Raw genomic sequence first — 70,641 nt, 5'->3', positions numbered from 1 at the left:
GATTGGTGACTTATCGAAGTAGTGAAATTTGAAACCTTCCTATTCTAGGATCTCTTTCTTGTTTGATTAAACACCTGAATAACATGATCCCCAAAAGAAATCATCTGATAAATATAGTAATTAGCTACTGATCAAATGCACTTCTCGAATGAATTCATCAAAACCTTTACCATTAAAAATGATCGTCCGACCTTGAGTTTTTAAACAAAGGTCAGATTCGTAAGAAGACTAGAAAGGAGATTTTCCGCAACTGCATCTTGTGTAGATTCGACATTTGATGTAAACTTAATAGGCTCATGACAAAGAAGGGCAAGTATCTCTAGTTTTTGCACCCGAAAGTGAAATTGGAGCTTCAACTCTTTCTTTGTCGTCATAACCATTTGATTTTGATGTGGTTTTGTATGCTGATTCAACCATGAATTGTCATTCTTTCTTTCACTCGTTCAATGTCAAATACACACAATGCCAGCCGCAGCCTCGGGTTGTATGGAATTGAATAAATTGTGATATTTTAGGGATTTACCTAATTTGATTGGAATTGAATTGAGATATGAATTGGTTTATATATATGTCGGCAAGTTATGATATACACATATACATATATATATGCCTTCCTTTTTATGTTATCGTAGGTTGTATATATCGCTTGTGCATGCATTGCGGTATTGATGGATGAATAGATGGTATGGTTTAATAGATGATATGAATTGATAGATATGTGGATCATGATATCAATTGGATTGATGAGACCTCACCAAACCATTTGATGTTGTGAATTGGTTGATTGATTGGGAATGACCGTGAGTGGTCTTGTTGGCGACAACACTTTGATCTATGCTAATCTTGGAATGCGAGGCCAAGGTAAGTCCTCGACTCATGTTGTGCACCTAGGACCTCGAGTATGACAAGTAAATTGCCTTCCTTTTTATGTTACGTAGGTTGATTGCCATGCACGGAGGTTATACAATCTATATGTACAAGATGGGGAAGTGATCCTCTTTCTTATGGTTCATATTCCCTTGCAAGAGTGAACTCGTCTGGTAGAGATTATGACGTACTTGGAGAGAGCGTGGGGAACCGGCCTTTTTTTTGCTGGGGAAGCCACAAGTAGGCAATACCCAGCCAGCATGCATGGTGCCTTCTTGAGTGGCTTGAAAGAAGCTTCACACATTTCTCATGCTGCCAGGGATTGGGAAACCACTCCAAGAAAGTTTGTGTAGAGAAATATCGGGGCAAGCAGTGATTTGCTGGTGGATCTGTTCCTAAAGCCTGATTTAGCATTTGGGAATTTCATGGTCATTTTTTATCCTCTAAATGATGACCCAAAGTCAATGGCCATACTAAGAGTTAACTTTGACAATAATAAAAATCAGTTTGCCTAGCAATTTAAATAGCTTCCATGAGCACTCTACTAATGGACCGTCGCCACTTTACACGGTACTAACACGTGAACAGGCTCAGGATCTACAATTAATGAGTGGAAGGATGACAGCAGATTATTGTACTTGACTAAGACACTCTGTTTGAAGTTAATGGAGCTTAGTGCAGCGGTAAATTTTGCTAGCTACTTGATTAGTAACATTGCCGGTGCCCGGAGAATTATGGGCAAGGGTCGTCTTTCCTGTGGATATAAGAACAATGTACATACTTAGCTAGCCCTTGGTAGGTACCCTGCCAATTTTTTTCCTTACATAGAGATTTGGCAAGGATTTTATTTATCAATTTTAGGAGACACCAAAATTAGTTTGCAGTCCTTTACCAAAAAAAAAAATTGTTTGCAGTCTCGAGAACACTGATTAGGTCTGCTAATCGATTTTTTGTGTTTGATTTCGAAGATGTAATCACCGAAAAACGTGCCTGTGAGGTGTTGTGGAGTAGCTCAGACGATGTATTACTCGCATTTGCAGAGGAGAATTTTGCTGGACTCTCGGGGCACCTGTTCATCCTGGCCGAGCTTCACAGTAGGTGCATTTGTGCTTTTCGCTAGCCTTTTTTGTCTCTGCAAAATGCAGCTGTGTGTACACTTTTGTTTTGTTTGTAAAAGTGTTGATGGCTGATGCTTAAGAGATGGTTAATTTCTCGCAATTTTTATGATTTGGTGAGAGAAATCTCCATTACATAAGGCTCTTTCTTCATGACTTGTTAATGTCCATTAAATGTCTCTCTGTTTCCACTGAATTGCATACTTGCTAAGTGATGACTGTGTTGAAGGAGACTAGACTTCCATTGAATTGGCAGCAGCGTTTGTTTGTGAGAGGGTATGCCTTAGATATCTTAATATCTATTGTAGTGCACTCCAATGCTCTTTGCCTGGTTTTGCAAATATTAACTCACAACTCCCACTATCATGCAATGTTTGGTCCTATGCTCATCATGATATACATCAAACTTTCCAATGTGGATGCATATTTGACTACCACCATCTCATCTTTGAGTATTCTAACACATATCCTCGAAAAGTTTGAAGTGGCTTGTTAGAGGAGTTTTGATCGGTTTTGCCTTATCCATGTTGAAATTTTTTAACACCTTATTCACAGTCTTTCAATGACGACCATAATTTCTTCTTCTTGTCCTTGATATTCATGCTTGAGATCCATCTTCCCGTCATGTTAGAGTAGCAACAACCCGTATCTCTTAGGTAACCAACAAGTCAAGACCCAACAACCATCTTGTCCTTGATATTCATGCTTGAGATCCATCTTCCCATCATGTTAGAGTAGCAACAACCCGTATCTCTTAGGTAACAAACAAGTCAAGACCCAACAACCATATAGGAGAGAGTTTCTCTTACATTTATAAACCGACCGCCAAAGTTCGAGATAACCTCAACAGAATATAGTCAGATAGACCAAGGTTCCATACTTGATAAGTAGATATGGTTCACGTTATTCGTGAGCCAAGAGGCCTTCCTCAAAAGGCCCAAAATCTCATGCCTTGCTCCACATTGATCCATACAAAATCAGAAGTCCGCTAGCAAGGTAATGTACTAATGTCCATTCTCAAAGTCGTCTAATCCAGACCACAAACGCTTCCTGGTCCAACCTTGGTTTTTAATTTAGTCATTTGGCCTTGTGACAAGATGAGCAATCTCGACCCAGTTCCTTCCTCGTACTCCCTATTTATCAAGCTCTCGCATCTGCAAATGCACACACTCGACTTGACAGGACTCAAGAAATTTCATAATCCGTAACTAAAGCTGAAAATTTAACTGACAATCCAATTTGGTACGGGATCTCTTTTGATTAGCTGAAAAGCTCACGTACAAAAACCCAATTAGGTACTAAATCTTTTCTGATCATTCAGGTAAGCCTTCTTAACTAGATGCGAAAGCTCAATCATGCTTTTTCGCCGTACACACAACTCATCAAATTCCCAACTTGTTTACATAATCGACTTTACGCACTCGACTTATCGAACTCTGTAATAATAGCATCTTCTTTTCTCAAAAAAAGGAAACTCGCTTATTCATATGAAGCTCGTTGACGATTTGTATTCTAGTCTCCCGAAATAAGTTATCAACCTTCAAACCGTACACACTATATTTAATTGCATGATCAACAAATCCGTCCGAATGGCCACCGATCCATTGAGAAAAGAGGTCAATCTTGACAATCAATTGGTTGAGTAACAGACAGGACAACCGCAACACAATGGGAGGAATAATTGGAAGGTGTAGATCGCACCAAACCTCTGAATCATTAATGAATCGGCGATGGTCGTTGGAAGATGAGCGCAGGTAGGTTTATGTGATGCCCATTAATCTGAAGGACCCACGGGACATGTTCTGCTTGATTGAAAGAGAAAGAAAGAGAAAAGCAGACATTCATATGGCAGCAGCAATAGCATTGAAACGAGAAGCTGCTATATATATGTTTCACCAATCTCAAGACATCACACTATCACAGCCATGTTAGTGACTACTCGTGCGTAAGCACAAGGGTCAAACTCCTAAGATGAGTACTTAAGTGGAGATTTCTTGCACCGTGTTTCGTCTCAGGTATCATTTCGCAATCCCTCCATGTTGTCATACTCGAGGTGTTACGATGATTGGCAAAAAAATACTGAATTGAGAACGAATGCAATCCATAATAACTTGGTCTGCATAAAGTACCGACTTCTTTGGTGGATCTCACGATCCTGTTATTGATTTTTATTACTCAGAAGAAACCCATATCCCATGAATCCATGTACACTCCATGTGACATCCCAATTTTCCAATTCTGGTTTCAATTAAATAAGTCGGGCATTTCATCTTCGCATCTATAGCTTTCTTCTCTGAGCTGATCACTCACGAGATAACTAGTCTATCAGTGAAGCCGTTAAGGAATCTAAACGCAATAGACTTGAGAATTCGACCAGAACCGACCGCTCGACCGTACTAATCTGCAAGGGTCATTACGGCACGGACCGATTAGAGATCGGAGATAGGTCGATTCAACAGAACCATGTAATTTAGTGTGGGTGATTCCACCTAATTGCATAATTCTTGTTGATCGGCACTAGACCGATTTCTCTGTCGTTTTGGTACCCTGTGTCCGTATTTGAAACCTTAAGATTTCTATGACAACCAAGAGTCGTCAATGTGTCGAAGATGCACTTTGTGGCTTGAGAATAATCAACCACAGGTCAATTGCACAGAAAATTCCTAAAAGCTACCCGGTAGATTAGGACGCGCTAAAGTCGCGCCAGATTGAATTTAACCGTGAAATTGAACCCAATTACTGAAATTGGAAGTTCTGTCAAGTCACAATTCACTTTAGGAATGTCGACTCATCTCAAAAGATTTTTCTACAAACCGAGATTTTTGGCGGAAAAGCAAAGTAATGCCGTTTATGTTCGGGATTGTCAGAGGGCCATTTTTAATCGAATCTTCGGGATGCAAGTTGGATCATTTGATGGGGAAATGTCATGAGAAGGTCGAGGACACATGGGTTAATTTAATTGAGCTTCAATTGGATGGAATTGATTGAGAATTGATGGAATTAAGTGTACAAGATTTTATGCCACGGCGGAAAATGAAATTGAACCCATTGGATTAAGGTTGTGGGAGATAGTGGGGTGTGACATCATCCATGAGGTCATGGTGGGAGAGAGAGAAAGAGAAAGAGAAAGAGAAGAGAGAAGAGAGAGAGAGAGAGAGAGAGAGAGAGAGAGAGAGAAACCGGTCTTCTTCTTCCTCCCCTTCTCTCCCGTCGCCGCCTCTCTCCCCCTCGTGTTCTTGCTTTGTGCGAAGAACCCAAAGAAGTCGAAGAAGACCTCGGCGGCTCCCTCTTCCGTCGTAGCCGGCGGTCGGAACAGCGGCGCGGCGCCGCTCGGCTCCGCGCGCCACCGCGACTCCGTCACCCTACCCGCGCGCATCTCGCCTCTCTCCTCCGCCCCTTGCTGTTCGACGCCCCAAGTTGAAGACCGACGAAGCCAGCTCGCCGTTGAGGCCTCACCGCCGTGCACCGCACTGGAGTCGCCACCGTTGCACGCCTCGCCTCACCGCCATTCATCCGTCTCGAGTCTCCATCTCGCCGACTCCTCTCGTTCAGCCATTCATTCCGATCCAGGGGAAGCTCAGCCGGAGCCGTCCAGCTCACCTCCGACCACCGTGAAGCCCCGCCTAGGTCCGGTTCAGCTCCTCCGCCCATTCCCGACCCCAACCAGCCCCGGATCCGCCCTTTCCCGGCCTCAACCAGCAGTGATCAGTGAGCAGAAAAATGGGTATGACAGCGGCTATTTGGCCCGTTTTGGCCGGCTTCCCGACCCCGGAAGCTAGGCCCGCCTTGGAGACTATCGACCCTCGCGTCATCCTTGTCGTTTTGAGCCGTTCGGATCGTTAATCGGGTGAGTTTATCCTCTAATTCTTGCTTAGTGAGTTAATGACGCTTAGGGGTGTTTAGATTAGTCTAATTAGGTTTATGTGATTAAATTAGATTATTTTAATGTAAATTAGATTAGTTGTATGCTTAGTTTAATGGATGTTTAATTAGGGCTAATTGTATGATTAAATTAGTGTAATCTTATTTAAGCCCTAATTAATTATTTTTAATTAAATAATTATTTCGAATTTTTAAATATTATTTTATTATTTTATATTATTATAATATAATATTTAATTATTTAATTTTCGGTATTAAATTTAATTATTTAATAATTTCAAAAATTATGCCTGGGATGGCCTAGGTTGTTAGAATTTCGCGATCGCAGCGGTGCGGTCGGTTTGTGTTAATTGTATGTTTAAATTGAGAAATTGAGTGATTGATGATTATGGTGAATAATTCCAAAAGTGTGGAATTGTGTGAAATTCATGAAGTTGTGGTATTTAACTTGAAAATACCCGGTGTTAGCTTTTAGCACCGTAATTGGTTTGTATGACCAGTTTGAATCGATTGAATTGAGGTATGAGTTGGTTTATTATTGAATTATCAGCTTTGGCGAGCAATTGGTTTATATATGTATCACCTTGTGTGAGCATCATTGTCAGCTTGTGTGAGCACTGTATGTCAGCTTGTGAGAGCAATGATCATTTATCAGCTTATGAGAGCAATGATCGTTTATCAGCTTGTGAGAGCAACGATCCATATATCAGCTTGTGCGAGCTACCATCTATATCAGCTTGTGAGAGCATTGCATCCAATTCAGCTTGTGCGAGCCATAATTGTATTGATGGATGAATAGATGGTATTGTTTAATAGATGATATGAATTGATAGATATGTGGATCGTATGATATCAATTGGATTGACTGAATTGATAGACCGATGGGTATGTCGGTAGATTCAGCTTGTGCGAGCATTGTTTGAATATGAATTGTACTGACGTGCAGGAAAGGGACTAAGGAGAGGTAAGTCCTCCATCCTATTTGTGTGGCTAGGGCGCCTTGAGGCATATTTTCTTCCTAATTGAGTTTTAGATGGTAGGACTCGCTGAGACGTAGTCTCATCCCGGTTGTGGGATAATATTTCAGGTCCCTAGATGACGGTCGTGGAGGACCGGAAGTCCTAGAGTTCGGAAGGTGGAGGCTGAAGAATCGGTGAACGTGTCTGACAAGTTGGTCATAGGACAGTTCCCTAGTTGTTGAGCCTATCTATTTTGTAGACCATCCAGTGTTGTATATAAACCTATGTGTTTATAGAAAGCTTGTTTGGTTGTGATTGATTGCCTGCTTTTCTATCCCAAGTTAAATGTTGTCAGGGGATTTGTTTCGCTTCCGCATGTGTAAATAAAATTGAATGGGTCGGCGACGTGTCCTAGGAAGTCGCATTTCTATCGACCAGAGTGGGATGTTCGCGCGCTCGGAGGATCGGGGCGTGACACTCCACAAGATCAGCTTCACGTGAGGTAAAACCACTTTACACTTCATGCATGATCTCAAACGTGTTGATTAATTTGCCAAGCAAGCACGCCACACTGCCTCTACTTGTTGAACTCCCAAATCATGCCTCCATCCTCTGCAATGTGGAAGTAATAAAGCAATTATTCCATTGTGCAAATGGCATGACGAATTTGCTGTATAGATTAAAACATAATATGAAGTACACAAGTACATGTCCATAGAAAGTTGTTAACATCTAACGGCCGAGAGTACTTCGAGCATGCGAAGGTAGGAGATCTGCCTGATGAGAATCGTACCGACGCTATGTATTCTAAAAGAACCGCAAAGTCTTGGAAATTCTCAATTCTAGTGATGCATATTCTTATGCAATGCATCAAAAAGAAAGCAAGTGAGAGTGCTAGTATGAACACCTAGAGGGGGTGAATAGGTGTATAAAATAAACCTTGGCAAATATATGCGGAATAAAATAAACTTCAAGTAAAATAAAGGAGTTAGGGAAGAGAATAAAAACACAAGATTTATAGTGGTTCGGCTTAATCTAAGCCTACGTCCACTCTCCCACGCTAACAGCCTTCTTGGCTTGATTCCACTATGCAATCAATAAGAGATTACAACTTCGAGTGCAAACACTTAGTAGTAGATCACACTATCTCACTAAGTCACTCTTTTGGTATTTCTCTCACGATTACAAACGTTTAAGCTCTCAAGAGACAAGTATATGATCGAAAGTCGCTCAGACTTTGGAATTATAAATTCTACGCTCCGTCTCTTACTTGCTCATCGGTCCTTCATCTCCTTAAATACTCCTTCACTTCCAAACTAGCCGTTGGACAGTATCCCGGAGAATCGTCTTCCAATATACCCATTGGATAGCTCTGTATCTAGAAGATTTGGTAGCCGTTGAGTGACAAAGGTAAAATCCCAAATTGATTCCGATCGCCCATACAAACGAAATCTTGGTTTCCATAAGTAAAGCTTCTTCGTGTAGAAAGTTCTTGTCTTCAAGATCCAATCGTCAATCAATTAGATTGAATCAATCAAATCAATCTTGATGTGGAATCCAAACCAGATCACTAGCTATTGTATGATTGGGCTTGAGTTACGATTCATCGAATCTGGATGTAAAGTCTGAGTCCGTAGACTTTACAATATGAGTCTGTAGACTTTGCAACTGGGTCCAACATATCTCGCTTCAAAACAGTTTAGCTTTAAGGTCTGTACCCAATTCAGCTTCAAAGATAGAGTCTCGTCTTTCCGGTTCATCATTCACGTTCGATGCAATTAGTCGAGTTGACAGACTTCGATGTAGAATAGACTTTGACACTAAAGTCCGGCAATTTTCAGACTTTGAGTCTTGAGTCAGTAGTCTTGAGACTTTGACACGAAGTCCTGGAAATCTTCAAAATATACTCGGACATATGTTACATTCGGTCTTACTGGTCGTCTTCGACTTTGATAAAATCCTTTACATGTTCTATCATCTGCATGGTCTATTACTCAACCATCAAACATGTTAGTAGCCTTTGATTTATTTTGTCATCTTCAAAACATCATAAGGGATTTCCCTAACAGCAAGTCCTTATCACTGTCCATTTTCAGCTTTGCCTCCCATGTATTCTTCCTGTTTAAGACTTAAATCATTCAAGAGTAAACCAGCTATGTTCCATACATCAAGTGCGAAGAGATGAGGTCATTTGACAGAAAAAGGCTCCAGGCTAGATTCCACATCATGGCAGGATATGTTCCTTAGTAGGTGAAATTATTATTTTCAATGAAATTATGGAAATTAGAACCACGATTGTCTGATCTGAGCATCTGTGAGACAAACGAAGAAATCAATGAAATATCACTCACCTTTGATTTTCTTGTTTATCCAGATCTCCAACAGCATTCCAGCACCAATTCCACCAGCAATGCATGCCCCATAAAAGGCAATAGTTCAGGCCAAAGATCTTCAAGAAAGAAAATAATAGCCTGGTATTTGCTTAATCTTTCTTGGCAATCGCTTCTTTACAATTGGTTTAGCAGAAGGATCCTTCTGTAGGTCACTGCCGATGGCTTTCCAGTCCATCCCCTTCAAAGGGTCTTTCGGTTCTTCAATTCCCATTCCCAACTACTATTTTGCTAGAGGATCAATTCCGCAAACTTAAGCCAGCAATCGCATGGATGAAATGTGAAGGATTACAAAGAAATGCCTGCAGAAAGAAAAACTGATAAAGCTCATTGGTGGTAAAAAAAAAAAAAAGCAAGTTTAGCAGCATTATAAAACAATCAAGAATTGCGGTCGAAACCCATGGCTTAGGTGGCCGGGACTAAACAGGAGAATAACCTATTCTAACCGATCCTTGTAAGCAGAAACCGGGTCAGCTTGGAAACTTCGGATGTTTGTATATATAATTGATTTCCATGGACCATGGCAATTGACTACTCACCTCCGATAATAATTCATGTTTCCCGCTTTATGTTGCATATTTCTCCTATCGAGGACTTAATTACTTTAAAGCTAAATAATGTTTCGTGACGGCCAACCAGTGACCGAGCAAAAAATGACAGAACAACCGGTTCTGATATTTCAATTATTTATCTCCAGAACAGAACAACCGTTTGAGAGATAATAGAGGCAAGGACACTGAAACTAAAAAGAACAAGAGCTTCGGTCTTTTCGGCTCTTCTTTATCGGTTAGAAAGGGCAGGGGGATCAGTGTAGGCGACCCTTCTAGGCGGTATGAAATTCGACTTCCCCTCACAAGAAAAATGATGTCTTCCAGTCATTTGTTGTGAGAAGTATTCACTATCCAAAGCACAGATCCCAGTTTTGAGACCAAAGAAACCATGACATCCTTCATTATTCTTACCCAAATGATCATCAGCAAATCCAAATTATACATGGGTTGCAGCCAGCCATTACATTGGCGTCTGAAGCATTGGCCAACCAGCACATTCTCACCAACAGGTTCGCTGCAAATACTGTAAGAGCAGATAATAGTTAAAACCCAGAAGAACACTCACGTTTACTAATTCAATTTGATTATATTCAGCAAAATCAGCTCGAATTAGATCCCCAGGTTGATTACTAACGATTACCCACGTTAAAGCTGAACCTCAGCATTTCCAGGTTCGCAAGTAGACGAAAAATTCGCGCAATTTCACGGTAAAAATCCCAGCTTCACAAGTGTGCAAGAAACGAAGCTTGAAAAAGGTCCGAGTCCGCCAGACGAAAATCACCTGAACAGCGCGCGCAGAGAGAGAGAGAGAGAGAGCTTGGGAGGATGGAGTGATGGAGGAGGCGTTGGTGGTAAAATGGCGAATTGACCGCCGGCGACGAGCGCTGGACTCCGACGAAATCGCGAACTGCGGCTGCGAGAGAACTGGGGCGGCGGCGGCGAGCTCCCTCTGATTGGTAATTTTATAATTTCGCGGAACAGTAGGGGTATCTTTTCGCCATTTATTGTTGGCAGGAAGGATCGATGCCCTTTCTGCGTTTAAGCCGCTAACACATAATAGAATTAGGTGAGCATAAGTTCAAGATAGAACTGAAATTAAACCAAACCGGCCATAATTTATCAGTCCGATTAGATTCTTGTGATTACTAATTTGATTCTTGATATCTTTTAAAATAGAGTTAATACTGTAAGGTTCGATTCTCAATTCCTAGTTAAGGAACGAACCGAAAAACCAAACTGGGAACTAGAAACTGGTAAACCGTGTTTACGTGTTTTACAACTTTTATTGTTTATTTTATTCTATTTGTTTATCTTTTATGAATTATTGGATTTTTGTTATTGTGTTCATTTTCATTTTGCTTAACTAAAAATGAAACAAACAAAAGGAAAAATAATTAAAAAGAGAAAAAAGAAATTGGTTGATTCCTCGATAGACCCCAAAATCAATCCTAAACCTGGGAGCTGATTGACATGGTTAGTTTCAAGTTCCAACAATAAGCAAATTGGTTCCAATAGAATAGGTTCCAAATCACGAGTGAATCTAGACCGACCCTAAGCCTAAGACCACTAGGTCTTGTGAATTGGATAGTGGCCCTTGTTGATTATATTCAATATTTTAATATGTCGATTTCCAAAGTATTAATTAAAAAAATAATAGTACGTGGAAAATGGCACGCTTACCTCAAACGGTTTCTTATTAAGTGCCCAAAAATTGATTTTTTTTTTAATTTAAAAGATATTTCGGCCTCTTTTTTTTTTTTTTTTTTGTAAAGGAAATTGCATTAACTCAAAAGTGAATCCGTCCACATCGCCAGATAAGATGTCCAACAAAGGTTTGGGAGACAAGATAGCCAATTAGAGGGGAATTCCTTTTTCAGTTGGCAATGAATGAATGGGATGGAAATAGCGACTTCCCTATTTATTGTTTTTTTTTTTGTTAGTTCTCCCGTTTGACGAAAACATCGACGCAACAATTCACGTTCAACTTAGGACCCGCGCATTCCCCGGGCTAATTGTTGATGTGCAATAACGATACATAAACAAAAAAAAAAAAAAAATCATCAGGAAAAAAGGTTGGAGAGAGATGAGGGGGAAGGCTAGGGCGGGACGAGCACCCTCAACCATTGAGGAGGGTCCAAGAACCCTCGCTGTCGCGTGCAGGCCACCTTTCCTCGTCCCGCAAGCGGCAGCAAGGAGCCAACCCTTGCTAAACATTGTTTCCAGGATTCTGTGGCAAACTTGCATGACTTGCCTAAGTTTGGTGAGGGTCATTACCCCTATTGTTGTCGTGACAATTGATAAGGATAGGTGATCCTTATCGACAACTCTTTGCTTTGACTTTTAGAATATACGTGCTGCTGAAAATGCCCAACGTGATAATTAATTATTACGCTAGAATATTTATTAAGTTTTCATAGGATGACCGAATTGCATCAATAAAAAAGAATTATTCACCATGTAATATGCTCAAACGCTAAGAGCGAAAGCACCTAAAATCAATGTCAACTAATCTTAGGACTATCCAAACAAACAAACAAAAAAAATCAATTTTAGGACCACATCAAGTTGTGAGTTACAACTAGACTAGAATCCTACCTACGAAGGGTGAAGTACATTATGTATTTATTTTACCACATGATCTTCCAATAGATACTCGAATTCAAAGTACTTCATGCGGTGGGATTCCACTACAACAAATATATAATTCGACGATTCGATTGCGTGAAGAAAAGCTTCGTATGACGAGATCTGAACAATTTTAAAGTGGAAAAAGAATTCACCACCCGCGTGAGTCTTTTTTGTCTTCTATATTTGGTCAAGTCAAATCGATGCAAAATCCCTAGATAAGTTTCCTAAAATGCGAAAGAACTAGGACGTTGACTGGCAATGCGATCCCTCCTCTGGAATCGAATTTGATAAGTCCTCTGTGCTCATCTCGGTCGTGTAAATCCCAACTTATGATCCGCCATTTTAGACTTTTCTATTCCTCCTTTCTTGGACTTTGGATGGACACCTTGTGTGGTCCTCTTTCGCCACGTTCATACGGCAGCGCAACTTAGCTTTCATGCTAGAATTGACTATATAATATAAACACATACATATGGACGCACGTATATATTCTTATGTATTAGTCAAGTCATGCTGGCGAATATTGTCAAACCGCATGCCTCATCGGTGACGTCTTTTTTCTAAAATTATTAGTTACACATTAATATTGACATCAATTCATGATTAATTCCATCAATGTATTTATAAAAGGTAAGTGAGATTCTTCACCGAAAGCTAGATATTAAGGATAAATCTCTATAACGTTCATACTAAATCCTTGTCATAAGATCAATAATCTTGAGTCTGATTATATCTTTGTTCTGGACTTGGTTTCAATCTGAATCACATCAAAGTGGGAAAGACTTATGTAATATATAGATTTTGACAAAAGTTTACGATATAGCTCAAAAGTCTAGTATTCTTCAGAATAAGAACAAGAACAAGAACAAGAAAGTTTTGTCAACTTCAAAACCTAATAGGATTTTTCTCAACAGTTGTAAGTGTGAGAAGGAATAATCTCTTACACGAGCTTGAGTAGTGAATACTCAATCCTTGTAACCTATGATTGATTGATTATAGTGAAATCCAGTCGATAGGTTGTTAGTGCAAGCGAGCAAATGTAGGCTTGTTAAAGCCGAACCACTATAAATTTGTTGTGTGCAATATTTTCTATGCCTTAAACTCCTATATATATATTTTGTGGTAGATTTATTACATATCGCCAAGATCTAAGCACTGCACAGTGTTATCAAATGTTGTCCTATAGCAATATCATCTTAATTTTGCTTTGATTCCGTATTGTCACTTCTTCACCCCCCTTATGTGATAAATCTGGCCCTACCTAAATACATCCCTAGAGACAAACAATTCCAATGAACGGTATGTATATTGACATTCTACCAGCATGATGTGCAACCATGCTATCTGTCAAGAGCTCTCTTGGTGAAGCCACAACCCAGTTTGTGGGACTTCCTCCAATGAAGAAATCAGGCTGTTTAGGCAGTGGCAATGTCGCTTCTTCATTTGCCAACATGATAACCATGGATCGCACCCATGGCCTCTCTGGGATATTTTTGGATGAACAGCTGACTGGCCTGGATACATCTCTTTACTTGAGATTCGATGGAAAGTTACCTAAAGAATCAACCTTAAGTTCCAGGGCAGTGCCCTCTTTCCACAGCAACCATGCCTAGGAAGGATCAACCTGAGTGGTTGGTCGCCGAACATAATAAGCAACTAGAAGCCAATATGTGAATCTGTAATGATTTGAACATCAGAAGGAATTAAGTATAAGAAGAAATAGCATTACATGTCCGAGAACGTTGTGAAGGTGACTTGAATGGCAGAATCCTCTATTGCTTTTGCCACTATCCATTTCCAAGAAGAGCACTACATAGTACATTGGATTTCGTCGATAATTTTTTATCCAAGGCATAGTCTTAGGGACCTATAGCCACTGCATCAAGCAAATCATGTCTCAATTCTCCCGATGTTTCAGAACTCATGAACTTTGGAGGTCACAAAATGAGATGAGCACTTACCAAGTGCCGATGATCCTTCTAGTTCTTGCTTTTGTTTCTTCACTTCCAATTCTTGTCAATGAAGTCAGAAAATTTTGGATTTAAATTGTCATCCAATAAGACGTTGCTGATTTTAAGGTCTCCGTGAATGACTTGAGGTTTTGAATCTTCGTGGAGGTAAAGATTGTTGAGAAAACTCCTATTTGGTTTTGAAGTTGACAAAACCTTTCTTCTCCTATTCTTATTCTTATTCTTGTTCCGAGGAATATTGGACTTCTATGTTATATCGAGGAATGCTATCAAAGTCTTTTTACATCAAAAGTCTTTCCCACTCTGACGAAGATCCAGACTTAACCCGGTCTAGAATGAAGACATAATCATACTCAAGCTTATTGATCTTCCAACTAGGATTCAGTATGATCAAGACATAATTGGCTTTCTGGCGGAGAATCTCACTTATCTTTTCTAAATATATTGATGAAAGCAATCATGGATTGATGAAATCAATTTCGAAGAGAAGTTCCTTTTTGAGAAGCATCTACTTATGAAAACCTAGATTCTGATTGTATGGGCAACTAGGATCATCGGATTTTTACCTCAATCTTCAAACGGCTACAAGATTTCCTTAATTGATTCTGTCCAACAGATTGATTGGAAGAAATTCCTCTTGAAAGTACCAACAATTAGAAAGGCATGGAGGAGTATTTAAGGAGGTCATTCGGTTCATTTGAGATAGCGTGTGAGAATTAAAATTCCAAAGTTTGAAGCCTTTCCAACTACTTGTTCTTCACCAATAGTGCTTGCAATTGTACTCAAAAGAGAGATAAACACAAAGGAGTGACATTCTTAATTTTACCAAAAAAAAAAACAAAGGAGTGACTTAGTGAGAGAAACAAACTCTTCACTGAGTGATTGTACTCAAATCACCATAATTCTCTTTTGATTCCATAATGAAATCTAGTTAGAAGGCTGTCAACGTGGGAGAGTGGACGTAGGCTTGATCTAAGCCGAACCACTATAAATTATGTGTTCAATTTTCTCTTTCCTTAACTCCTTTAATTTGGTTACTACGATATTTTTCTGTGTCCTGCTAAATTCCAAAATATCTTATTTGAGTCTGAATTGAACTTAGAAGTCTGATATTAATAAGATCTTGTTTGAGAAAATAACTTTTATTGCTTTTATTGGCCAAATTTGTCTTTATACCTATTCACCATCCTCTAGGTAGTAATACTAGCACTTTCAAAAAAGACCTAGACCAATTCCAATGATAATGTTAAAGCGCCCTTACCATGCAATGAGAAGCGCCACTCATGATATGTAGTTATTCAGCACCCACAAAAGCTTAGCTTTTGATCCAATAACTAATATATATCGATTAGCACAAGCTGTACGGGAACAATTCGGTGTGCATTGAACCCTGCATTCTTTAAGGCTCATGCCAGTGGCCAACCAATGGTTGATCAGATCTGGTAGTTTACAATCAGAGAGTTTGAAAAGTGCTTCTCCTGTAGAACAATTTGGGGGAAACTTTCTCAAGAAGCCACTGGCCCAATTAAAGCATTTGCCACTCTTCTGGCAGCTCTGGGAGGAAACCTTGCAAGCACTCGCATCTCAAATGTCCGTAACTTTTGCAGAAACGATTGTAAACCACACAGTGCATAGGCGTCATGGGATCAATAGAAAGCAATTGCATGATAGACTAACTAAAGCTTCCCTTCTTCCACACAAACATTGCACCAAACCAGATGCATACATTGGTGTTCTGGTGAGGATTTCATCATTTGATGGCTGATGGTACGCGGCGTAGGCATCCGTATGGTAGTAAACCAACGTTTGCCTTACAATGGGATCCACTGGCATCGAGACGCCATCAAACTGGATCCCACTCCACTTCCCGATTGCAATATGTTTAGATGAACCCATCGTTCAACACTTCAAATCGTGGCAATCCCTGAGTGGTTAATCTAAGTGGCAATGACCAGGGGTAGCGTCATCCACACTTTTACAGGTGGTCAGATACCATTTAAAACCGGTTCAAGTTCGACCCCAATTCCATACCTACTACGACCATGTCAGATGGGTACTCAAAACTTTGCCAATAATAGGCACCATCAGAATGTGAGCTGAATTTGAAGACCAATGAAATCATTTGATTAGTTGAGAAGAGGGATAAGATTATCACAAATATCATAACTTCCATACAATACTCATTTAAGTGCCATAACTTTTAAAAAGTGTTGACCCAAGTGCCAAAAATTTGACATGGCATGGCACTCGTGGTGAACGTTTTTAAATAGCTATGAAGTGATCCATTGAAGAATTATATGGCACTCAACTAATCAAATAAAAAGTATATGGTACTCAACTAAGTAAATATATATGACAATCAACTAACCGCCGTATGAAAGTTATGGTATCCAACTGATTGGGGAAAAAAAAATATGACGTTCATGTGAGCACCATACGTAAGTTATGAAATTTGTAGTGACTTTTTTCCACTAAGAAGAACTAGATTCCCTGCATGGCTGAATGTCATAACACCATTTGAATCCGTTGGTTGTCTCTATTAGCAATCCAAACAACTGTCTGAGGAGTGATCTTGTTTCAATGCCCAAGTATCTGTTCTTGCAGCTTCCTGGAGAAGAAGCCAAGCTCAAATCTTTGGCCTGAAGAGACCAACGTCTCTCCATCTTTCATAGACTAGTCGGAACTCAAAATACTAGCTCCAGATGAGGATCCAACGATGACACGAAGATGATAAAACAATAAATGCAAGTGGCAAAAGGAGTTTTTTTACATATGATTGAAGACTTCAACTGATCTTTTGTGCTCCCCACGATTAAATCCATTTTTGTTTCAGGTCATGAAAGGCAAAAGGGTCACATGAAGTCCACCTTGCAAGTTCCCGCAAGATCAAGAAGACTGCCATTAACAGTGGCACGTACATTAAGATGAGTGATGCGTCACTAATTTAGAATTTCTCCTGGTCCAAACGAAACTAAAGTCAGAGCAAGAATTTTTGCGTAATTTTTATTCTACGACTAACATCCACTTTCTTCTTACGTGGCAATTAAAGTATACAATTTCAGTTTGACCTAGATGGTTCCAAGGTCGTTGAACATATCCTACCATTGCTCCATTCTATAATTTCTCGAAATCCAATGCCTGATGTGCTTTCACACAATTGGATTTGTTGATATTGAATGCTGCGAATGTATTGACGTCTTGCTCATTTGTCTAACTTCATGTGCACTGATCAAGTTGCCTTTGGATAATGAAAAGTTTGGAATGATCATTACTATGATTTCCAAGAAAAAAAGAACAATGTCATTCGTATAGCAGTCTCCATATAGGGGCTATGCCTGAATGAATCCCGCCTAGTCTATTTTCAATTGTAAGCAAGGTTATTTCCCTCCCAAATTCAAAATTTTCACATTTTTGTCAACTGTTCTGTCTTCTATATTCACATTTAATACCGTCCCCTTCAGCTCAATATCAGCAACAGAAGCTATAGCTTGCGAATAAATGCCCACAGGTTTAACGAAATCCAAGAAACTGACATACAACATTACTATTATATTCTGCTCCTTGAATGTCCAAAATGGTGATGACTTTGATTAAATCTCCTATATTCCTTTTACTGCTGTCTACCAAAAGCAATCCACATTCATAAGACTTTACTCTAAATCATAGAAGGCATGTGTTGGTGGCTAAGCAACTATCGAACAATAATGTCTCTAAACTGTTCGGAAGTAGACCAGTGAGCCTCTACAAAACAAGCTACAGACTTTCTAGGTATCCTTATTTGTACTTGTTAGGGGTGAGCATGGTTCCTGGGTAGAATGGGGAACCGGATAATCGAACCGGAAGGTCGGGTTCGGTTCCCAGTTCTAAAGGGACCGGTTCCGGTTCCCGATTCCCTTTTTCTGGAACCGGCGTTCCCGGTTCCGGTTCCTGCTTCCCATAGAAACCGAACCGAACTGGAACCGGAACTGAACCGGTCAGAATTATAAAAAACAAACCTAGCCCCCACTTTCCCCAACGTGATTTCCCTCCTTTCCGCCAATTCTTCCCCCTTCCCTTTTTTTTTTCTCTCTCTCTCTTTCTTTTCTCCCTTTTTCCTCCTCACGTCACTTCCTCCCCCCCAACTTTTTCTTTTCTTCTCTCTCTCTCTTCTCTTTCCCCTCTCTCGACCGAAACCCCCTTCTTCTCCTCCTCCTCTTCTTCTTCTTCTTCTTCCTTCCTCTTGCTAGCTGCTGCTTCACCCACCACCACACCGCCACCCCACGCCCTACTCACCACCACCACCCACCGCTCGTCCGACGAGCCGTCTCGCCGTTGAGCTCGACAAGCTATCGCGCCACCCCTTGCCGCCTCTCGGCCCTCAACGCTGCTCAATGCCCTCGACGTCTGCTCAGCCCCCTCGACGCCCTTGACACTCACTCGACACTTCTCGGCCCCTCAACACTGCTCGACGCCCGCTCGGCCCCCTCAATGCCCTCGACACCCACTCGGCCCCCTCAACACCTCTCGGCCCCTCGACGCTACTCGACACCCTCGACACCCGCTTGGCCACCTCGACGCCGCCCGACACCCTCGACACTGAAGAAACTCGCCTCCTCCAACTTCAATCGCAGGTCTAATCTCTTGTTGTTTCTGCTCTTAACTGTTATATCTAATCTAACATTTTAGCTGCTTTATTTGGTCGATTTCTGAGATGTGAGTGTCATGCTTATGTGATCCAAGTACATACATAGTGAGGGAAGGGAATTTGTGGGGTTGTGTCACGTAGGTTCTTCCGTATCTCAAAATACGACCAAGATGGTTGTTCTGGGATCTTCATCTTGTTGTTCAGTGGCTATTGTTGGGGCTATTCTTGTTCTGGTTTTGAATGGGGCTGATTTGTGCAATGGAGGGAAGACCAGCACTTTTGTCCGTAAAGTAGAGAAAACTGTGAAGTGGGATACACGGGGAAGGTTTGTCGAAAGAAGTGTAGGTTGTCTCATATTTGCTGCACTTTTGACAGTTACCTTCTGATAATGATTTGCAGAAGGTGGGAGACAACCGTTGGACTGGGCATTGCGGGTGAAGATTTCTATAGGAGTGGCTAAAGGCATTACTCACATCCATTCGGCCAAAGGCGGTAGGTTTATCCATGGCAGCATACCTTGAAGGTTGTATCTTAGAGTTTGGTAGCATACCTTGAAGGTTGTATCTTAGAGTTTGGCCTGACTCCTCTGATCTGCTCTCCTACAGTGCCTCCTAGAACTAGAAGTGCAGGTTATCGGGCTCCTGAAGTCATGAAAACTTGGAAACCCACACAAAATTAGACATCTACAATTTTGGAGTATTGCTCCTTGAAGGATTGTCAAGGTGTCGGACCGTTATGATGAGTTCAAGCTATTTTTCTATGTTAATCATGATTTGAAGAATAAGCTCAAAAAAAGAGTGAGGATTAAGAGGTATAAGATTGTTTATTATTGCTGCGTTCATTTTTGTTTTTAAAAACTAAAAATGAAAAAAGAAAGAAAAAAGAACCTGTTGGAACTTGGAACCAACCTCGGAATCTGTGACAGAATAGATTCCAGATTCTTAATTCTGACAGGTAGGTTACAAGTTCCAAAAAATGAGGAACCTGTACCCAAGGGTAGGTTACCCAAGGGTAGGTTCCAGGTTTCAAACAGAACCAAACCGGAACCTGGAACCACTCACCATAGTACTTGTCCTTTCTACAACTTTCTCATTGCCAACCTAAGCCTGAAAATTTAAGATCTAGAATAGCGCTCAGTTCATCCTCCGGAAGATCTGTTGGTCAATTTAGCTCCACCCCTTTTTTGTCTCAAGCATGAAAGTCGCACATACAAATTATGTCTAGGAAACAAAATCAATTTACCAGGCCCTATGCTCTCATTCCACAAGCTAATGCCCCGTTACCATGGTGTTCACCACAGCCACAATAACAGAAGAAATGAGAACTTTTAATCGTTATCATTCTGCAGGACTCAGTCTGCTTCTGCCTTTGTTGCACACGCAGGAGATACGCATATGCGGAGATCGCACCAATGGTTAACACTACCATGCACTAAATATTCAAGACTCAACTGACTGAAGCCCGGTCTAGGGGGGCGCTCGGAAACGTCAAGTCTTTTGATCAAACATTTGCGGTTAGATACCATCTGTCCATAAACTTATAAGGGTCCATTAGATATTTTCCTCAGCCAGAGACAGGTACAAACCTCATCGTGACAAGACGCCCCTGTGTTTAGTTCATATCGTCAGGCGTCTTCCTCTGTGTTCTGAATTTAAGTGCTAGGATTTCCCTGCTAAAACAAGAGGACGAGAATGGGTTTCTGCATGAAAACATTCTCGAGAGCATTAGTCACAAGCTGGCTGCTCACATGATTCCTGAGTTGGTCAACATTGCGGATGCCATTAAAGCGCGTCAAGTGAAATAGCCACTAGTCTGCTCCAAACCAAGAGCACCTCCCACAGTAGATTATACTTTAAAGTAGTAGACAATCAAATTCATATCCACATCAATTCTTTAAGAGTCAGCTTGGGGGGGGAGAGAGAGATGGACAGAGAAATGTTTCACGAGGTAGAAATAAGGGATAATACAAACCCAAGACTCCAGAAACCAGACGTAGTTATCATAGATTATAAAATAAGGCATAAATTAACCATATGTCATCACAAAGTTCGGAGGTACTTTAAACATAAATCCAGCACATTGATGTAGCAATGGCGTTGAGGTTGATGTCCACTGCCATCAGAAGACAATTCATACTCAACAGGATCCTCCATGGCTTTCATCAGTCTGGAACCAGAAATATTCTTTTGTTAGTCGCTCGCAAAGTGGGTCTAAAGGACCTAAAAGCAGTTGAGAAAGGGAGTGGGAGAGGGGTTTTTCTATAGTTGGCGAGCAATTGATCCCCCAGGACCTTTCTCGTACTCATACCCAATATCATTGCATACCGCATGACTGCATGAGAAATCTATATACAGATTGTGGTGCATTTTGAGAGAGCTTAGAAAAACTTGAACTGTGGCCAATTCGCTTCTTGACACCTACGTCCATCTTATTTCTGTCCAATATTTGCACTTCCAAAAGATCAGCCCTCATAGATTTCACGAGGTTTCAGATATAGCTAACCCCTCATTTCTTTTTCTATTCCAAAAACAATTTGAAGGGATTAGAGACTTCTTGAATGATAAAACCTAATCGAATTAAAGAGAGAACATAAACAAACTAAAGAAATTAGAGACTCCTCAGGCCAACCGAACTTAATCAAATTTAACAGAAAGGAATTCAAAAAGTTCAAATATGCAATCGAAAATACAAAGTCCATCAAAAGTATTCATGAAGAATAGTGATCAATTTAAAAAGTAACAGAAGACTTGAAATTGAAAATAGAAGTACTGGATGAGGTAAAACAGAAAAGACAACAAAAAGAAAAGGTACAAAGCATTTAACATGCTCTCTTAAACCATCCCAACCAATAAAGTAGAACTTCCCAATCAAATTTTACTTTTACTAGGCTTTAGCATCTTCCCAACAAGGATGTCACGATAAATTTCAATTTTTTCGTATGAGAAACTCTGCAGCCACTAATCATTTGGTCGTGATCATTTTGTGACCACAAAAACCGATCATTTATGAAAGAGGGATTTGCATATCAGCATATGCACAAATTTTGTATACTCAGAATGGCTTTTTTTTTTTTTTTTTTTTTAAATCGGCGTGAGAAACATCTTCTAAATATACCAGTGCCTTGGCCCAAAAAAAAAAAAAAAAAAAAAAAAAAAAAACAGAGAGCAAGGACAATTGCCATTGTTATTCATTCAAAGTTAAGGGAGATCTTTTTTTTTTTTTCTAAATAACTTTTTAACATCGCTAAGGTCTAATAATAACATGTCTACTCTGCTGCACTTTCAAGCAGTAATAGAATTCAATTATCAGTGTGTAGCACAGGCCTAATTGCTAGTTTCAAAGCAGTTATGTGGTATAACACTTGCTATAAAAGTTTTGGAAAAAAAATGAACTTCCCGTACTGCGGGAGAACAGATCCTTACAAGGGACCAAGGGAGATGGAAAGGATAAAATAAGTAAAATTTGCGGGTTACTTACCAAGAAACTTGATGAAGTGTTCAAGTGAAGAACGGGCAAGGGGATGATCCCACTCAAGCAACTCCCACATCTGCCGATTTATCTGAATCTCTCGAAGAGAAGGGGGAGGAGAAGGCAGCCCATTGTCAAGCAGGGGCAGCTGCAGAGGAATCCTCTTCAGTTTTGGACAATTGTATATAGAAACCCACTGGAGGGAATTGCATCTCGTGATCCCATCACATATGCTCTTCAGTTCCGGAAGATTACATAGAACCAGCTTCATTAACTTCGGGAAGGAGAAGTACGTCATTTTGGCAACAGTGCCCATTATCAACTCTATGCCCTTGCTGCCTTTGACTACTATCTCTTCGAGGAAAGGGAGATGGAGCACCATGTCTTGCGTCAGCAGCACCCTCTTCATGTTGTTGCATCCATTTACTTCAAGATATTTAAGGCGACAAGTGGCCTCACTTGGCAATGGCCCATGTATTATTTCCTCTAAGTTCTCACAACTAATGATTATAATCTCCTCCAGATTTGGAAGGTGAGCGGTCAGCCACTCCCGTTCCATCACTCTCTTCATTTTATGACACCGGGACAATTCCAATGATTGCACACTTTCCGGAAGCAGAGCGCAGCCATCACCACTTGTTCCATCTACACTCACGGCGATATGGTCGCAACTATCAATGAGTAAGGACCTCTCTGTCTCACTCCCACACCAAAGGACACTATTGCTTGGTGCACCCATCACAAGCCTGTAGCATGGGGATCCATTTCGCTCAAGACACCCCACGCATGCATTGAACATTTCCACATCGGAAACAGAACAATAAAGTTCCTCCACCTCCGGTAATTTTACCTCTTCTCCCACCCTTAGCTCTTTAATCACAAGATATTGCAAGTTCACCAGCTTCCCCAACACTCCCTCCGGTAATGTGTGGATCTCTGAGCCATCTAGGGCGAGGTACCTCAGGTTTGCCAACATCTCCATGCCCTCTGGCACTTCTCCAAGACTTTCACAATCACTGAGGTCCAACTTTCTTAGGGACCGCAACTTTCCTACATAAGGAATAAAACGCAATGAGGAACAACCTTGCAGTAACAGTGCTTCCAAGCTCTCCAACTCAGAGATGGAGTCTGGTAATTCCGTGATTCCAGTCCAGCTGAGATCTAGAACCGTCAGCCCCTTTAGATGTCTGAAGAAAGATCCATGGATGACTCCCAAGGAGATATTGCTATGCAAAGACAGCCTCGTCAATTTAGGGCAATTTGGTGATACGCCATATGGGATTTCTTCTATTTCATTGCCATGTAAAAAGACTTTCTCTAGACGATCGGTCCAGAATACGTCCTCCGGTATTTCTCTCAAACCCATATTGGCCTTAAACATGTGAGTTGTGCTCGGCACCATATGCAATGCCATGTCCCTTGTCAATGGGTGTAGACACCAATGCCCTTTTTCAAAATCCAACAGGCCAGCCCCTTCTATTTTACCCAATATTTCGTTACCCCGTTCGTACAGTCTAATCCTGGTGGCAATTCCACCTAACAAACCCTCATCTATGAAAGACTCTATGCAACACTTTCTGTCATCTGCTGAAAGGTAATTTCCAAAACAAAGGATGAAATGCAGGAAACACTGTTGCACTTGTTCATTACCTAAGTTCAAGTAACTGAGCTGCAGTCTCTTGAACACGTCAAGCTCCATCGTTAAGTCTTCTAAATTTTGCAACATCCATCTCCAAGCATGCTCTTCTTTCTCTATTCCTCTCATGCGAGTTGCAATCTCAATGATCCCAAGTGGCAGACCATAACACCTATCAAGAAGAGATCTTGCAATTTGTTCAACTTCCTGAGATTGTTCTACCGCAAAGCAAAGCGTCCTTGAAAATAACCTCCAAGAATCTTCCTTATTGAGAAGTTCTATCTTCATTTGCTTTTGACAGAGCATCATACGACACACATCTAGTGATTGAGTTGTCACTACCAACCCTAGTCTACCCATTCCAACCGAAATACCCACATCCTTAACTTCAAAGTGCCTCCAAAGGCCATCTAAAATTAGGACGGGTCTCTTCTTCACCTTCAGATGTCCACACAATAGGCCCGCCCTTCTTTTCACATCCTTCTCATTTGAAAGATTGTCTAGTCCGACCGCATTGGCAATCGCTTCTTGTAGCGCATAAACACTAAAATCCTGAGGTACAGCAACCCAGAATACATCCAATGCAAGATACTCAAGGAGTCTATTATAGACATTCCTCAAAATGGCCGTCTTGCCCACGCCGCCCATACCATAAACACCAATTACGAAATCCTTGCTCAGCATTATAAAGGAAACAATCTCATCCACCTTCTGCAGAGTTTCTTTGCCTACTAATTCTTCTATTGTCACCGAGGGAGATGTTTTGCAACATCTAACCGTCGCCTCTTGCCGAAATCTTCCTGGAACTAGAAGAATCTGTTCAACTTCTTTGCACAGCCCTTCCACCTCTGCTACTTTCTCCGGTGGAAAAGTTATTCCTTCTCTGATTGCCCGAACCACACTCCAATATTCTTCTTCTGTCCTCGTCCACTTCGACTTCAGCTCGTTCATGTCCGCTTGGCGACTGCTGATGAGTTCTTCCAGCTTTCTTTTGAGAGACATCATATTCGCGTCGGCAAGCCCACGGGTACCTCGTTGACTCTTAACCAGTCCAAGATGCGGTCTCGCACCTAAACACAATTATAAGTGAAAATTCACTATTGGGTACTCCTTAGATATATTTTATAGGTATGTTACACTCATGGAAATAAAAAATTGTAACTTTGTATTCACTTTTTCGAACTAAAATATTACATGCAACATTCGATACAATAATTAATATGTATTGTAGGCATTGATGTCACGATAGTGAAATACTGGCGACTCCATATCATGAGCTCTTCATTAGAAAAGAATTGATTTAGAATTAAAAGTCATGGGAATTATCTTTCATAAATAATTTAACCATATAAGCCAATGCTCATGTAGAAGATCGGAGGGGACAGGGAGAGCCATGGCTTTTCAAGATTTGAATGCCACACTTCAAAACATTTGTCTTTTCGTTTTCAAAGATCTAGTGATTATCAATGACCGACTCTAAAACTCCTCTTGTCCGATTAATTCCTGACCATTTTCAGTTTCTCTATACCTGTATCACTTTTCTTAGGTGAAGATTAGAAGACAAATAAGGCAGCCTGCACAAGCTTCAACGTATGCCAAATTTAGAGATGAAATTTAGAGATGCACACATACCATGTGGAACCTCTGTATTGAGTTCTCCTTCTTTGGCATTCAGCGGGCGTGGTATGTTGGTTAAAGCAGCAACAGACTGATTGGGAAAATTCGTCTCAGCCCATGGAAGAAAGGTTGACGAACCTGCACCATAGCTCAGGTACGGCATGGCAACAAATGAAGTCTTACACCGAGCAACTTCACTGCCCGCAGTCAAGGGCTGATGCGAACTCTGTGTAAGGTTGGATGAACCTTCATCATTGCCTTGTCTCTTGCTCGATTCCACTGCTCTTTCACCCTTCAGCACCTCTGGTGCTTCTGATCTCACTCGGTCATTGAAGACCTTACAGCCAAGAATTCCACATCCTCCTACCCCAGCAAACTGCGCCTTGATCCTCTTCGTGTCTCCAACGTACTCATTCCCGCAGAAGTTACACTTCCGCTTGTTATTAGGCAGAACCTCAACAACTGGAAGTGGATCCAATGCTCTCGGCATTTCTCCTGCATCCCACGAAAGGGTAAACGGATGGAGGCTTTCTTATATAAAATACACGCGAGACAGATTTCAAACTGGGCTCTTCAGATTGAAAACCATAATTTGCTTCTGTTTTAAAAAAGCAAATGCTCTTTATGTAGGTGATCTGAGGGGATAGAGAGCCATTGCTTCTCAAAATTTAAATTTCATACTTAAGGAGTATTGTTCTGACCATTTTCAAAGATCTATTAATCGTCAATGACCGACTCTTAAGCTCCTCTCTTCCTATTAGTTCATGTTTATTTTGTGTTTTTCTATAACTATCAGAAATCTGAGGTCCTGCCTATACCCCTATTATTAGGTGAAGATTAGAAGACAAATTAAGCATCCTGCACGAGCTTTTACAAAAGGGGAATTGGGAGATTCACATACCTTGGGGAACCTCTGTATTGGGTTCTTCCTCTTCTGCATTCAGTGGGCGTGGCATGTTAGACAAATCCTCTGCATTGGGTTATTCAGTGGGCATGGCATGTCAGACAAATCAACAACAATTTATTAGGCAGAAACCAAACAAGCTCCCATAATTTAAATGTCGCACTCGGCATTTCGCCTGTAACCCACAGAAGAGTGAACAGATATGTTTCAAGTGACTGGGTACCAACAAGCAAGACCCTGGGAACTTCTTTTGAAAAGACAGGAAACAATCCTCAAATTTTGCTCTTCAGATTAAAAGCTATTGTTCTGTCGTTTGCTTCTTATACACAAGCCCGGCTTAGTTTTTCTGTGAATGACTCGGATGCAGCAAATTGTTCTACCAACTCAAAATTTCAGCCTATATGAACCTATATGTGAAATCATAGATTCATAATGAAAAAATGGGACACGGAATTGGAGATTTGTAAGGAAAAAGATTTGGTGAAGTGAGCATGAAGAGTGAAATTTTGAGTCAAGCTCACCAAAACCCAACGTAATTGTCCAATTTGCTGCTACATCTAAGATTCTCTCTCAACATTATTTCGTGGCCCCGGCTCAGCTGCACCCTCAAGTTCTTCAATTTGCTTGATTACTATTAATGCCAATCAATTGTAACGATGGACGGTAAACTATCAAGTTTGCCCGCATCTAGTATGGCTTGGCTTGACCAAAGGCTTTCGACCTCAGTTGGAGTTGAGAATGATTGAAGTGGAAGCCATCAGTCAAGCCAATTATGTAACTTGGCGTTGATAAACCAATAAAAATCTTCGCTCTTTGCTCAACGGGAACATTAATTATCTTATTTGATAGAGAACGCCTTCCGGGAAAAAGCTCCAGACACAAGACCAGACATTATTATTGCTTTTTTTCTGTTCCATATTTGGCCGATTAAACGATTTAAGTGTCTTATGTTTCTTACAGATATAAAAGATCTGGAAATTTAAGTAGAAAAATCCTATAATAGAGCGTCACGAGTTGCAACAGAAAATTCGGACAGGCATGCAATTGCATAACGAGGCCGAAAGACAACGTACAATGAGGAGGACTGAAGTTCCGGTCCAGTTGCTAATCTCTGGCGTCGATACTTCAGCCCCTGATCACACGCCCTCGACTCCGGTTACAGCAAAATTTCCATGGCCCGGCTTCAACTGCCCGCTCGAGTTCTTCTCCCTCGATCTCGATCTCGTTCACATGGAAATTTGGAGAGGTGGGATACGGCGAGAGGAAATAAGGAAGAGACAAGATGAGAGGAGGAAGAAACCACGATGGCTTACACGCTACGTTTGGTAGTTCGAATTTATAATATGTATAAAAAAACCCTAGAAATTGATAGTGCCCCTCGATTGTCGTGCTCGGCATATCTGCACCGTTCGTTTTCAAACGAGCATAGACCATCGTTGGATTATGTAAATAACCCCCTGCCCCCGAAAAGAAAGAGCACCAAACACGCACACAAAAAAAAAAAAACAGAAAAATTTTATTTGCGTTCAAAATTTCCGAATATTGATTCCATAAAAACCATCCGGTGTTCCCAAATCATTGACCAGAATTACTAATCCTCGAAAGGACGAAATTTGCATTTAAATTTACTTCTTTGTTTTTTTCTATATGAAAAATTACTCGAGATGCATAAAAAAGAAAAACTAATTATCTCATGATTGCTTGATTTGCATCTATTATAGGAAAGTACAATAATCACGACTCTCGCCATGGGTAAAATGCTAAATGTTCTCACGATATGAATTAACATATAACTATGGGAATGCGGAATTTTTCTCTTGCAAGATGACACTTATGCTTGACTATGGTTCACTGGAGCCCTATTGATCGTAAATTGTTTCCCCGGTCAATCATGAACATAAGATTTTATTCATAAGTTTTTACTAACCCATACCGGGCCAATTTAAGGAAAATTAAATCTCACCAGGTTATTTTATTCCTCTCAATCAGAATTTTCGAGTGGGGACTTGGAAATAGAGAATACATATCAAAGAAAGTTTTAACTTTTGGAATTAGGGTATGTGCTTTTCTTTGATACATTGTGATTAGCATCAATGGTAAATTACTTCAAGGTGCGTAAAGAGAGGGATTCAAACCCTTGGTAAACAAAAGCATACATAGCATTACCAATGTTATGCCTTGAACCCATTGGCCATCTTTCATACAGAATGATATGTCTCAACAACTAAAGGAATACTTAATCATTCATTTGGTACTTTATTCACATTGGAAATATATCACATCACGGCAAAATAAGATTTCGTAGTTTAACGAATCTTCGACTTATTTGATGGGATAGTTAGTAGATTGGTGACTTATCGCAGTAGTGAAATCTAAAACCTTCCTATTCTAGGATCTCTTTCTTGTTTGGTTAATCACTTGAATAACATGATCCCCAAAAGAAATCGTCTGATAGATATAGTAATTAGCTACTGATCAAATGTACTTCGCAGTTGAATTCATCAAAACCTTTACCATTAAAAATGATCGTCCAACCTCGAGTTTTTAAACAAAGGTCAGATTCATAAGAAGACTAGAGAGGAGATTTTCCGCAACTGCATCTTGTGTAGATTCGACATTTGATGTAAACTTAATAGGCTCATGACAAAGAAGGGCAAGTATCTCTAGTTTTTTCACCCAGAAGTGAAATTGGAGCTTCAACTCTTACTTTGTCGTCATAACCATTTGATTTTGATGTGGTTTTGTATGCAGATTCAACCATGAATTGTCATTCTTTCTTTCACTCGTTCAATGTCAGATACACACAATGTCAGCCGCAACCTCGGACTTTGGAGACCTCACCAAACCACGACAACACTCACCTAGGACCTCAGGCAAGTAAATTGCCTTCCTTTTTATGTTACGTAGGTTGATTGCCATGCATAGAGGTTATACAATCTATATGTACAAGATGGGGAAGCGATCCTCTTTCTTATGGTTCATATTCCCTTGTAAGGGTGAACTCGTTTGGTAGAGATTATGACGTACTTGGAGAGAGCGTGGGGAACCGGCCCTTTTTGGCCGGGAAGCCACAAGTGGGCAATACCCAGCCAGCATGCATGGTGCCTTCTTGAGTGGCTTGAAAGAAGCTTCACACATTTCTCATGCTGCCAAGGATTGGGAAACCACTCCAAGAAAGTTTGTGCAGAGAAATATCGGGGCAAGCAGCGATTTGCTGGTGGATCTGCATTCTGAAGCCTGATTTAGCATTTGGGAATTTCATGGTCATTTTCGATCCTCTAAATGATGACCCAAAGTCAATGACCATACCAAGAGTTAACTTTGACAATAATAAAAATCAGTTTGCCTGGCAATTTAAATAGCTTCCACGAGCACTCTACTAATGGACCGTCGCCACTTTACACAAGACTAACACGTGAACAGGCTCGGGATCTACAATTAATGAGTGAAAGGATGACAGCAGATTATCGTACTTGACTAAGACACTCTGTTCGAAGTTAATGGAGCTTAGTGCAGCAGTAAATTTTGCTAGCTACTTGATTAGTAACATTGCCGGTGCCCGGAGAATTATGGGCAAGGGTCGTCATTCCTGTGGATATAAGAACAATGTACATACTTAGCTAGCCCTTGGTAGGTACCCTGCCAATTTTTTTCCTTACATAGAGATTTGGCAAGGATTTTATTTATCAATTTTAGGAGACACCAAAATTTGTTTGCAGTCCTTTACCAAAAAAAAAAAAAAAAAAAAAAATTGTTTGCAGTCTTGAGAATACTGATTAGGTCTGCTAATCGATTTTTTTTGTGTCTGATTTCGAAGATGTAATCACCGAAAAACGTGCCTGTGAGGTGTTGTGGAGTAGCTCAGACGATGTATTACTCGCATTTACAGAGGAGAATTTTGCTGGACTCTCGGGGCACCCGTTCATCCCGGCCGATCTTCACAGTAGGTGCATTTGTGCTTTTCTCTAGCCTCTTTTGTCTCTGCAAAATGCAGTTGTGTGTACACTTTTGTTTTGTTTGTAAAAGTGTTGATGGCTGATGCTTAAGAGATGGTTGATTTCTCACAATTTTTCTGATTTGGTGAGAGAAATCTCCATTACAGAAGGCTCTTTCTTCATGACTTGTTAATGTCCATTAAATGTCTCTCTGTTTCCACTGAATTGCATACTTGCTAAGTGATGACTATGTTGAAGGAGACTAGACTTCCATTGAATTGGCAGCAACGTTTGTTTGTGAGAGGGTATGCCTTAGATATCTTAATATCTATTGTAGTGCACTCCAATGCTCTTTGCCTGGTTTTGCAAATATCAACTCACAACTCCCACTCTCATGTAATGTTTGGTCCTATGCTCATCATGATATACATCAAACTTTCCAATGTGGATGCATATTTGACTACCACCATCTCATCTTTGAGTATTCTAACACATATCCTTGAAAAGTTTGAAGTGGCTTATTAGAGGAGTTGTGATCAGTTTTGCCTTATCCATGTTGAAATTTTTTAACGCCTTATTCACAGTCTTTCAATGACGACCATAATTTCTTCTTCTTGTCCTTGATATTCATGATTGAGATCCATCTTCCCATCATGTTAGAGTAGCAACAACCCGTATCTCTTAGGTAACCAACAAGTCAAGACCCAACAACCATCTCGTCCTTGATATTCATGCTTGAGATCCATCTTCCCATCATGTTAGAGTAGCAACAACCCGTATCTCTTAGGTAACAAACAAGTCAAGACCCAACAATCATACAGGAGAGAGTTTCTCTTACATTTATAAACCGACCGCCAAAGTCTGAGATAACCTCAACAGAATATAGTCAGATAGACCAAGGTTCCATACTTGATAAGTAGACTATTCGTGCCTACTCGTGCCTAAGCACAAGGGTGAAACGAGAAGGTGCTATATATATGTTTCACCAATCTCAAGACATCACACTATTACAGCCATGTTAGTGACTACTCGTGCCTAAGCACAAGGGTGAAACTCCTAAGATGAGTACTTAAGTGGAGATTTCTTGCACCGTGTTTCGTCTCAGGTATCATTTCGCAATCCCTCCATGTTGTCATACTCGAGGTGTTACGATGATTGGCAAAAAAAATACTGAATTGAAAATGAATGCAGTCCATAATAACTTGGTCTGCATAAAGTACCAACTTCTTTGGTGGATCTCACGATCCTGTTATTGAACTTTATTACTCAGAAGAAACCCATATCCCATGAATCCATGTACACTCCACATGATCAGCTTCACGGGAGGTAAAACCACTTTACACTTCATGCATGATCTCAACCGTGTTGATTAATTTGCCAAGCAAGCACGCCACACTGCCTCTACTTGTTGAACTCCCAAATCATGCCTCCATCCTCTGCAATGTGGAAGTAATAAAGCAATTATTCCATTGTGCAAATGGCATGACGAATTTGCTGTATAGATTAAAACATAATATGAAGTACACAAGTACATGTCCATAGAAAGTTGTTAACATTTGACGGCCGAGAGCACTTCAAGCATGCGAAGGCCGGAGATCTGCCTGACGAGAATCGTACCGACACTATGTATTCTAAAAGAACCGCAAAGTCTTGGAAATTCTCAATTCTAGTGATGCATATTCTTATGCAATGCATCAAAAAGAAAGCAAGTCCTTATCACTGTCCATTTTCAGCTTTGCCTCCCATGTATTCTTCCTGTTTAAGACTTAAATCATTCAAGAGTAAACCAGCTATGTTCCATACATCAAGTGCAAAGAGATGAGGTCATTTGACAGAAAAAGGCTCCAGGCTAGATTCCACATCGTGGCAGGATATGTTCCTTAGTAGGTGAAATTATTATTTTCAATGAAATTATGGAAATTAGGACCACGATTGTCTGATCTGAGCATCTGTGAGACAAACGAAGAAATCAATGAAATATCACTCACCTTTGATTTTCTTGTTTATCCAGATCTCCAACAGCATTCCAGCACCAATTCCACCAGCAATGCATGCCCCATAAAAGGCAATAGTTGAGGCCAAAGATCTTCAAGAAAGAAAATAATAGTCCGGTATTTGCTTAATCTTTCTTGGCGATCGCTTCTTTACAATTGGTTTAGCAGAAGGATCCTTCTGTAGGTCACTGCCGATGGCTTTCCAGTCCATCCCCTTCAAAGGGTCTTTCGGTTCTTCAGTTCCCATTCCCAACTACTATTTTGCTAGAGGATCAATTCCGCAAACTTAAGCCAGCAATCGCATGGATGAAATGTGAAGGATTACAAAGAAATGCCTGCAGAAAGAAAAACTGATAAAGCTCATTGGTGGAAAAAAAAAAAAAAAAAAAAAAAAAAAAGCAAGTTTAGCAGCATTATAAAACAATCAAGAATTGCGGTCGAAACCCATGGCTTAGGTGGCCGGGACTAAACAGGAGAATAACCTATTCTAACCGATCCTTGTAAGCAGAAACCGGGTCAGCTTGGAAACTTCGATGTTTGTATATATAATTGATTTCCATGGACCATGGCAATTGACTACTCACCTCCGATAATAATTCATGTTTCCCGCTTTATGTTGCATATTTCTCCTATCGAGGACTTAATTACTTTAAAGCTAAACAATGTTTCGTGACGGCCAACCAGTGACCGAGCAAAAATGACAGAACAACCGGTTCTGATATTTCAATTATTTATCTCCAGAACAGAACAACCGTTTGAGAGATAATAGAGGCAAGGACACTGAAACTAAAAAGAACAAGAGCTTCGGTCTTTTCGGCTCTTCTTTATCGGTTAGAAAGGGCAGGGGGATCAGTGTAGGTGACCCTTCTAGGCGGTATGAAATTCGACTTCCCCTCATAAGTTTCGATTCTCAATTCCTAGTTAAGGAACGAACCGAAAAACCAAACTGGGAACTAGAAACTGGTAAACCGTGTTTACGTGTTTTACAACTTTTATTGTTTATTTTATTCTATTTGTTTATCTTTTATGAATTATTGGATTTTTGTTATTGTGTTCATTTTCATTTTGCTTAACTAAAAATGAAACAAACAAAAGGAAAAATAATTAAAAAGAGAAAAAAAGAAATTGGTTGATTCCTCGATAGACCCCAAAATCAATCCTAAACCTGGGAGCTGATTGACATGGTTAGTTTCAAGTTCCAACAATAAGCAAATTGGTTCCAATAGAATAGGTTCCAAATCACGAGTGAATCTAGACCGACCCTAAGCCTAAGACCACTAGGTCTTGTGAATTGGATAGTGGCCCTTGTTGATTATAGTCAATATTTTAATATGTCGATTTCCAAAGTATTAATTAAAAAAATAATAGTACGTGGAAAATGGCACGCTTACCTCAAACGGTTTCTTATTAAGTGCCCAAAAATTGATTTTTTTTTTAATTTAAAAGATATTTCGGCCTCTTTTTTTTTTTTTTGTAAAAGGGAAATTGCATTAACTCAAAAGTGAATCCGTCCACATCGCCAGATAAGATGTCCAACAAAGGTTTGGGAGACAAGATAGCCAATTAGAGGGGAATTCCTTTTTTCAGTGGGCAATGAATGAATGGGATGGAAATAGCGACTTCCCTATTTATTGTTTTTTTGTTAGTTCTCCCGTTTGACGAAAACATCGACGCAACAATTCACGTTCAACTTAGGACCCGCGCATTCCCCGGGCTAATTGTTGATGTGCAATAACGATACATAAACAAAAAAAAAAAAATCATCAGGAAAAAAGGTTGGAGAAAGATGAGGGGGAAGGCTAGGCGGGACGAGCACCCTCAACCATTGAGGAGGGTCCAAGAACCCTCGCTGTCGCGTGCAGGCCACCTTTCCTCGTCCCGCAAGCGGCAGCAAGGAGCCAACCCTTGCTAAACATTGTTTCCAGGATTCTGTGGCAAACTTGCATGACTTGCCTAAGTTTGGTGAGGGTCATTACCCCTATTGTTGTCGTGACAATTGATAAGGATAGGTGATCCTTATCGACAACTCTTTTGCTTTGACTTTTTAGAATATACGTGCTGCTGAAAATGCCCAACGTGATAATTAATTATTACGCTAGAATATTTATTAAGTTTTCATAGGATGACCGAATTGCATCAATAAAAAAGAATTATTCACCATGTAATATGCTCAAACGCTAAGAGCGAAAGCACCTAAAATCAATGTCAACTAATCTTAGGACTATCCAAACAAACAAACAAAAAAAAATCAATTTTAGGACCACATCAAGTTGTGAGTTACAACTAGACTAGAATCCTACCTACGAAGGGTGAAGTACATTATGTATTTATTTTACCACATGATCTTCCAATAGATACTGAATTCAAAGTACTTCATGCGGTGGGATTCCACTACAACAAATATATAATTCGACGATTCGATTGCGTGAAGAAAAGCTTCGTATGACGAGATCTGAACAATTTTAAAGTGGAAAAAGAATTCACCACCCGCGTGAGTCTTTTTGTCTTCTATATTTGGTCAAGTCAAATCGATGCAAAATCCCCTAGATAAGTTTCCTAAAATGCGAAAAAGAACTAGGACGTTGACTGGCAATGCGATCCCTCCTCTGGAATCGAATTTGATAAGTCCTCTGTGCTCATCTCGGTCGTGTAAATCCCAACTTATGATCCGCCATTTTAGACTTTTCTATTCCTCCCTTTCTTGGACTTTGGATGGACACCTTGTGTGGTCCTCTTTCGCCACGTTCATACGGCAGCGCAACTTAGCTTTCATGCTAGAATTGACTATATAATATAAACACATACATATGGACGCACGTATATATTCTTATGTATTAGTCAAGTCATGCTGGCGAATATTGTCAAACCGCATGCCTCATCGGTGACGTCTTTTTTTTCTAAAATTATTAGTTACACATTAATTGACATCAATTCATGATTAATTCCATCAATGTATATATAAAAGGTAAATGAGATTCTTCACCAGAAAGCTAGATATTAAGGATAAATCTCTATAACGTTCATACTAAATCCTTGTCATAAGATCAATAATCTTGAGTCTGATTATATCTTTGTTCTAGACTTGGTTTCAATCTAAATCACATCGAGTGGGAAAGACTTATGTAATAAATAGATTTTGACAAAAGTTTACGATATAGCTCAAAAGTCTAGTATTCTTCAGAATAAGAACAAGAACAAGAACAAGAAAGTTTTGTCAACTTCAAAACCTAATAGGAGTTTTCTCAACAGTCGTAAGTGTGAGAAGGAATAATCTCTTACACGAGCTTGAGTAGTGAATACTCAATCCTTGTAACCTATGATTGATTGATTATAGTGAAATCCAATCGATAGGTTGTTAGTGCAAGCGAGCAGATGTAGGCTTGTTAAAGCCGAACCACTATAAATTTGTTGTGTGCAATATTTTCTATGCCTTAAACTCCTATATATATATTTTGTGGTAGATTTATTGCATATTGCCAAGATCTAAGCACTGCACAGTGTTATCAAATGTTGTCCTATAGCAATATCATCTTAATTTTGCTTTGATTCCGTATTGTCACTTCTTCACCCCCTCTATATGATGAATCTAGCCCTACCTAAATACATCCCTAGAGACAAACAATTCCAATGAACGGTATGTATATTGACATTCTAGCAGCATGATGTGCAACCATGCTATCTGTCAAGAGCTCTCTTGGTGAAGCCACAACCTAGTTTGTGGGACTTCCTCCAATGAAGAAATCGGGCTGTTTAGGCAGTGGCAATGTCGCTTCTTCATTTGCCAACATGATAACCATGGATCGCACCCATGGCCTCTCTGGGATATTTTTGGATGAACAGCTGACTAACCTAGATACATCTCTTTGCTTGAGATTCGATGGAAAGTTACCTAAAGAATCAACCTTAAGTTCCAGGGTGATGGTTTTAATTGGTGATGGGCTTAAGGCCCATCCGCCCATGCTGGGCCCAAAAGGCCCGGCCCACGGGAATAGGGCCCGTGGATGGGGGAAGGTATAAAAGGGAGGAGAGAGAGAGAGATGATATGGTTTTTGGAAATAGAAAACGAACGTACGTCTTCTCCCGCGCGCTCTCTCTCTCTCCAAAAACAAAAAGAAGAAACAGTAAGTATAAGGCACGTTCTTCTTCCCTTCAAGGCGTCATCGGATCGAATAGGGCCAAATCTTTTCCTCTATCGGCGTCTGTGACATCCCAAATTTCTGATTCTGTTTTCAATTAAATGAGACGGACTTTTCATCGACGCGCTTATAGTTCAATTCTCTGAGCTGATCACTCACGAGATAACTAGTTTATCGTGTGAAGCCGTTAAGGAATTTAAATGCAATAGGCTTGAGAATCTCGACCATGAACCGATCGCTCGACCGTATAAATCTGCAAGGATCATTACGACACCGTCGAATCGAACAGAGATCAATAATAGGTCGATTCGACTGAGATATGTAATTAGAGTGTGGGTGATTCCACCTTATTTCAATATCCTCGTCGACCGGCACTGAACTGATTATTCTGTCGTTTTGGGTACCCTGTGTCCGTATTTGAAACCTCGAGATTTTCACGACAATCGAAAGTCGCTAATGTGTCGAAGATTTATGTCGTGGCTTGAAAATAATCAACCACGGTCAATTGCACTAAAAATTTCCTAAAAGCTACCCGGTAGATTAGGACGCGCTCAAATCGCGCCAGATTGAAATTAACCGTGATTTTAAACCCGGATTCAGAAATTGAAGGTTCTGGCATGTCACAATTCATTTTAGGAACGTCAACTCATCTCCGGAAGATTTTTTCTACAAACCGAGATTTTTGGCGGAAAAGCAAAGTAAGGCCGTTTTTGTTCGGGATTGTCAGAGGGCCGTTTTTAATCGAATCTTCGGGATGCAAGTTAGATCATTTGATGGGGAAATGTCATGAGAAGGCCGAGGACACATGGGTTGATTTAATTGAGCTTCAATTGGATGGAATTAATTGGCAATTGAGTGAATTAAGTGAACAAATGTTCAAAATTCGAAATCCCCTTGGCACACCACATTTTGGACCTATTAACTAGCTTGTAGGGAAGCTAGAGGAGAGAGAAAGAGGCTGAAGGGTGGGCCGGCCATGGTGGGGGCAAGGAGAGAGAGAGATTGACAAGTGTTGAAGCTAGAAGAGCTCTTGGGGGCCCCTTGCTTCAGCCGAAGCTTCTCCTTCCTTGAATCCCTCATGCGGCAGCTTTCTCCATGGTTGAGGAAGGGAAAAAGCTTGAGAAACCAGTGGAGAGCGACCAGCAGCGGTCCGAAGCCCCGCGAGCCCACCGGAGCAGCTAGCTTGCTCGTCGCGTCCAGTCCCATGCAACCGCGAGTCCAGCCGCTGCTTCGCCTTCGTCCCGCGTCCTCTGGCCGTCTAGCTTGCCGTTCGACAGCCACAGCACCGCCTGGGACCCGCCCGAAGCTTCCTCTTGCCCGCCGGACCTCTTTTTCCCCTTGTTTTCCCCTCGTTCCAGTTTCTGCTCCAGCCGACCTTTCGCCAAAGATCCGAGTAAAAAGTTAACTTTCCGGTTGAATCAGTGAACGAGCCACCCATCACCGCGAAGAAGACATCCATCCCGTTCCGAGCACCTCACCGCTCGCCGGAACGATTCTCCGGCTGTCCCGTACGGCCGCCCGAAGCCGCCGCTCGCCGGACCGTCCGGACTCGCCCGGTTCCTCCCGTTCCGCCCGTTTCGCGGTTTTCAGCCATTTTCTCCCCATTTCTACCCTACCTCCACCCATACCAACCTCCAATAAGATTTCCTTGACCCCGGAGCCACCGGTTGCCAGCCACCCGCTCGCCGAGCTCCGATCAGCCCGTTTTCGCCGTTGAAGTTCTTTGGTTTCTTCTCTGCAGCTTCGTCCAGGATCGAAGCGTAAGACAGCAAGAAGTTCCAGACTTCGTGGCCCATTTTCAAGCCCTTCCCGGCCTTCGTTGTTGTCGCCGCTTTGGGGTTTATCGACCGCCTTGGTGTCGTGGTCGCCGTGAACTCACCGGCGCGCAAAACCGGTGAGTTTATCCTCTAAACCTTGCTTAGCAAGTTAATCATGCTTAAGGGGTGTTTAGATTAGTTTAATTAGGTTTAGGTGGTTAGATTAGATTATTTTAATGTAAATTAGATTAGTTGTATGATTAGTTTAAGGGATGTTTAATTAGGGCTAATAGTATGTTTAAATTAGTGTAATCTAATTTAAGCCCTAATTAATTATTTTTAATTAAATAATTATTTCGAATTTTTAAATATTATTTTATTATTTTATATTATTATAATATAATATTTAATTATTTAATTTTCGGAATTAAATTTAATTATTTAATAATTTCGAAAATTTTGCCGAGATGGCCTTGGTCGTTAGAATTTCGCGCCGATCGCAAAGCGGGCGGTCGGTTTGTGCTAATTGTATGTTTAAATTGAGAAATTAAGTGATTGATGATTATGGTTAATAATTCCAAAAGTGTGGAATTGTGTGAAATTGATGAAGTTGTGGTATTTAACTTGAAAATACCCGGTGTTAGCTTTTAGCACCGTAATTGATTTGTATGACCAGTTTGAATCGATTGGATTGATTGATTGATTGAATTGAGATATGAGTTGGTTTATTATTGAATTATCCGCTTTGGCGAGCAATTGGTTTATATATGTCACCAGGAGAGCATCGATCCATACATCGCCTGTGTGAGCTATCATCTATGCATATATCAGCTTGTGCGAGCTACCATCTATATCAGCTTGTGTGAGCCGTGATTTATTAATGGATGAATAGATGGTATGAATTGATAGATGATATGAATTGATATATAGTATGAATTTATCGACGTATGAGTTGCACTGACGTGCAGGAAGGACTGAGGCGAGGTAAGTCCTCTATTCTCTGTGTGGCTAGAGCACCCTGGGGCTTATTTTCTTCCTAATTGAGTTTTAGAGGGTAGGACTCGCTGAGACATCGTCTCATCCCAGTTGTGGGATAATATTTCAGGTCCCTAGATGGCGGATCCTCCGGAGCTTTTTGGTAGACCAAAGGAGGGTCGCCGAGAGGATTTTTTTGACTTCGCCGATCCCGACCGAAGAGCCGGCGAATGGACCTCGTCTAGCCGATCTTAGGACAGCCTAGTTTTTGAGGACCGATCTTCTATAGATCTGTTGTAAATAGCCTAGTCCCGTAAATGAACCGGTTTGATATGTATAAAAAGTATGTGGTTGGTTTTAAAAATGTGATCCTACTTTTCTATCCCAATTGAGTTTTGTCTGGGGACTATTTATCCGCTTCCGCATGTGTAATTAAAAAGAATGGGTCGGCGACGTGTCCTGGGAAGTCGCATTTCTATCGACCGCAGTGGGATGTGCGCGTGCTCGAGGTTCGGGGCGTGACAGCGTCGGTGCTTAATCTGTGGCTAACAAGGTACGCTCAAATTCGTGGTGTGCTTTACGATCGGTGATACGTGATTTCCCGGGCTTCGTCTTCCGCATTGATTTAGGGGTTCGATTCGGTATCGAATCCTGTTTTTCAGGGATCAGTCATTCCCAACATTGGTATCAGAGCCCTAGTCCTAGTTCACGTTTTCCCGACTTGTTTGACGATTTTTGATTGATTATTCGCAAAAGCAATTCGGCCGTACGGATCGGGGCGAGAAATCCCGACACCCGAGCGTTGTTCGGCCATTTTTCCGAGTTTTCGTAAGTTGAAATCAAATTGTGATGGCATAGGAAGAAAGGCGACGTCGAGACGAGTCTAGCGATACGTCGAGCGCCGCCGGGCGACGCCGCACGCGCCCACACACGCGGCCGGAAGGCTCTGCGCGTGGGCGCGACGCGCCCGGAAGCGTTGGATCGCCCAGCGCGTGTGGCACACGCGCCGGTCGGTGAACCGGCGCGTGCACGCCGCCGGCCGGCAAACCGGCACACGCCGGTCCGCGGACCGATGCGTGCTGACGTCACCCAACGGTCAGTAACCGCTAGGGTGACGTCAGCACGACGACGTTTCGCCGGGCGGTCACTAGCCGGCGACCCAACCCGAGGACGTCGGCACACGCGTCGCACGTGCCGACTGACGTCTGCGTGACGTCAGCCCGCGCACGCGCACGGCACGTGCCGTCGGTTCGGCCGAGCCGGCCCCTCCGGCCCGACCGGTTCGACGACCGACGACCGTTGACCACCCTTGACCGTTGACTGACCGTTGACCGACAACCGTTGACTTTCACCGTTGAGCCGGAAAAAAAAAAAATTTTTGTTTCTTTTTCAGTCATGCCTATGTGGGTTATAAGTAATCCATTTTTTTTTTATTCTGCATTTGTTGCATGAATTATGGAAAATTATGTATTTTCCCTTTTGTATATTATGGATTATAAGTAATCCATTTTTAGTTCTGCATTTGTTGCAGGAACTATGATGCGTTATGCAAGGATGCCTGCAATCCCGAGAACGGACGAGGGAATTGCAAGACTTAAAAGGCTGATGACAGAGTTAGCTTATTATCGGTGGCATGACAGTGATTTAGTATCACATGTGGTCAGGGTCAATCAGATGATACAGGAAATCATTTGCAATGGCTATCTTATGCCGGATTTTGAGAAGGTGCCGGCTCTGATGAACACTCTTCCAGCTGAATGGCAAGTAGTGTTAGATCGGCTATGGGAGGTCAACGTGGTCCCGGGTTATAGAAGGCTAGTGGAAGCTTTTGTAAGAGAGTACTATAGGATTGAGTTGGCCAAAACTTCAACCCTTAGATTGAGCGCTACATGGCGCAGAGTGAATGCGCCTTGGAGGCGACATGAAAGCTCTCCAAAAGTTTATCCATGGTTGGCAAATGTGCCTTCAAATTTCTTAGATATTCTGAATGATAGATTAGAAGAGACATTCCCTATTTATTTCTTAGATTAGTTATGAGATGTTTTTATGATTGAATATCTCTTTCTATGTTGATATTTTTCTTTGTATATATTGCTTAGGGTAATGTATAGTTGTATTAATTGAAAGCATTATTATTTTTTAATTGTATGTCAATTATCTGTTGCTTTCTGTTATTGCTGGTTGTTGTGGGTAATTAGCTGTGGGTAGTTTTAGAAGTTTTTGTAGCTTCATAGAATTGATTTTGCATATGACGATCATATTAATGATAGTTTTAAGTTAGGATTTTGGAGGATGATTGGAAATGTAGTGACCTTTTGATTCTGAAGCCTTACTTGAAATTATTCATTAATATGATGGGTCTATGTAAAAAAGGATGCATAAATGATAGGCATTAATAATTCGTGCATATGTCTGATGTGTTCAGATCAATGGCTTCAGCCACAAAGAGCATAGTTGCCGAGCTGAACAAAGGTGAAAAGCTCAATGGTGATAACTATGAAATTTGGCACATGAAAGTCCAATATGTGCTGGAAAAGCAAGAAGCACTAGAAGCTCTTGACCATATTATGGAAGATCTTGAGGATGACATGCGCCACCTTGAGCTAGTAGAGGACCGCCTAATGGCATTTGAGTCGAAAGTAGACATTTACAATGCTCGTTCTAGCTCAGAAAGAGCTTTGAGCTCTAAGCGCAAGGGTATTGATTCGTTCAATATGTGGGATTGCAAAGGATCAAGTCCTTGTTGCAAGAAATCAAAAGTTAACCAACACAAGAGAGGAAAATGTCCTCAAGTGAAGAAAATGTCAAGGGTGAGGTGTTACAATTGTGACAAGAAGGGTCACTATGCTCGCAACTGTCGTGAGCCAAAGAAAGTAAACACCCCTTGTACTTTTCAGAACTTTACTTTTGTGTCGAGTTCTGTATTCTTGACTGAGTCTAATCCTTTGTGGACTGTAGATTCAGGAGTGACAGACCATGTAGCGAAGGATAGAGGATCCTTCATGGAATTCCGACGAGTACCAACTGGAACTAAGTGGATCTATGTGGGAAACAACTCCCGAGCTGAAGTGAAAGGAATTGGCACATGCCAACTGAATATGCGTGGTGGACGCACTTTATTCCTACATGATGTATTGTATGCTCCAGAGATTCGTCGGAATTTAGTGTCTGTTTTAGTGTTGGTTAGACTAGGTTTTAATATGAACTTCCATAATAGAGGTGTAGATTTGTATTTGGATACAAACTACTATAGTTGTGGTTATTTTCTGGATGGTTTCATTGTATTAGATGTTGAGTATGTTAATGCAAATGTTTGTTATTCCCTTATCACATCTCCTAATACCTATGATAATGATGTGAATGTGTGGCATGCTAAACTTGGTCACATTGGCCAACAACGTATGAATAGACTAGCCAAAGAAGGCTTGTTAGGCAACATTGAAAAAGTCGATTTGCCCATATGTAAGTATTGCCTATAAGGGAAAACGACAAGGAAACCATTTGGGAAAGGTAAAAGAGCTGAATTTCCTTTGCATTTAATCCATTCTGATGTCTGTGGTCCAATGAATGTGAGAGAAAGGCATGGGGCTATTTATTTCATCACATTTATTGATGATTATACTTGATTCGAATATGTCTATTTGATTTCTCATAAATCTGAAGCAATAAGTTCTTTCAAAAGGTTTATGAACTTGGTAGAGAATCAATTAGATAAGAAAATAAAAGCATTGAGATCCGATCGAGGTCGAGAATATTTATCTGATGAATTCATAAAATTATGTGATGAAAAATGAATAGAAAGACAGTTGTCTATTCCGTATACTTCTCAACAAAATGGTGTTGCGGAGAGAAGAAACAGAACCCTACTGGAAATGGTTAGGTCCATGATGGCGCATGTTAACTTACCTATTACCTTTTGGAATGATGCGTTGTTAACTGCTGCCTATATACTTAACCGTGTGCCTTCTAAATCAGTTACTTCTACTCCATATGAGTTATGGACAGGTAGAAAACTGGACTTAAGTTTTCTTAAGCCATGGGGTTGTGCTGCCTATACACATAAGTCCTCTCACAAGTTTGGGAAATTGGGTCCCAGAGGAAAGAAGAGTATTTTCATAAGATACTCGGAACACTCGAAAGGGTATATGTTCATTGGTGAGTAGGAAAGTGGGAGTATAACTGAATTTGAATCACGGGATGTCACATTCTTAGAGGATGAGTTTCCTAAGAAGGGCGAAATAAGGGAAGATCACTCCCTATTTGAGACCTTGGATCAAGATAATGATATTAGTGGAGTTCATCCAAGTGGGAGCATAATAGGGAATGATGTGCAAAGTGTACAATCTCCCATACGGCGAACAAATCGCCAAAGTATTCCCCGTCGACGTTTTGACATTGAAGGGGAAACTTTTATGGTTGCTCCACAAGATGAGGATGAGCCAAGAAATATCAATAAGGCTCTGAATTGCCCTAGTAAGGAAAAATGGATTCATACAATGGAAGAGGAAATTGAGTCAATGAAATCAAACCAAGTCTGGGAACTGGTTGATCTTCCAAAAGGATGCAGAGCTATTGGGAACAAGTGGGTTCTCAAAATAAAGCGAAAGGCTGATGGCTCGATAGAAAGGCATAAGGCTCGCCTTGTGGTAAATGGGTATAATCAACAGGAAGAAATTGATTATGAAGATATGTTTTCTCCTATAGTAAGATTTACCTCGATTCGCATTATTCTGGCAATAGTGGCTAGTCTGGATCTTGAGTTACATCAAATGGATGTAAAGACTGCTTTCCTCAATGGAGAATTAGAGGAAGAAATATATATGGAACAACCTGCTAGTTTCATAGTGAAAGGCCAAGAAGAAAAAGTATGTCGACTTTTGAGGTCGATATATGGTCTTAAGCAGTCATCAAGACAATGGTATATACGTTTTCATAATGCCATAATGGCATATGATTTTAAAATGATTAATGAGGATCATTGTGTATATATCAAAAGATCCAAGGATCAATTTGTGATCATATCATTGTATGTTGATGATATACTGATTGCCAGAAGTAATATGGAGTTGGTTAATACTGTCAAGAGATGGTTGTCTTCTAACTTTGAGATGAAGGATATGGGTAAGGCTGCATACATTCTAGGAGTTAAGATTTCGAGAGATCGTTCGAAGAGATCGTTGTCTCTTTCGCAAGAAACCTATATAAATAAGGTTCTTGAACGATTTCGTATGCAAGACTGTAAACCCATAGACACTCCTATTGCAAAAGGTGAAGGATTGAGCCACAGACTGTGTCTAGGGACTCCACAAGAGAAGGAACAAATGAAACATGTTCCTTATGCTAGTGCTGTTGGGAGCTTGATGTACGCTATGATGTGTACAAGACCCGACATATGTTTTGCAGTTGGAATGGTGAGTAGATACCAATCCAATCCAGTCCAAAGACATTGGAAAGCCGTCAAGAGAATACTGAGATATCTGAAGAGAACTGCTGATTTCAAGTTGAATTACCAAGGAAAGGATCTGCGACTTGAAGGCTATTCAGATGCTGATTGGGGAGGAGATTTAGATGAAAGAAAATCTACCTCTGGATTTGCTTTCTTATTGAACAATGGCGCCATATCATGGAGCAGTAAAAAGCAAACGTGTATAGCATTTCCACGATGGAAGCTGAGTTCGTGGCATTATCAGCAGCGGTACAAGAAGGAGTTTGGCTTAAGAGATTTTTAGATCATTTAGGTGTTATTGAGAAAGTTGCAAATCCATTATTGGTTAACTGTGATAGCCAAGCAGCTATAGCGTACACCAAAGATCCAAAATATCATGGCAAGACCGAACACATAGATACCAAGTATAATTTTGTAAAGGATATGGTTGCACAAAAGGATGTGAACTTAGAGTACATACTACGCACAGAATGGTAGCAGATCCTATGACAAAGCCAATACCTAGAGATGTGTTTTGTGGCCATATGAAATCTCTAGGATTGCGTAGAGACTAATGTACTAAATATTGTATTTTCCCTAAGTGTTCACATTTGATGAATTTGTGTTTTCATCATTAATGCCTATGAATCTTTGTTTGATCTTTATGCATCTTAATGCTTAGTGCATTACTTTAAGTTGAGAAGTATGTCGGACAGATAAAAGATTAGCCCACTCACACGGGTAATCGCCTATGTTTACTGTGTGATAAATAGAGATGAGACTGATTTTAAGCTTATTATCTAGGTGATAATCGAGAGCTCAAGCTTAAAATACGTATGTCGCCTTAACTAAGTGTTAAGATGAGGACATAATACTTACGATGTCCGAAAGTAAAATACCCCACATATTTTACTTTATCTGTCTAAAATGCCAGATGTGAGTTCTGATGAATTTTGTGAATGAGTAGATACGTGAACTCAAGTTAGACATTGGGTATATCTGAACTATCATCTGTACGGTATTGAAAGGTGTAGACATACGCTCCATGGGAAAGGAGTTAATACCGTAATACGTATTTCATACTACGTATGCATGAGACGACCAATAAGAGTGGCAAAAAGTTTGATCTCAACTTTTATGACGTGTGAGACTCTTGAGGAAAAGAGTTCCTCAATTTTTAGTCCCCTCATGACTCTTACTTATTCTCAAGATTTTTATTTAGTGTTTGCTATCTTAGGGTGTTGCCAATGGTCATGAGATGATTCGATCTAATGGGGCATTTCTAGAATAGCAAGCTGAACTGAAATTGAGAGTTTAAAGGGAAGAGGAAGATCGATTTTGGAGAATCATATTATAGTTTTGTATTCACCGGTCGACCAATTATGACTGTCTTTGTGATAATTATAATTGTGAATACAATATATATATCATTGTTTAAAAGAGATCAAGAGAGATATAGATGTGATTGATCGATCTAGGGTACTGCATACTAAATCTACTCGGAGTGTGACGCCCATTATGAGCTGCTATATATTCCTAACAGATGTATAGTAACGAGCTCTCAAAGTATGCTGGTCGCACGGATTATTCACCGGTATGAATGTTGAAGAGAGGTAAAGAGAATCATGTTCAGCCCACCATGTGCGAGTGGGAGATGATGGTTTTAATTTGTGATGGGCTTAAGGCCCGTCCGCCCATGCTGGGCCCAAAAGGCCCGGCCCACGGGAATAGGGCCCGTGGATGGGGGAAAGTATAAAAGGGAGGAGAGAGAGAGAGAGATGATATGGTTTTTGGAAATAGAAAATGAACGTACGTCTTCTCCCGCGCGCTCTCTCTCTCTCTCCAAAAACAAAAAGAAGAAACAGTAAGTATAAGGCACGTTCTTCTTCCCTTCAAGGCGTCATCGGATCGAACAAGGCCAAATCTCTTCCTCTATCGGCGTCGGTGCTTAATCTGTGGCTAACAAGGTACGCTCGAATCCGTGGTGTGCTTTACGATCGGTGATACGTGATTTCCCGGGCTTCGTCTTCCGCATTGATTTAGGGGTTCGATTCGGTATCGAATCCGGTTTTTCGGGGATCAGTCATTCCCAACACAGGGCAATGCCCTCTTTCCACAGCAACCATGCCTAGGAAGGATCAACTTGAGTTGGTTGGTCGCCAAACATGATAAGCGACTAGAAGCCAATATGTGAATCTGTAAATGATTTGAACATCGAAGGAATTAAGTATAAGAAGAAATAGCATTACATGTCCGAGAACGTTGTGAAGGTGACTCGGATGGCGTAATCCTCTATTGCTTTTGCCACTATCCATTTCCAAGAAGAGCACTACATAGTACATTGGATTTCGTCGAGAATTTTTTATCCAAGGCATAGTCTTAGGGACCTATAGCCACTGCATCAAGTAAATCATGTCTCAATTCTCCCGATGTTTCAGAACTCATGAACTTTGGAGGTCACGAAATGAGATGAGCACTTACCAAGTGCCGATGATCCTTCTAGTTCTTGCTTTTGTTTCTTCACTTCCAAAAGATTCTTGTCAATGAAGTTAGAAAATTTTGGATTTAAATTGTCATCCATAAGACGTTGCTAATTTTAAGGTCTCCGTGAATGACTTGAAGTTTTGAATCTTCGTGGAGGTAAAGATTGTTGAGAAAACTCCTATTTGGTTTTGAAGTTGACAAAACCTTTCTTCTCTTATTCTTATTCTTATTCTTGTTCCGAGGAACATTGGACTTCGATGTTATATCGAGGAATGCTGTCAAAGTCTTTTTACATCAAAAGTCTTTCCCATCCGTACTTAACCCAGTCTAGAATGAAGACATATTCATACTCAAGCTTATTGATCTTCCAACTAGAATTCAGTATGATCAAGACATAATTGGCTTTCTGGCGGAGAATCTCACTTATCTTTTCTAAATATATTGATGAAAGCAATCATGGATTGATGAAATCAATTTTGAAAAGTTCTTTTTTGAGAAGCATCTACTTATGAAAACCTAGATTCTGATTGTATGGGCGACTAGGATCATCGGATTTTTACCTCAATCTTCAAATGGCTATAAGATTTCCTTAATTAATTCTGTCCAACGGATTGATTGGAATAAATTCCTCTGGAAAGTACCAACAATTAGAAAGACATGGAGGAGTATTTAAGGAAATCATTCGGTTCATTTGAGATAGCGTGTGAGAATTAAAATTCCAAAGTTTGAAGCATTTCCAACTATATGTTCTTCACCAATAGTGCTTGCAATTGTACTCAAAAGAGAGATAAACATAAAAGGGGTGACATTCTTAATTTTACCAACAAAAAAAACACACAAAGGAGTGACTTAGTGAGAGAAACAAACTCTTCACTGAGTGATTGTACTCAAATCACTGTAATTCTCTTTTGATTCCATAATGAAATCCAGCTAGAAGGCTGTCAGTGTGGGAGAGTGGACATAGACTTAATTTGGTTATTGCGATATTTTTCTGTGTCCTGGTAAATTCCAAAATATCTTATTTGAGTCTGAATTGAACTTAGAAGTTTGATATTAATAAGACCTTATTTGAGAAAATAACTTTTATTACTTTTATTGGCCAAATTTGTCTTTATACCTATTCACCCCCCTCTAGGTAGTAATACTAGCACTTTCAAAGAAGACCTAGACCAATTCCAGCGATAATGTTAAAGCGCCCTTACCATGCAATGATGAGAAGCACCACTCATGATATGTAGTTATTCAGCACCCACAAAAGCTTAGCTTTTGATCCAATAACTAATATATATATCGATTAGCACAAGCTATACAGGAACAATTTTGTGTGCATTGAACCCTGCATTCTTCAAGGCTCATGCCAGTGGCCAACCAATGGTTGATCAGATCTGGTAGTTTACAATCAGAGAGTTTGAAAAGTGCTTCTCCTGTAGAACAATTTGGGGGAAACTTTCTCAAGAAACCACTGGTCCAATTAAAGCATTTGCCACTCTTCTGGCGGCTCTGGGAGGAAACCTTGCAAGCACTCGCATCTCAAAGGTCCGTAACTTTTGCAGAAACCATTGTAAACCACACAGTGCATAGCCGTCATGGGATCAATAGAAAGCAATTGCATGATAGACTAACTAAAGCTTCCCTTCTTCCGCACAAACATTGCACCAAACCAGATCCATACATTGGTGTTCTGGTGAGGATTTCATCATTTGATGGCTGATGGTACGCGGCGTAGGCATCCGTCTGGTTGTAAACCACCGTTTGCCTTACAATGGGATCCACTGGCATCGAGACGCCATCAAACTGGATCCCACGCCACCTCCCGATCGCAATATGTTCAGATGAACCCATCGTTCAACACTTCAAATCGTGGCAATCCCTGAGTGGTTAATCTGAAGTGGCAATGACCAGGGATAGGGTCATCCACACTTTTACAGGTGGTCAGATACCATTTAAATCCAGCTCAAGTTCGACCCCAATTCCATATCTACTAAGACCATTTCAGATGGGTACTCAAAGTTTTGCCAATAATAGGCACCATCAGAATGTGAGCTGAATTTGAAGACCCATTGAAATCATTTGATTAGTTGAGAAGAGGGATAAGATTATCACAAATGTCATAACTTCCATACAATACTCATTTAAACGCCATAACTTTTAAAAAGTATTGACCCAAATGCCAGAAATTTGACATGGCATGGCACTCGTGGTGAACGTTTTTAAATAGTTATGAAGTGATCCATTGAAGAATTATATGGCACTCAACTGATCAAATAAAAATTATGCGGTACTCAACTGAGTAAAATATATATATATGACAATCAACTAACCGCCGTATGAAAGTTATGGTATCCAACTGATCGGGAAAAAAATATGACTTTCATGTGAGCACCATACGTAAGTCATGAAATTTGTAGTGACTTTTTTCCGCTAAGAAGAACTAGATTCCCTGCATGGCTGAATGTCATAACACCATTTGAATCCGTTGGTTGTCTCTTTTAGCAATCCAAACAACTGTCTGAGGAGTGATCTTGTTTCAATGCCCAAGTATCTGTTCTTGCAGCTTCCTGGAGAGAAGAAGCCAAGCTCAAATCTTTGGCCTGAAGAGACCAACGTCTCTCCATCTTTCATAGACTAGTTGGAACTCAAATACTAGATCCAGATGAGGACCCAACAATGACACGAAGATGATAAAACAATAAGTGCAAGTGGCAAAAGGAGTTTTTTTTTTGCATTTGATTGAAGACTTAAACTAATCTTTTATGTTCCCCGCGATTAAATCCATTTTTGTTTCAGGTCATGAAAGGCAAAAGGTTCATATGTAGTCCACCTTGCAAGTTGCCGCAAGATCAAGAAGACTGCCATTAACAGTGGCACGTACATTAAGATGAGTGATGCGTCACTAATTTAGAATTTCTCCTGGTCCAAACGAAACTAAAGTCAGAGCAAGAAGTTTTGCGTAATTTTTATTTACGACTAACATCCACTTTCTTCTGACATGGCAATTAAAGTATACAACTTCAGTTTGAGCTAGATGGTTCCAAGGTCGTTGAACATATCCTACCATCACTCCATTCTATATTTTCTCGAAATCCAATGCCTGATGTGCTTTCACACAATTGGATTTGTTAATATTGAATGCTGCGAATGTATTGACGTCTTGCTCATTTGTCTAACTTCATGTGCACTGGTCAAGTTGTCTCTGGATAATGCAAATTTTGGAATGATCATTACTATGATTTCCAAGAAAAAAAAAGAACAATGTCATTCGTATAGCAGTCTCCATATAAGGGCTATGCCTGAATGAATCCCGCCTAGTCTATTTTCAATTACAAGCAAGGTTATTTCCCTCCCAAATTCAAAATTTTCACATTTTTGTCAACTGTTCTGTCTTCTATATTCACATTTAATACCGTCCCCTTCAGCTCAATATCAGCAGCAGAAGCTATAGCTTGCAAATAAATGCCCACAGCTTTAACGAAATCAAAGAAACTGACATACAACATTACTATTATATTCTGCTCCTTGAATGTCCAAAATGGTGATGACTTTGATTAAATCTCCTATATTCCTTTTACTGCTGTCTACCAAAAGCAATCCACATTCATAAGACTTTACTCTAAATCATCGAAGGCATGTGTTGGTGGCTAAGCCACTATCGAACAATCATGTCTCTAAACTGTCCGGAAGTAGACCAGTGGGCCTCTACAAAACAAGCTACAGACTTTCTAGGTATCCTTATTTGTACTTGTCCTTTCTGCAACTTTCTTATTGCCAACCTAAGCCTGAAAATTTAAGATCTAGAATAGCGCTCAAAAGTGCATTGCTTATTTTCAGGTCCTTGTGAATGACTTTTAAGTATCGACTCCTCGTGGATATAGGAAATCATGCAATCCCGAGACAATCTTACCTTTTCAATGACAAAGTAGGAGCTCATCCTCCGGAAGATCTGTTGGTCAATTTAGCTCCACCCCTTTTTGTCTCAAGCATGAAAGTCACGCATACAAATTATGTCTAGGAAACAAAATCAATTTACCATGCCCTATGCTCTCATTCCACAAGCTAATGCCCCGTTACCACGGTGTTCACCACAGCCACAATAACAGAAGAAATGAGAACTTTTAATAGTTATCATTCTGCGGGACTCAGTCTGCTTCTGCCTTCGTTGCACACGCAGGAGATACGCACATGGGGAGATCGCACCAATGGTTAGCACTAAATATTCAAGACTCAACTGACTGAAGCCCGGTCTAGGGGGACGCTCGGAAACGTCAAGTCTTTTGATCAAACATTTGCTGTAGATACCATCTGTCCATAAACTTATAAGGGTCCATTAGATATTTTCCTCAGCCAGAGACAGGTACAAACCTCATCGTGCCAAGACGTCCCTGTGTTTAGTTCATATCGTCAGGCGTCTTCCTCTGTGTTGTGTTCTGAATTTAAGTGCTAGGATTTCCCTGCTAAAACCAGAGGACGAGAATGGGTTTCTGCATGAAAACCTTCTCGAGAGCATTAGTCACAAGCTGGCTGCTCACATGATTTCTAAGATGGTCAACATTGCGGATGCCATTAAAGCGCGTCAAGTGAAATAGCCACTAATCTGCTCCAAACCAAGAGCACCTCCCACAGTAGATTATACTTTAAAGTAGTAGACAATCAAATTCATATCCACATCAATTCTTTAAACGAGTCAGTTGGGGGGGGCAGAGAAATGTTTCACGAGGTAGAAATGAGGGATAATACAAACCCAAGACTCCAGAAACCTGACGTAGTTATCATAGATTATAAAATAAGGCATGAATTAACCATATGTCATCACAAAGTTCAGAGGTACTTTAAACATAAATCGAGCACATTGATGTAGCAATGGCGTTGAGGTTGATGTCCACTGCCATCAGAAGACAATTCATACTCAGAAGGATCCTCCATCGCTTTCATCAGTCTGGAACCAGAAATATTCTTTTGTTAGTAGCTCGCAAAGTGGGTCCAAAGGACCTAAAAGCAGTTGAGAAAGGGAGAGGGAGAGGGTTTTTCTATAGTTGGCGAGCAATTGATCCCCCAGGACCTTTCTCGTACTCATACCCAATATCATTGCATACCGCATGACTATGCATGAGAAATCTATATACAGATCGTGGTGCATTTTGAGAGAGCTTAGAAAAAAAGTTGAACTGGCCAATTCGCTTCTTGACACCTAAGTCAATCTTATTTCTGTCCAATATTTGCGCTTCCAAAAGATCAGCCCTCATAGATTTCACGAGGTTCCAGATATAGCTAACCCCTCATTTCTTTTTCTATTCCAAAACAATTTGAAGGCATTAGAGACTTCTTTGAATGATAAAACCTAATCGAATTAAAGAGAGAACATAAACAAACTAAAGAAATTAGAGACTCCTCCGGCCAACCGAACTTAATCAAATTTAAAAGAAAGGAATTCAAAAAGTTCAAATATGCAATCGAAAATACAAAGTCCATCAAAAGTATTCATGAAGAATAGTGATCAATTTAAAAGCAACAGAAGACTTGAAATTGAAAATAGAAGTACTGGATGAGGTAAAACAGAAAAGACAACAAAAAGAAAAGGTACAAAGCATATAACATGCTCTCTTAAACCATCCCAACCAATAAAGTAGAACTTCCCAATCAAATTTTACTTTTACTAGGCTTTAGCATCTTCCCAACAAGGATGTCATGATAAATTTCAATTTTTTCGTATGAGAAACTCTGCAGCCACTAATCATTTGTTATCTCCATGTCGTGATCATTTTGTGACCACAAAAACTGATCATTTATGAAAGAGGGATTTCCATATCAGCATATGCACAATTTCGTATACTCAGAATGGCTTTTTTTTTAAAAAATTGGCGTGAGAAACATCTTCTAAATATACGAGTGCCTTGGCCCAAAAAAAAAAAAAAAAAAAAAAAACAGAGAGAGCAAGGACAATTGCCATTGTTATTCATTCAAAGTTAAGGGAGATCTTTTATTTTTTTTTAAATAACTTTTTAACATCGCTAAGGTCTAATAATAACATGGCTAATCTGCTGCACTTTCAAGCAGTAATAGAATTCAATTATCAGTGTGTAGCACGGGCCTAATTGCTAGTTTCAAACCAGTTATGTGGTATAACACTTGCTATAAAAGTTTTGGAAAAAAAAATGAATTTCCCATACTGCGGGAGAACAGATCCTTACAAGGGACCACCAAGGGAGTTAGAAAGGATAAAATAAGTAAAATTTGTGGGTTACTTACCAAGAAACTTGATGAAGTGTTCAAGTGAAGAACGGGCAAGGGGATGATCCCACTCAAGCGACTCCCACATCTGCCGATTTATCCGAATCTCTCGAAGAGAAGGGGGAGGAGAAGGCAGCCCATTGTCAAGCAGGGGCAGCTGCAAAGAAATCCTCTTTAGTTTTGGACAATTGTCTATAGAAACCCGTTGGAGGGAATTGCATCTCATGATCCCATCACATACACTCTTCAGTTCCGGAATTTTATGTAGAACCAGGTTCATTAACTTCGGGAAGGAGAAGTACGTCATTTTGGCAACAGTGCCCATTATCAACTCTATGCCCTTGCTGTCGTGGACTACTATATCTTCGAGGAAAGGGAGATGGAGCACCATGTCTTGCGTCAGCAGCACCCTCTTCATGTTGTTGCATCCATTTACTTCAAGATGTCTAAGGCGACAAGTGGCTTCACTTGGCAATGGCCCATGTATTATCTCCTCTAAGTTCTCACAACTAATGGTTACAATCTCCTCCAGATTTGGAAGGTGAGCAGTCAGCCACTCCCATTCCATCACTCTCTTCATTTTATGACACCGGGACAATACCAATGATTGCACACTTTCCGGAAGCAGAACGCAGCCATCACCACTTGTTCCATCTACGCTCCCGGCGATACGGTCGCAACTATCAATGAGTAACAACCTCTCAGTGTCAATCCCACCCCAAAGGACCTCACCGCTTCGTGCACCCATCATGAGCCTGTAGCATGCGGATCCATTTCGCTCAAGACACCCCACGCATGCATTGAACATTTCCACATCGGAAACAGAACAATAAAGTTCATCCACCTCCAGTAATTTTACCTCTTCTCCCACCCTTAGCTCATTAATCGCGAGATATTGCAAGTTCACCAGCTTCCCCAACACTCCCTCCGATAATGTCTGGATCTCTGCAACAAGTAGGGCGAGGTACCTCAGGTTTGCCAACATCTCCATGCCCTCTGGCACTTCTCCAAGACTTCTACACTCAGTGAGGTCCAACTTTCTTAGGGATCGCAACTTTCCTACATAAGGAATAAAACGCAATGAGGAACAACCTTGCAGTAACAGTGCTTCCAAGCTCTCCAACTCAGAGATGGAGTCTGGTAATTCCGTGATTCCAGTGCAGCTGAAATCTAGAACAGTCAGCCCCTTTAGATGTCCAAAGAAAGATCCATGGATGACTGCCAAGGTGGAATTGCTATGTAAAGACAGCCTCGTCAGTTTAGGGCAATTTGGTGATACGCCGTATGGGATTTCTTCTATTTTGTTGCCATGTAAAAAGACTTTCTCTAGACGATCGGTCCAGAATACGTCCTCCGGTATTTCTCTCAAACCCATAATGGCCTTAAACATGTGAGTTGTGCTCGGCACCATATGCAATGCCATGTCCCTTGTCAGTGGGTGTAGACACCGATGCCCTTCTTCAAAATCCAACAGGCCAGCCCCTTCTATTTTATCCAATATTTCGTTACCCCGTTCGTACAGTCTATTCCTAGTGGCAATTCCACCTAACAAACCCTCATCTATCAAAGACTCTATGCAAAACTTTCTGCCATCTGCTGAAAGGAAATCTCCAAAACAAAGGATTAAATGCAGGAAACACTGTTGCACTTGTTCATTACCCAAGTTCAAGTAACTGAGCTGCAGTCTCTTGAACACGTCAAGCTCCAGCCTGCAGTCTTCTAAATTTTGCAACATGCATCTCCAATCATGCTCTTTCGCTCCTCTCGTGCGAGTTGCAATCTCAATGATCCCAAGTGGCAGACCAGAACACCTATTAAGAAGAGACCTTGCAATTTGTCCAACTTCCCCAGATAGTTCTCCCGCAAAGCCACGCGTCCTTGAAAATAACCTCCAAGAATCTTCCTCCTTGAGAAGTTCTATCTTCATTTGCTTTTGACAGAGCATCGTACGACACACATCTAGTGATCGAGTTGTCACTACCAACCCTAGTCTGCCCATTCCAACCGGAATACCCACATCCTTAACTTCAAAGTGCATCCAAAGGCCATCTAAAATAAGGATGGGTCTCTTCTTCACCTTCAGATGTCCACACAATAGGCCCGCCCTTCTTTTCAAGTCCTTCTCATTTGAAAGATTGTCTAGTCCGACTACATTGGCAATCGCTTCTTGTAGCGCATAAACACTAAAATCCTGAGGTACATCAACCCAGAATACATCCAATGCACGATACTCAAGGAGTCTATTATAGACATTCCTCAAAATGGCCGTCTTGCCCACTCCGCCCATACCATAAACACCAATTACGAAATCCTTGCTCAGCATTATAAAGGAAACAATCTTATCCACCTTCTGCAGAGTTTCTTTGCCTACTAATTCTTCTATTGTCACCGAGGGAGATGTTTTGCGACATCTAACCATCACCTCTTGCCGAAATCTTCCTGGAACTAGAAGAATCTGTTCGACTTCTTTGCACAGCCCTTCCACCTCTGCTACTTTCTCCGGTGGAAAAGATACTCCTTCTCTGATTGCCCGAACCACACTCCCATATTCTTCTTCTGTCCTCGTCCACTTCGACTTCAGCTCGTTCATGTCCGCTCGGCGACTGCTGATGAGTTCTTCCAGCTTTCTTTTGAGAGACGTCATATTCGCGTCGGCAAGCCCACGGGTACCTCGTTGACTCTTAGCCAGTCCAAGATGCGTTCTCGCACCTAAACACAATTATAAGTGAAAATTCACTATTGGGTACTCCTTAGATATATTTTATAGGTAGGTTACACTCATGGAAATAAAAAATTGTAACTTTGTATTCACTTTTTCGAACAAAAATATTACATGCAACATTCAATACAATAATTAATATGTATTGTAGGCATTGATGTCACGATAGTGAAATACTGGCGACTCCATATCATGAGCTCTTCATTAGAAAAGAATTGATTTAAAATTAAAAGCCATGGGAATTATCTTTGATGAATAATTTAACCATATAAGCCAATGCTCATGTAGAAGATCGGAAGGGACAGGGAGAGCCATGGCTTTTCAAGATTTGAATGCCACACTTCAAAACACTCGTCTTTTCGTTTTCAAAGATCTAGTGATTATCAATGACCGACTCTAAAACTCCTCTTTTCCTATTAATTCCTGACCATTTTCAGTTTCTCTATACCTGTATCACTTTTCTTAGGTTAAGATTAGAAGACAAATAAGGTGGCCTGCAGAAGCTTCAACGTATGCCAAATTTAGAGATGAAATTTAGAGATGCACACATACCATGTGGAACCTCTGTATTGAGTTCTCCCTCTTTGGCATTCAGCGGGCGTGGTATGTTGGTTAAAGCAGAACCAGACTGATTGGGAAAATTCGTCTCAGCCGATGGAAGAAAGGCTGACGAACCTGCACCATAGCTCAGGTACGGCATGGCAACAAATGAAGTCTTACACCGAGCAACTTCACTGCCCACAGTCAAGGGCTGATGCGAACTCTGTGTGAGGTTGGATGAACCTTCATCATTGCCTTGTCTCTTGCTCGATTCCACTGCTCTTTCACCCTTCAGCACCTCTGGTGCTTCTGATCTCACTCGGTCATTGAAGACCTTACAGCCAAGAATTCCACATCCTCCTACCCCAGCAAACTGCGCCTTGATCCTCTTCGTGTCTCCAACGTACTCATTCTCGCAGAAGTTAGACTTCCGCATGTTATTAGGCAGAACCTCAACAACTGAAAGTGGATCCAATGCTCTCGGCATTTCCCCTGCATCCCACGAAAGGGTAAACGGATGGAGGCTTTCTTATATAACATACACGGGAGACAGATTTCAAACTGTGCTCTTCAGATTGAAAACCACAATTTGCTTCTGTTTTAAAAAAGCAAATGCTCTTTATGTAGGTGATCCGAGGGGATAGAGAGCCATTGCTTTTCAAATTTAAATTTCACACTTGGGAGTATTGTTCTGTCCATTTTCAAAGATCTATTAATCGTCAATGACCGACTCTTAAGCTCCTCTCTTCCTATTAGTTCATGTTTATTTTGTGTTTTTCTATAACTATCAGAAATCTGAGGTCCTGCCTATACCCCTATTATTAGGTGAAGATTAGAAGACAAATTAAGCATCCTGCACGAGCTTTTACAAAAGGGGAATTGGGAGATGCACATACCTTGGGGAACCTCTGTATTGGGTTCTTCCTCTTCTGCATTCAGTGGGCGCGGCATGTTAGACAAATCCACTGCATTGGGTTATTCAGTGGGCATGGCATGTCAGACAAATCAACAACAATTTATTAGGCAGAAACTCAACAAGCTCCTATAATTTAAATGTCGCACTCGGCATTTCGCCTGTAACCCACAGAAGAGTGAACAGATATGTTTCAAGTGACTGGGTACCAACAAGCAAGACCCTGGGAACTTCTTTTGAAAAGACAGGAAACAATCCTCAAATTTTGCTCTTCAGATTAAAAGCTATTGTTCTGTCGTTTGCTACTTATACACAAGCCCGGCTTAGTTTTTCTGTGAATGACTCGGATGCAGCAAATTGTTCTACCAACTCAAAATTTCAGCCTATATGAACCTATATGAGAAATCATAGATTCATAATGAAAAAATGGGACACGGAATTGGAGATTTGTAAGGAAAAAAGATTTGGTGAAGTGAGCATGAAGAGTGAAATTTTGAGTCAAGCTCACCAAAACCCAAAATAATTGTCCAATTTGCTGCTACATCTAAGATTCTCTCTCAACATTATTTCGTGGCCCCGGCTCAGCTGCACCCTCAAGTTCTTCAATTTGCTTGATTTCTATTAATGCCAATCAATTGTAACGATGGACGGTAAACTATCCAGTTTGCCCGCATCTAGTATGGCTTGGCTTGACCAAAGGCTTTCAACCCCAGTTGGAGTTGAGAACGATTGAAGTGGAAGCCATCAGTCAAGCTAATTATGTAACTTGGCGTTGATAAACCAATAAAAATCTTCGCTCTTTGCTCAACGGGAACATTAATTATCTTATTTGATAGAGAACGCCTTCCGGGAAAAAGCTCCAGACACAAGACCAGACATGATTATTGCTTATTTTCCGTTCCATATTTGGCCGATTAAACGATTTAAGTGTCTTATGTTTCTTACAGATATAGAAGATCTGGAAATTTAAGTAGAAAAATCCTATAATAGAGCGTCACGAGTTGCAACAGAAAATTCAGACAGGCATGCAATTGCATAACGAGGGCAAAAGACAACGTACAATGAGAAGGACTGAAGTTCCGGTCCAGTTGCTAATCTCTGGCGTCGATATGTTCCTTCAGCCCCTGATCACACGCCCTCGACTCCGGTTACACCAAAATTTCCATGGCCCGGCTTCAAACTGCCCGCTCGAGTTCTTCTCCCTCGATCTCGATCTCGTTCACATGGAAATTTGGAGAGGTGGGATACGGCGAGAGGAAATAAGGAAGAGACAAGATGAGAGGGAAGAAACCACGATGGGCTACACGCTACGTTTGGTAGTTCAATTTAATAGATATATATAAAAAAAAAAAACCCTAGAAATTGATAGTGCCCCTCGATTTTCGTGCTCGGCACATCTGCACCGTTCGTTTTCAAACGAGCACAGACCATCGTTGGATTATGTAAATCGCCCCCCCTCCCTCCGAAAAGAAAGAGAACCAAACACACAAAAAAAAAAAAAAACAGAAAATTTTTATTTGCGTTCAAAATTTCCGAAAATTGATTCCATAAAAACCATCCGGTGCTCCCAAATCATTGACCCGAATTACTAATCCTCGAAAGGACGAAATTTGCATTTAAATTTACTTCTTTGTTTTTTCTATATGAAAAATTACTCGAGATGCATAAAAAAAAGAAACTAATTATCTCATGATGGCTTGATTTGCATCTATTATAGGGAAGTACAATTATCACGTCCCTTGCCATGGGCAAAATGCCAAATGTTCTCATGATATGAGTTAACATATGGCCATGGGAACACGAACGATTTCTCTTGCAAGATGATGCTTATGCTTGGCTACGATTCACCCGAGCCCTATCAATCGCAAATCGTTTCCCAGTCAATCATGAACATAAGATTTTATTCATAAGTTGCCACTAACCCATAATACATCGATTTAAGGAAAATTAAATTGCGCCAAGTTATTTTATTTCTTCAAGCCAGATTATCAAGTGGGGACTTGGAAATAGGGGATACATATCAAAGAAAGTTTTAACTTTTGGAATTAGGGTATGTGTTTTTCTTTGATACATTGTGATTAGTATCAATGGGAAATTACTTCAAGGTGTGTAAAGAGAGGGATTCAAACCCTTGGTAAACAAAAGCTTACATAGTATTACCAACGTTATGCCTTGAACCCATTGGCCATCTTTCATACATAATGATATGTCTCAACAGCTGAAGGAATACTTAATCATTCATTTGGTACTTTTCTATTCACATCGGAAATATATTACATCACGGCAAAATGAGGTTTCGTAGTTTAATGAATCTTCAAATTATTTGATGGGATACTTAGTAGATTGGTGACTTATCGAAGTAGTGAAATCTGAAACCTTCCTATTCTAGGATCTCTTTCTTGTTTGGTTAATCACCCGAATAACATGATCCCCAAAAGAAATCATCCGATAAATATAGTAATTAGCTACGATCAAATGCACTTCGCGAATGAATTCATCAAAACCTTTACCATTAAAAATGATCGTCCAACCTCGAGTTTTTAAACAAAGGTCGATTCGTAAGAAGACCGGAGAGAGAGATTTTCCGCAACTGCATCTTGTGTAGATTCGACATTTGATGTAAACTTAATAGGCTCATGAAAAAGAAGGGCAAGTATCTCTAGTTTTTGCACCCGGAAGTGAAATTGGAGCTTCAACTCTTACTTTGTCGTCATAACCATTTGATTTTGATGTGGTTTTGTATGCTGATTCAACCATGAATTGTCATTCTTTCTTTCACTTGTTCAATGTCAAATACACACAATGCCAGCCGCAGCCTCGGACTTCCGAGACCTCACCAAACCACGACAACACTCACCTAGGACCTCAGGCAAGTAAATTGCCTTCCTTTTTATGTTACGTAGGTTGATTGCCATGCACGGAGGTTATACAATCTATATGTACAAGATGGGGAAGTGATCCTCTTTCTTGTGGTTCATATTCCCTTGCAAGAGTGAACTCGTGTGGTAGAGATTATGACGTACTTGGAGAGAGCGTGGGGAAGCCACAAGTAGGCAGTACCCAGCCAGCATGCATGGTGCCTTCTTGAGTGGCTTGAAAGAAGCTTCACACATTTCTCATGCTGCCAGGGATTGGGAAACCACTCCAAGAAAGTTTGTGCAGAGAAATATCAGGGCAAGCAGCGATTTGCTAGTGGATCTGTTCCTGAAGCCTGATTTAGCATTTGGGAATTTCATGGTCATTTTCGATCCTCTAAATGATGACCCAAAGTCAATGGCCATACTGAGAGTTAACTTTGACAATAATAAAATCAGTTTTCCTAGCAATTTAAATAGCTTCCATGAGCACTCTACTAATGGACCGTCGCCACTTTACACGGTACTAACACGTGAACAGGCTCAGGATCTACAATTAATGAGTGGAGGGGATGACAGCAAATTATCGTACTTGACTAAGACACTCTGTTTGAAGTTAATGGGGCTTAGTGCAGCGGTAAATTTTGCTAGCTACTTGATTAGTAACATTGCCAGTGCCCGGAGAATTATGGGCAAGGGTCGTCTTTCCTGTGGATATAAGAACAATGTACATACTTAGCTAGCCCTCGGTAGGTACCCTGCCAATTTTTTTTCCTTACATAGAGATTTGGCAAGGATTTTATTTATCGATTTTAGGAGACACCAAAATTTGTTTGCAGTCTCAAGAACACTGGTTAGGTCTGCTAATCGATTTTTTGTGTCTGATTTCGAAGATGTCATCACCGAAAAACGTGCCTGTGAGGTGTTGTGGAGTAGCTCAGACGATGTATTACTCGCATTTGCAGAGGAGAATTTTGCTGGACTCTCGGGGCACCTGTTCATCCTGGTCGGGCTTCACAGTAGGTGCTTTTGTGCTTTTCTCTAGCCTTTTTTGTCTCTGCAAAATGCAGTTGTGTGTACACTTTTGTATTTTGTTTGTAAAAGTGTTGATGGCTGATGCTTAAGAGATGGTTGATTTCTCACAATTTTTATGATTTGGTGAGAGAGATCTCCATTACGGAAGGCTCTTTCTTCATGACTTGTTAATGTCCATTGAATGTCTCTCTATTTCCACTGAATTGCATACTTGCTAAGTGATGACTGTGTTGAAGGAGACTAGACTTCCATTGAATTGGCAGCAGCGTTTGTTTGTGAGAGGGTATGCCTTAGATGTCTTAATATCTATTGTAGTGCACTCCAATGCTCTTTGCCTGGTTTTGCAAATATCAACTCACAACTCCCACTACCATGCAATGTTTGGTCCTATGCTCATCATGATATACATCAAACTTTCCAATGTTGATGCATATTTGACTACCACCATCTCATCTTTGAGTATTCTAACACATATCCTTGAAAAGTTTGAAGTGACTTGTTAGAGGAGTCGTGATCGGTTTTGCCTTATCCATGTTGAAATTTTTTAACACCTTATTCATAGTCTTTCAATGACGACCATAATTTCTTCTTCTTGTCCTTGATATTCATGCTTGAGATCCATCTTCCCGTCATGATAGAGTAGCAACAACCCGTATCTCTTAGGTAACCAACAAGTCAAGACCCAACAACCATCTTGTCCTTGATATTCATGCTTGAGATCCATCTTCCCGTCATGTTAGAGTAGCAACAACCCGTATCTCTTAGGTAACAAACAAGTCAAGACCCAACAACCATACAGGACAGAGTTTCTCTTACATTTATAAACCGACCACCAAAGTCCGAGATAACCTCAACAGAATATAGTCAGATAGACCAAGGTTCCATACTTGATAAGTAGATATGGATCACGTTATTCGTGAGCCAAGAGGCCTTCCTCAAAAGGCCCAAAATCTCATGCCTTGCTCCACATTGATCCATACAAAATCAGAAGTCCGCTAGCAAGGTAATGTACTAATGTCCATTCTCAAAGTCGTCTAATCCAGACCACAAACGCTTCCTGGTCCAACCTTGGTTTTTAATTTAGTCATTTGGCCTTGTGACAAGATGAGCAATCTCGACCCAGTTCCTTCCTCGTACTCCCTATTTATCAAGCTCTCGCATCTACAAATGCACACGCTCGACTTGACAGGACTCCAGAAATTTCATAATCCGTAACTAAAGCTGAAAATTTAACTGACAATCCAATTTGGTACTAGATCTCTTTTGATTAGCTGAAAAGCTCACGTACAAAAACCCAATTAGGTACTAAATCTTTTCTAATCATTCAAGTAAGCCTTCTTAACTAGATGCGAAAGCTCGATCATGCTTTTTCGCCGTACACACAACTCATCAAATTCCCAACTTGTTTACATAATCGACTTTAAGCACTCGACTTATCGAACTCTGTAATAATAGCATCTTCTTTTCTCAAAAAAAGGAAACTCGCTTATTCATATGAAGGTCGTTGACAATTCGTATTCTAGTCTCCCGAAATAAGTTATCAACCTTCAAACCGTACACACTATATTTAATTGCATGATCAACGAATCCGTCCGAATGGCCACCGATCCGTTGGGAAAAGAGTGACAATCTTGACAATCAATTGGTTGAGAAACAGACAGGACAACCGCAACACAATGGGAGGAATAATTGGAAGGTGTAGATCGCACCAAACCTCTGAATCATTAATGAATCGGCGATGGTCGTTGGAAGATGAGCGCAGGTAGGTTTATGTGATGCCCATTAATCTGAAGGACCCACGGGACATGTTCTGCTTGATTGAAAGAGAAAGAGAGAGAAAAGCAGACATTCATATGGCAGCAGCAATAGCATTGAAACGAGAAGCTGCTATATATATGTTTCACCAATCTCAAGACATCACACTATCACAGCCATGTTAGTGACTACTCGTGCGTAAGCACAAGGGTCAAACTCCTAAGATGAGTACTTAAGTGGAGATTTCTTGCACCGTGTTTCGTCTCAGGTATCATTTCGCAATCCCTCCATGTTGTCATACTCGAGGTGTTACGATGATTGGCAAAAAAATACTGAATTGAAAACGAATGCAATCCATAATAACTTGGTCTGCATAAAGTACCAACTTCTTTGGTGGATCTCACGATCCTGTTATTGAACTTTATTAGTCAGAAGAAACCCATATCCCATGAATCCATGTACACTCCACATGATCAGCTTCACGTGAGATAAAACCACTTTACACTTCATGCATGATCTCAACCGTGTTGATTAATTTGCCAAGCAAGCACGCCACACTGCCTCTACTTGTTGAACTCCCAAATCATGCCTCCATCCTCTGCAATGTGGAAGTAATAAAGCAATTATTCCATTGTGCAAATGGCATGACGAATTTGCTGTATAGATTAAAACATTATATGAAGTACACAAGTACATGTCCATAGAAAGTTGTTAACATCTGACGGCCGAGAGCACTTCGAGCATGTGAAGGCCGGAGATCTGCCTGACGAGAATCGTACCGACACTATGTATTCTAAAAGAACCGCAAAGTCTTGGAAATTCTCAATTCTAGTGATGCATATTCTTATGCAATGCATCAAAAAGAAAGCAAGTCCTTATCACTGTCCATTTTCAGCTTTGCCTCCCATGTATTCTTCCTGTTTAAGACTTAAATCATTCAAGAGTAAACCAGCTATGTTCCATACATCAAGTGCAAAGAGATGAGGTCATTTGACAGAAAAAGGCTCCAGGCTAGATTCCACATCGTGGCAGGATATGTTCCTTAGTAGGTGAAATTATTATTTTCAATGAAATTATGGAAATTAGGACCACGATTGTCTGATCTGAGCATCTGTGAGACAAACGAAGAAATCAATGAAATATCACTCACCTTTGATTTTCTTGTTTATCCAGATCTCCAACAGCATTCCAGCACCAATTCCACCAGCAATGCATGCCCCATAAAAGGCAATAGTTGAGGCCAAAGATCTTCAAGAAAGAAAATAATAGTCCGGTATTTGCTTAATCTTTCTTGGCAATCGCTTCTTTACAATTGGTTTAGCAGAAGGATCCTTCTGTAGGTCACTGCCGATGGCTTTCCAGTCCATCCCCTTCAAAGGGTCTTTCGGCTCTTCAGTTCCCATTCCCAACTACTATTTTGCTAGAGGATCAATTCCGCAAACTTAAGCCAGCAATCGCATGGATGAAATGTGAAGGATTACAAAGAAATGCCTGCAGAAAGAAAAACTGATAAAGCTCATTGGTGGAAAAAAAAAAAAAGCAAGTTTAGCAGCATTATAAAACAATCAAGAATTGGGGTTGAAAACCATGGCTTAGGTGGCCGGGACTAAGCAGGAGAATAACCTATTCTAACCGATCCTTGTAAGCAGAAACCGGGTCAGCTTGGAAACTTCGGATGCTTGTATATATAATTGATTTCCATGGACCATGGCAATTGACTACTCACCTCAGATAATAATTCATGTTTCCCGCTTTATGTTGCATATTTCTCCTATCGAGGACTTAATTACTTTAAAGCTAAACAATGTTTCGTGACGGCCAACCAGTGACCGAGCAAAAATGACAGAACAACCGGTTCTGATATTTCAATTATTTATCTCCAGAACAGAACAACCGTTTGAGAGATAATAGAGGCAAGGACACTGAAACTAAAAAGAACAAGAGCTTCGGTCTTTTGGCTCTTCTTTATTGGTTAGAAAGGGCAGGGGGATCAGTGTAGGCGACGCTTTTAGGCATTATGAAATTCGACTTCCCCTCACAAGAAAAATGATGTCATCCAGTCACTTGTTGTGAGAAGTATTCACTATTCAAAGCACAGATCCCAGTTTTGAGACCAAAGAAACCATGACATCCTCATTATTCTTACCCAAATGATCATCAGCAAATCCAAATTATACATGGGTTGCAGCCAGCCATTGCATGGCGTCTGAAGCATTGGCCAACCAGCACATTCTCACCAACAGGTTCGCTGCAAATACTGTAAGAGCAGATAACAGTTAAAACCCAGAAGAACACTCGCGTTTACTAATTCAATTTGATTATATTCAGCAAAATCAGCTCGAATTAGATCCCCAGGTTGATTTCTAACGATTACCCACGTTAAAGCTGAACCTCAGCATTTCCAGGTTCGCAAGTAGACGAAAAATTCGCGCAATTTCACATTAAAAATCTCAGCTTCACAAGTGTGCAAGAAACGAAGCTTGAAAAAGGTCCGAGTCCGCCAGACGAAATTCACCTGAACAGCGCGCGCAAAGAGAGAGAGAGCTTGGGAGGATGGAGTGATGGAGGAGAAGTTGGTGGTGAAATGGCGAACTGACCGCCGGCGACGAGCGCTGGACTCCGACGGAATCGCGAACTGCGGCTGCGAGAGAACTGGGCCGGCGGCGACGAGCTCCCTGTGATTGGTAATTTTGTAATTTCGCGGAACAGTAGGGGTATCTTTTCGCCACTTATTGTTGGCAGGAAGCATCGATGCCCTTTTTGCGTTTAAGCCGCCGCTCACACGTAATAGGATTAGGTGAGCATAGGTTCAAGATAGAACTCCAATTAAACCAAATCCGCCATAATTTATCAGTCCAATTAGATTCTTGTGATTATTGATCTGATTCTCGATATTTTTTAAATAGAATTAGTACAGTAAGGTTCGATTCTCAATTCCTAGTTAAGAAACGAACCGAAAAACCAAACTGGGAACTGAAAATTGATAAATCGTGTTTATTTATTTTAAAAGTTTTATTGTTTATTTTATTGTATGTGTTTATCTTTTATGAATTATTGGATTTTTGTTATTGTGTTCATTTTCATTTTCCATAACTAAAAATGAAACAAACGAAATGAAAAATAATTAAAAAGAGAAAAAAGAAATTGGTCGATTCCTCGGTAGACCCCAGAACCAATCCTAAACCTAGGAGTTGATTGACATGGTTAGTATCAAGTTCCAACAATAAGCAAATTGGTTCCAATAGAATAGGTTCCAAATCACGAGTGAATCTAGACTAATCCTAAGCCTGAGACTACTAGGTCTTGTGAACTGGATAGTGGCCCTTGATGATTATATTCAATATTTGAATACATCGATTTCCAAAGTATTAATTAAAAAATAATAGTACGTGGAAAATGGCATGCTTACCTCAAACGGTTTCTTAATAAGTGCCCAAAAATTGATTTTTTTTTTAATTTAAAAGATATTTTGGCCTCTCTTTTTTTCGGTTGTAAAAGGGAAATTTCATTAACTCAAAAGGGGGTCCGTCCACATCGCCAGATAAGATGTCCAACAAAGGTTTGGGGGACAAGATAAGCCAATTAGAGGGGAATTCCTTCTTTGAGTGGGCAATGAATGAATGGGATGGAAATAGCGACTTCCCCTATTTATTGGTTTTTTTGTTAGTTCTCCCGTTTGACGAAATCGACGCAAAAATTCACGTTCAACTCAGGACCCGCGTAACCACTAAATTCACGTTCAACTCAGGACCCGCGTAACCACTAGGATTCGCCCCAGTGGCCATTCTTCCAACATAGAAGGGGGAGGTGAGGGGTTCAAATCCCTACCTTCTCAGGTAGGGATAGAATGGGGACGAGTAAGTTTCGAGAGTGGCTGACTCCACGCCCTGCAAAGAGGGCAAGAAGCGAAAAGTAAAGAGTGTAGAGTAGGCAAAAGAGACCGACCAAAAAAAAAAAAAAAAAAACTCAAGACTCGCGCATTCCCTGGGCTAATTCTTGATGTGCAATGATGATACATAAACGAAAAAAAAATCATCAGGAAAAAATGTTGGAGAGAGATGAGGGGGAAGGCTAGGTGGGACGAGCACCCTCAGCCATCGAGGAGGGTCCAAGAACCCTCGCTGTCGCGTGCAGGCCACCTTTCCTCGTCCCGCAAGCGGCAGCAAGGGGCCGACCCTTGCTAAGCATCGTTTCCAGGATTCTGTAGCAAACTTGCATGACTTGTCTAAGTTTGGTGTGGGTCATTACCCCTATTGTTGTCATGACGACCGATAAGGATAGGCGATCCTTATCGACAACTCTTTTGCTTTGACTTTTTAAAATATACGTGCTGCTGAAAATTACACTAGAATATTTATTAAGTTTCCATAGGATGACCGAATTGTATCAATAAAAATAGAATTATTCCCCACATAATATGCTCAAACACTAAGAGTGAAAGCACCTAAAATCAATGTCAACTAATCTTAGGACTATCCAAACAAACAAACAAACAAAAAATCAATTTTAGGACCACATCAAATTGTGAGTTACAACTGGACTAGAATCCTACCTACGAAGGTTAAAGTATATTATGTATCTCTTTCACCACATGATCTTCCAAGAGATACTCGAATTCTAAGTACTTCACGCGGTGGGGTGGGAATTCCACCGCAACAGATATATAATTCGACAATTCGATTGCGTGAAGAAAAGCTTCGTGTGACGAGATTTGAACAATTTTAAAGTGGGAAAAGAATTCACGACCCGCGTAACGCCTTTTTTATCTTCTATATTTGGTCAAGTCAAATCGATGAAAGTCCCCGAGATAAGTGTCCTGAAATGCGGGGAAGAACTAGGACGTTGACTGGCAATGCGGTCCCTCCTCTGGAATCGAATTTGATAAGTCGTCTGTGCTCATCTCGGTCGTGTAAATCCCAACTTATGATCCGCCATTTTAGACTTTTCTATTCCTCCCTTTCTTGGACTTTGGATGGACACGTCGTGGTCCTCTTCTTCGCCACGTTCATACGGCAGCGCAACTTAGCTTTCGTGCTAGCGTTGACTATATAATATAAACACATACATATGGACGCACGTATATATTCATATGTATTAGTCCAGTCATGCTGGCGAGTATTGTCAAACCGCATGCCTCATCAGTGACGTCTTTTTTTTCTTAAATTATTAGTTACGCATTAATAAAAAAGGGTTAATATCATTAAAAAAATCCCAGATTATAAAATATAAAAACCTTGAACTTAAATTTGTCTGATATGACACAAATGCCCAAATTATTTTTTATGTTATAAAAAACTCTAAACTAATACTAGTGTGACATATATACCTTGGATGGAATTAATATGTATGTATGTATGTATGTATTAAGTTTTAGTTTTTTCCAGACACCAAAAAAAAAAAAGTTTGGGTTATTTATGTCACAATGAATAAGTTTAAAATTTTTGGCAACACAAAAAAAAGTTTAAAGTATTTGTGTAACGATGGGTATAATTTGACGTTTTTGAAAGTATTTGTAAGTCCATCAAATGGGTCAAAGATTTATTAATCCATATAAGTGTTAAATAGACCATAAATGGATTGAAACATAATATGAGCATTTAATATATTATAAATGGATTTATAATATACTTAAACTCAATTCTATGACCCTTTTTTATTCTTTCTCGCTTTTAGTTACGTCGCATTTGATCTCAATTTGGATATGAGTTTTTATTAGTAACATGGATCGTGGCTGATATGCATATAAATCTACTCTATCTTATTTGGCCCACCCGTTAATTAAAAACTTGTCTAAGAAAAAGCGATGCATTGAAAAAGCAGGAACTTTAACGGATTCCATTGCTACGTGGACGTCTGCCAGAGGAATTCATATAAAATTAAGCTTTTTTTTCCCGACTTAAATCATGCCGCCATCTTCGTATTAAAGCTGCTTTTTCTAAGATGGCGATTTCCGAGTCCTCGAAGAACGCGTTAGACAACGAAAGGAGATGACGGCATTTTCCACGTGGAATTCAGGGGGAGGGGCTGCGCAGCCGACAGTATTTTCGATGGCGGGCTCAACCCAAGTCCCAACCATTTCATCAATATCTCATGACGCCCCAATTTTTCCAAAAATAAAAAAATTAAATAGAAAATTAAAGGGGCGATTCGTTTGTTGGTTTGTAGAATGATAGGTGAGAAGATGCGCTGGGGCCCCTCCATTATAAATTTTATTTTATATATATATATATGGGGTGATGCATAGAATAAAATAAAGGAAATTGCATTGAATGTTTTGTGTTCTAATTCAGGTAATCAATGGAGGTTGATTAGCTGCTGGGCACCCTGTATCTAGCCCCATGGTTGTTCCCATCCATGTCATTGTCTAATTTCGAGTTGAGTACGTAAATTCTAGACCTAATTGCACTATTAGATTAGGTGCGTGTGCCGTTAGCTTTTACACGAGATTCATTGTTTTAACAATACAGATGGGCTCGGCGTGTTGGATTTACTAAATTTTGGTTGTTTGAGATATGCTTTAAAAAAACCCTCCAAAAATTTGCTATTAATCTTCGATACAAATCTTGACTCTCTAACACCTTGAATTTTCTTATTTTATTAAAGGATCAAAATTCGATGCGACAACGAGATTTTTATCTTGAAAAAGAAGAAAGGGTTTGTGGAGTTGGGAGCTATTATGGTCGCTCGATGGACTAATCCCTTTCAAGTCGGACCGGTCGAGAATTATTTTTCAACTTTGTTTAATTCAACAACGACTAAGATACCGTAAAATGGGTTATCAAGGAATTGTGGAGCACGCCAAGCTCAAAATCAATCCTTCTCGTGATAGGTTCGTTCGCCATATTTTCTAAATTGTTTCTTAGTCTCTATTTCTATCGTCAATATCCTGGTACAAGACAAACATTCCATTCCCATCAACGCCAAAAATTCCGAAAACCCTAAATTTGATACCGGAGCTCGGCCTCGGCTTCCCCCTTGCCTAAAACCACATCTCATGTACCAATTCATACAAAAAGTCAAGTTTGGGTTTTTTTTCTTCTTTTTTTTTGGGTCAGAACTGGCCTGATTTTGCCAACATGTTCGCATCATTGGGATTGAATTGAATAATAACAGAAACGACCGACCGACCCGAGAATCCGGACACAAGAATATAAGTCGGAGCCCCATGTACCTACCAAATCACACCACTCCTTGCTTGTCTCCCCTTGTACTATAAAAATCCCAACATGGAGAAATCCTTCGCAACTGACCAAACAACTCATTCCACACGTCCCCCTCATTA

At 40.5% G+C, this 70,641-nt stretch overlaps 2 protein-coding genes and 2 long non-coding RNA genes across 7 annotated transcripts; all 4 read right to left on the bottom strand.

The window, feature by feature from the left end:
• Positions 1-20,964: 20,964 nt before the first annotated feature.
• LOC104448444 (probable disease resistance protein At4g27220) lies at positions 20,965-27,908 on the bottom strand. 2 transcript variants are annotated; one of them, XM_010062270.3, is made up of 5 exons: positions 27,685-27,908; positions 26,609-26,687; positions 25,723-26,202; positions 22,464-25,160; positions 20,965-21,152 (listed from the first exon to the last, which is right to left on the bottom strand). In XM_010062270.3, exons 2-5 carry the CDS (start codon positions 26,661-26,663, stop codon positions 21,148-21,150), a joined length of 3,237 nt encoding a protein of 1,078 aa, XP_010060572.2. In that variant the 5' UTR covers positions 26,664-26,687; positions 27,685-27,908; the 3' UTR covers positions 20,965-21,147. The 2 variants fall into 2 exon arrangements, with proteins under 2 accessions (XP_010060572.2, XP_039172119.1); XM_039316185.1 differs by lacking the exon at positions 20,965-21,152 and adding an exon at positions 21,174-21,503 and having other exon boundaries at positions 26,609-26,677.
• A 3,799-nt stretch (positions 27,909-31,707) lies between these two features.
• LOC108960587 lies at positions 31,708-33,058 on the bottom strand. Of its 3 annotated transcripts, none has more exons than XR_001988500.2 (3): positions 33,023-33,058; positions 32,535-32,875; positions 31,708-31,982 (listed from the first exon to the last, which is right to left on the bottom strand). It is a non-coding gene; the product is annotated as an uncharacterized LOC108960587 (long non-coding RNA). The 3 variants fall into 3 exon arrangements; XR_005552338.1 differs by having other exon boundaries at positions 32,985-33,045; XR_005552337.1 differs by lacking the exon at positions 33,023-33,058 and having other exon boundaries at positions 32,535-32,953.
• A 19,004-nt stretch (positions 33,059-52,062) lies between these two features.
• Positions 52,063-57,766, bottom strand: LOC104451514 (probable disease resistance protein At4g27220). Its single transcript, XM_039314471.1, has 4 exons — positions 57,698-57,766; positions 56,814-57,293; positions 53,561-56,251; positions 52,063-52,250 (listed from the first exon to the last, which is right to left on the bottom strand). The coding sequence occupies exons 1-4, from the start codon at positions 57,750-57,752 to the stop codon at positions 52,246-52,248; spliced, it is 3,231 nt and encodes a 1,076-aa protein (XP_039170405.1). The 5' UTR covers positions 57,753-57,766; the 3' UTR covers positions 52,063-52,245.
• A 5,704-nt stretch (positions 57,767-63,470) lies between these two features.
• On the bottom strand, positions 63,471-65,084 carry LOC104451512. Its single transcript, XR_005551974.1, has 3 exons — positions 64,946-65,084; positions 64,510-64,850; positions 63,471-63,957 (listed from the first exon to the last, which is right to left on the bottom strand). It is a non-coding gene; the product is annotated as an uncharacterized LOC104451512 (long non-coding RNA).
• Positions 65,085-70,641: the final 5,557 nt, after the last annotated feature.

Source organism: Eucalyptus grandis, chromosome 6, assembly GCF_016545825.1.
Source record: "Eucalyptus grandis isolate ANBG69807.140 chromosome 6, ASM1654582v1, whole genome shotgun sequence".
Taxonomy (NCBI): Eukaryota; Viridiplantae; Streptophyta; class Magnoliopsida; order Myrtales; family Myrtaceae; genus Eucalyptus; species Eucalyptus grandis.
This window is presented reverse-complemented; position numbering and strand designations above follow the sequence as displayed.

What these genes read in the sequence shown, in the direction of transcription:
- LOC104448444 (XM_039316185.1), bottom strand. Translation starts at nt 26,663, where the DNA reads ATGCCACGCCCACTGAATGCAGAAGAGGAAGAACCCAATACAGAGGTT. An exon ending in CAATACAGAGGTTCCACATG is followed by an intron (nt 25,161 to 25,722) that starts GTATGTGTGCAT and finishes AATTGTGTTTAG; the next exon opens with GTGCGAGACCGCATCTTGGA. An exon ending in ACACTTCATCAAGTTTCTTG is followed by an intron (nt 21,504 to 22,463) that starts GTAAGTAACCCG and finishes TTTTTGGAATAG; the next exon opens with AAAAAGAAATGAGGGGTTAG.
- LOC104451514 (XM_039314471.1), bottom strand. Translation starts at nt 57,752, where the DNA reads ATGCCGCGCCCACTGAATGCAGAAGAGGAAGAACCCAATACAGAGGTT. An exon ending in CAATACAGAGGTTCCCCAAG is followed by an intron (nt 57,294 to 57,697) that starts GTATGTGCATCT and finishes CGTGGGATGCAG; the next exon opens with GGGAAATGCCGAGAGCATTG. An exon ending in CAATACAGAGGTTCCACATG is followed by an intron (nt 56,252 to 56,813) that starts GTATGTGTGCAT and finishes AATTGTGTTTAG; the next exon opens with GTGCGAGAACGCATCTTGGA.